The 72,089-nt window shown below is 34.3% G+C and overlaps 1 protein-coding gene and 1 long non-coding RNA gene across 2 annotated transcripts; one reads left to right on the top strand and one right to left on the bottom strand.

Moving 5' to 3' along the window:
• Window positions 1-39,032: 39,032 nt before the first annotated feature.
• On the bottom strand, window positions 39,033-40,769 carry WRNEXO (Werner syndrome-like exonuclease). The gene is made up of 6 exons (XM_079043643.1): window positions 40,389-40,769; window positions 39,973-40,152; window positions 39,768-39,898; window positions 39,544-39,705; window positions 39,306-39,416; window positions 39,033-39,218 (listed from the first exon to the last, which is right to left on the bottom strand). Exons 1-6 carry the CDS (start codon window positions 40,705-40,707, stop codon window positions 39,147-39,149), a joined length of 975 nt encoding a protein of 324 aa, XP_078899769.1. The 5' UTR covers window positions 40,708-40,769; the 3' UTR covers window positions 39,033-39,146.
• Window positions 40,770-53,879: 13,110 nt separating this feature from the next.
• LOC145106698 (uncharacterized) lies at window positions 53,880-55,198 on the top strand. Its single transcript, XR_013707634.1, has 4 exons — window positions 53,880-54,050; window positions 54,431-54,527; window positions 54,773-54,881; window positions 54,968-55,198. It is a non-coding gene; the product is annotated as an uncharacterized LOC145106698 (long non-coding RNA).
• Window positions 55,199-72,089: the final 16,891 nt, after the last annotated feature.

Raw genomic sequence — 72,089 nt, 5'->3', positions numbered from 1 at the left:
GACTAATTGGACTTAGTCAGAGTACTTACTTGGATAAGGTGTTGAAGAGATTCGGCATGCAGGACTCCAAGAAAGGAGAGTTACCCATCCAGAGTAACGCCAGATTGAGTAAGACACAAAGCCCTAGTACTGAGGCTGAGATAGCAGAAATGAGTCGAATACCTTATGCTTCGGCTGTAGGATCGATCATGTATGCTATGACGTGTACTCGACCAAATTAATGGTGAAATCCAAGGACCAAAACCTAAGTCAAAATCAACATAATGCACTTTTCTACAAGTTTTGGGTAAAAATCAACACATGCACCCTAAGTTTTCTATCAAAAACGATTTTTGAACATTTCAAAATCATGAATGGTCTTCAAAACAACATGCATGTGATGATCTTCAAGCTTATATGCTAGATCATCAAAGTATGTTGTTAAAAGCTTTCAAATATGTTCATGAAGGATTTATTTCCAAATAAATATCTAAAACTCCTTTTCTGACCAAATCCGGTTTTTCCCAGATTCCCATCAACAAAATAAGTTGCTCTGTAAATTTCCAGAAGATAATTCATTTATCTCGAATTACTATAATTAATGCAAGAAAATAGGGCAATAAATCATATAAAACACTTTCTGGGGTCTATAAATCCTAGTAAAATTCGTGGATGACCCCTATGCTAAATAATGATCCCTCATTAAGTTTCATCGATTTTTGTTACTGTTTAATATGGTTTTGAATTTTCTTTTGTTTAGCCCCAATAAATAATAAAACGGCTTTAGATAATTTGAAAAGGTTATATAATAATTTTCGCAGCTTATACTCTCTGTGGAAGACTTAGAAAAATATTTTCAGAATTTTTCATAATGTATTCCTATTTTTCCCCGATTTTTGTGTATATCCAAAATTCATAAAAATTACCAGAACACTTTGTAGTACATTAGGATGCTACATACAGTTTTTGATGATTTTTCTCTTCTGTATACTATTTTTCTCCTATTTTCTAAGATTAAATACACTTAAATACGCAAAATCAGATTTCAGTATATAAAAATCACATTTGGTATTTTTCCCAGATTATTTACTCTGTAAATGAAGTGTACAAAATTTTTGGTAATTTACTTTAACTGTTTAATAATTATTATTCAATTAATGATTATTTAAGAGGATTAAACAAGGAAAAATAGCAACACTAACTGAAAAATATCTCTTATATTTTTTCACAGCTTCTACATGTATAATAAAAGTGTTACAAAAATTTTGGGCAATTTTGGAAACTGTTTCCGATTTATTTCAATTTTTTTTAGAATAAATGCTCAAAAATCATAAAATTTGGTTAAACAGTTTAGAAATCAATTTTTATATTTTTCCCAGCTTAATAATGTTTAATAACAGTAATACAAAAAGTTTGAGTAATTTTGGAAACTGATTTCTATTTTTCATGAATTTGTATCTATTTAGAGAATTAAATATATGAAAAATGGTTATACATATTCATAATCCATGAAAATTTATCTAGAAGTCGTTTAGTACATTTAGAACCAAAATCTGAAGTTTGGTAATTTTTATTAACTGTTTATTATTTTTCATGATTTTATGGTTATTCAAGAAACTAAAATCGTGAAAAATAGTCAGACAAATCAAAAATTCAAGAAAATTTATCTTAAGGTCTTTGACTTCAATTAAAACTTAAATGCAAAGTTTGGGAAAGTTTAGAACTAAATTGATTTAGTTTTGAATATTTAATCATTGGAACACCTCTAAAATGTTAAATATTAACATTTCAATAATGGAAATTTTCCACTTAAATTTTTATATAACAATTGATTCTTTGAAACTTAATTTCCACAGAAAAATGTTTGTAACTTATCAATATTAAATTTTGACACATTATTGGCATAATTCTATTGTAGTAGTAAGTATACTAGTGTTAGATTTCGATTAGAGACTCACTAGCGAATACCATTATTGTAGGAATCGGTAGTGGTACACGTGGAACGTAGTTCAAGGCACCATTTGCATCATCTCAATGCATTGTGAGTATTCACGTACTCCCCTATTTTCAGTTTTTATGTTTTGGGGTGGAAAAACATGTCTCGAAAAACTATTATTTGAATGTTGTATTTAAATTGATTTGTATCAAACATGATTGCTATTTTATTGCTATGTCTCTCTATGTATGTCTATGCAACACGGAACATGAGAACTTATCGTACTAAGGCCCTTCCCTTATCTCTAACCATTAACTCTTTGAGCCAATGGTCATTATGGATAGCGCTATTAGGAATTGACAACTCCTCACTCGCCCTATTGCTGGAGTGCATGATATCATATTCATCTATGGAACGATAAGCATAGATCTTGATAGGGCTTCAGTCATAGGTTTGGTTGAGACTCATTGTTTGCTCATACACATACAAACTCGTTACTTATTATAGCAATAAACTTGTTTATTAATTATAGCAATGAACTTTGTTTCTCATTACAACAACGAACTGTTATTACTGAAAACTTATATACATGTTTTAGCAATGAAATTGTTTGCTCCTTGTAGCAACGAAATTGATTGCTCATTTTAGCAATGAAACTTGTTTACTCGTTTGAGTAACGAACTTTATCTTCCATGAGAATATGAATGTTGCATCTTATTTGGGCAACATACCTTATCTCTCATGATGACAAAGAACTTTGTTTTTACAAACTTATTTACTCATTTTAACAATATACTTTTATTATTGGAAACTTTTATCAAAACTTTGATTTCAATTCATGGAACCAGTATTATTTTGTTTATCTGTGAGTACTCACCAACTATTTTTATAGTTGACGCTCGTTTTACATGCTTTTTCAGGAATCATCGAGTAAGTGGCACTTAGGGACACTTCACTTTTAGGAGCATTCGCATGTGTTGTATTTCAATTTACATTGTAATTTCTTTTAAAAGTTGTTCAAACCCATTGTGAATTTGTAATGATTTTTAATACTATGGTTGGTGTTGTCTTTTAACTTTTGCGATGAAACCCTTTGTACTGCCACGCCCTGTGTTTCCGCTTTAGCGGGGTGTGACAGGAAATGGTATCAGAGCCGAAGGTTATAGAGAATACCGGTTTTCCTTCGGAAAACCACAACTATAGCCAAAAAAATTTCTAAACGTTTTTAAAATATAGAACATACTACTGGTATAACTAATTCGAGTACGCATTATTGGACTTTAATTAAGAATAGCCTGGCCAACTATGCTTAATTAAGGAAAGTTAATGTGAGGCTGGAAACGGTTATAGTAGAATTATGTTCAAAACAATTTTCATCTTAAACTTTTGAAAAACAAAATTTTTCGGTGTGTGTACGGGCATTACATATTATAGGCATTCATCTAGATACACTTAGAAACTAAGTGCACTTTTATAAAAATGCCTTTATTTAGAAATATTCATGTCCCTTATCAAGTGCTAGGTTAACCACTTAGGTTATATCACTAGCCACTCTAGGAGCAATGCACATAGTACTACGAATGGGTATTCCTCAGTAGCTATTGACTTTAGATGTAAGGTTAGTAGCTAGATAAACACTAGTAATAATCATAAGTCGAAACCTATACCAATTATTCCTCAATACCTCTTCATCGTCTTCGTACTAGAGTTACAACAATGAAAAAGTGTTTCGATATCGACACGAATGATAATTGGAGCATAGCGTAAGGAGGTAGATGAGTCGCCACTAAGTAATCACTTGTATACCATTGGTGGGCATTCCGGATTCGACTCACGAGGAGACACAAAAGTTTAACCCATACGTGAGACCTTATTACTACGCTACGATTTAGCTCTACGTTGTTTCCACCTTGAGCTTAAAACTTAACATAGGATGTCCCTTTGACCTCTATAAAAGGTCGTAAACTGTATTGAGACCATAAAACATTTTTCAAACAATTTTTCTTGTCCTTTATCTTGGGGGAAAAGACACCGGCACTCGCCTTAGACTCGCCTTAGTATTTAGGTACGATCAGCTACACTAACATACTTATTCCTTACTTCTTAACCTTCCATCGAAAAATTATTTCGCTTCATCGGTTTTAATTATCATCGATAAAATATTTTATATCCACTTCATTCAACTTAGTAGACATTTCCTAACAATTTAAGCCATATTCTCGCTAAAACTCTTTTGACAACTTGCTTTAACTTAACGCTTTTCTTCAAAACTCAACTTAACCTATATTGGTTTTTACCTTGCTATTTCAATTTCATTTCAAATCCATTTCAATGGATAGATGTGCTTTTAAAGGGCATAGAAACCATTTTAAACCTTGATTACCATTTTGGCACGTTTTCGAAAAACTTAGAAACGTTTTCTTTTATAAAAGTGTTTAAATTCTATGCTATAAAACATAGACATATGACATTGAAGTTCATATTACGTGTAAAAGCTTCATCGGATCTTTCAAACCACTTTTGTTTTGACTCTTTTGACCACTTTCTGATTTAGGCATTGTACCTTACTTAAATGTGTTTTCTTGAATCCCAACATGATATTTTCACAACTTTCTACTTCACACATGTTTCTAAGATATATCTAATTCCTAAATTTCCAACACACATCATTTGTTTATTTTATTTCAAATTAGTTTTATAATCCGTGTTTATAAAACTTACAACATTGCAAAACTTAGTGTTCACTTTTAAACTTCCAGCGACGTACTTTTGACAATGCACAATTATTCATCTAAATATGTTAAGTCTTTACCTTATCCGTTTTAACCATTGTTGGACCCCAGTCAAAAAGGTCAAAACTGTCAGATTTTCAATTACAAGTTTTAGTGTTTCTTCTTTTTCACAAATGGAGTTTAACTTAATAGATAACTCGTGGATTTTTAGCAAAACTTAGAAAACACTTTAGAACTTCTACATTTCTATTTAGTCATCAATATACATCAAATATTGAAGTTTGAAATATATCTCAACGTGGTTTTAAATCTACCTATAGGTATTGTTCTTATAATTTTAACAATAAGAATCATTGTCGCTGCTACCTTCCTTTTTCTTTCCCCCAAACTTTATTTCTCGCTCTCCTTCTGATTTTAGATCTCGCACGCCCATAATAATAACATAATACATTGTCTAACTTTGTTTATGTCTATTTTGCTTCTCGTGGTATCATGTTCGTATACATAAAGACTAGAAGTCTACCCTTTCGTTTTGAGCGATTAATACGTATATAGTCGTAAGGCATACTTTTGATTTAGTCAGCTCTGATATATTCAATTACACCTTTTATCATATACATCTTGTTTTTATTTTGAAATCTCTATAAACAAGTGATCCTTATTTACATTGCTCTTTCGTCCTAGATTCGGAAACTTGATTTAAAATGTAATTTTCATTGTATTTTTCTTACAATTAATACACAAGAAGAATACCATTGTTCTTATCATTTTTCTAAATTCATAAAATATATGTGAAGGATATGTTTCCTTATGTTTCTTTTTTTTAAATACATCAAAAAGTTTTGAATTTTACGATTATCTATTCTCTAAATGATTGTTTTTGTAGAAACACTAAATTAAGAATCCACTATTTTCAATGATCGATATTCTTACACATTTCTTAAAATAACATTCTACTTTGTAATTTTCAGTGAGTTCCTAAACTCTCAACTTTGTTTTTATAAATATTCTGACTCATAAGTTTGAATTTGTCCTGACTTAAAGAATTAGACAAATTTTCAAAAGAGTAATCAAAATATTTTCGTATAAATTCCCTTATTGATGACTTAAACCTTTAACCTTAATTAATCTTTATATTATTTTACTACTTTGTTGGATCACCACACATGTATCTTCATTATCTTGGAATTATTACACATTTTGATAATAGTGAGATTAATTATCATTTCTAAACACACATTTTGATAACACTGAGATTTTTAATCACTTCTAAACACTTAAAATGCTATATACTCAATGTGATTTAATTTATCATAAATTTTCATCGCCTCCATTTGCACCAATGACTCTCTAAATATATTTAATCTTTGAATAAGGTTTTATTGTTGTAAGAGTAACCGTAGTAGTAATTATAGCCTCGGAGATGCTCAATCATTTCGTAATTTATTTTGTCGACGACACTTAATTAGCCTTTACATTTGAGATGTACCAAAACTTTGTTGCCTACCCTTAGTACGTATTTTTAGGAACTTACCCTCAATCGCTTCTCTTTCATTCATGCTACCCCTTCTTATTTCAAAATATATATTTTCCAGATGTAGTAGCCAACCCGGAAGTGAACAAATTGTTCCTAATCTCTTCTTTATTAGGCTGCGAATTTACACTTAATGCTAATTTAGAACGCGACTTAAGGATAAATGCGGATTTAACGCTCAGTGCAGTTAGTGCTTCAGCAAAACTAATAGCTCTCTTAATTCAGATAATATCTAACTAGATGATCTTTATCGACTAGGTCGCGATGTTTGGATCATGATTTCCATGATCCCAATTTCCCACAATCTAGACTGTAGAACTCGAATTAGAGAAACATTCATTTAATTATAGCTAAAGATTTGGGTTCTTCCCTTGAGGAATTAACCCAAAATAATCAAGAGCTCTTCAAGTCACCATCTCTCCAAATATATAATTGTGTTCGGCTAATTTCTAATAGAATGCGTCACGAATTGAATTTCGGGACGAAATTCTTTCAACCCGGGGAGACTGTGACAACCGTCAAAATTCGAATCGGTTCTAGATTTGACTAGACTTAGTTGCACATATAGGCACTACACATACTAGACTTAGTAACTAGAAGCTAAGTTATAACCTACTAGAAACTTGGAAACAATTAGAATCAATGGATAGTGTACTTAGATTTCACATTGATATGTGAATTCTACATCTACTGAGCTATAGTGACTATCCATATTTGGGTCACTCTTTGACTCGAACAACATTTCATAAATCATATACACACATCATGCACTTGACCTAGAAGTAGAAGTTAGGTCAAAGTCTCATAGAAACTTAAGTCAAAGTTGAAGAGTAGGACTAGTATACTTGATTCCTCAATTTCGCTTGAATCTCGAAACCACTACATAGAATGCCAATAAACCGATAAAATAAGTTACAAACATTATTTATAACTATAAAAGAGTTATAATACCATAAAATAATTTGAAGTCTCAAAAATACAATTCACTTTGATATCCAAAGATTTATTAAACTCCAAAAACCCTAAAAACCCTAAAACCTAAATTTTATAAAGTTTAACATCAAGAATTATATAAAAAAATTTATGAAACTTATAAAATTATCTTAAAATAATCAAGTTGGGAAATATAATCAAGGAAATTATAGTTTAATGTACCAACATTTATCCTTATTTTATAAGTGGAAAATCAAGGATTTTATAAAACAATGTAAAGCTTAAACATATTTTATAAAAAGTTTAGAAATTTATAAAAATTGGGGGAAATGATTTGAATGGGATTTATGAGAGAGAAATCCTCTCTCCTCCTCCCAAAAATCGGACTCATCCCCCCCAATACACCATTTCCCAAGTCATTAATCAATTTCACTCACCCACTCCATCTCTTTCTCTCTCACACTCCCTCACTTCATTTTCTCTCTATTCTCTCTTCCTCTCTCCCTCAACCACGAAATTCTCCAGAAAATGGGTCATAGAACACACCATGAACTCTAAATCTTAATCATCTTGAGGTGTTCTTAAAGGTAAACCCGAAAATCATTCATTTTCCTTCTTTTTTCCTTCAAGTTTTACTTGTTTTTCATGGATTTTCTCCATCTTCTACTCCATTCTAATGAAAGATCATGAACACATAAACATACACACATACAAACTCACGGTTTTGATGATGGTGGTGGTAGGATTTCACCCAAATTAATGGTGAAATCCAAGGACCAAAACCTAAGTCAAAATCAACATAATGCACTTTTCTACAAGTTTTGGGTAAAAATCAACACATGCACCCTAAGTTTTCTATCAAAAACGATTTTTGAACATTTCAAAATCATGAATGGTCTTCAAAACAACATGCATGTGATGATCTTCAAGCTTATATGCTAGATCATCAAAGTATGTTGTTAAAAGCTTTCAAATATGTTCATGAAGGATTTATTTCCAAATAAATATCTAAAACTCCTTTTCTGACCAAATCCGGTTTTTCCCAGATTCCCATCAACAAAATAAGATGCTCTGTAAATTTCCAGAAGATAATTCATTTATCTCGAATTACTATAATTAATGCAAGAAAATAGGGCAATAAATCATATAAAATACTTTCTGGGGTCTATAAATCCTAGTAAAATTCGTGGATGACCCCTATGCTAAATAATGATGCCTCATTAAGTTTCATCGATTTTTGTTACTGTTTAATATGGTTTTGAATTTTCTTTTGTTTAGCCCCAATAAATAATAAAACGGCTTTAGATAATTTGAAAAGGTTATATAATAATTTCCGCAGCTTATACTCTCTGTGGAAGACTTAGAAAAATATTTTCAGAATTTTTCATAATGTATTCCTATTTTTCCCCGATTTTTGTGTATATTATGGACTAAAAACAGGAAAAATAGTTCTGCTTATCCAAAATTCATAAAAATTTACCAGAACACCTTGTAGTACATTAGGATGCTACATACAATTTTTGATGATTTTTCTCTTCTGTATACTATTTTTCTCCTATTTTCTAAGATTAAATACACTTAAATACGCAAAATCGGATTTCAGTATATAAAAATCACATTTGGTATTTTTCCCAGATTATTTACTCTGTAAATGAAGTGTACAAAATTTTTGGTAATTTACTTTAACTGTTTAATAATTATTATTCAATTAATGATTATTTAAGAGGATTAAACAAGGAAAAATAGCAACACTAACTGAAAAATATCTCTTATATTTTTCACAGCTTCTATATGTATAATAAAAGTGTTACAAAAATTTTGGGCAATTTTGGAAACTGTTTCCGATTTATTTCAATTTTTTTAGAATAAATGCTCAAAAATCATAAAATTTGGTTAAACAGTTTAGAAATCAATTTTTATATTTTTCCCAGCTTAATAATGTTTAATAACAGTAATACAAAAAGTTTGAGTAATTTTGGAAACCGATTTCTATTTTTCATGAATTTGTATCTATTTAGAGAATTAAATATATGAAAAATGGTTATACATATTCATAATCCATGAAAATTTATCTAGAAGTCGTTTAGTACATTTAGAACCAAAATCTGAAGTTTGGTAATTTTTATTAACTGTTTATTATTTTTCATGATTTTATGGTTATTCAAGAAACTAAAATCGTGAAAAATAGTCAGACAAATCAAAAATTCAAGAAAATTTATCTTAAGGTCTTTGACTTCAATTAAAACTTAAATGCAAAGTTTGGGAAAGTTTAGAACTAAATTGATTTAGTTTTGAATATTTAATCATTGGAACACCTCTAAAATGTTAAATATTAACATTTCAATAATGGAAATTTTCCACTTAAATTTTTATATAACAATTGATTCTTTGAAACTTAATTTCCACAGAAAAATGTTTGTAACTTATCAATATTAAATTTTGACACATTATTGGCATAATTCTATTGTAGTAGTAAGTATACTAGTGTTAGATTTCGATTAGAGACTCACTAGCGAATACCATTATTGTAGGAATCGGTAGTGGTACACGTGGAACGTAGTTCAAGGCACCATTTGCATCATCTCAATGCATTGTGAGTATTCACGTACTCCCCTATTTTCAGTTTTTATGTTTTGGGGTGGAAAAACATGTCTCGAAAAACTATTATTTGAATGTTGTATTTAAATTGATTTGTATCAAACATGATTGCTATTTTATTGCTATGTCTCTCTATGTATGTCTATGCAACACGGAACATGAGAACTTATCGTACTAAGGCCCTTCCCTTATCTCTAACCATTAACTCTTTGAGCCAATGGTCATTATGGATAGCGCTATTAGGAATTGACAACTCCTCACTCGCCCTATTGCTGGAGTGCATGATACCATATTCATCTATGGAACGATAAGCATAGATCTTGATAGGGCTTCAGTCATAGGTTTGGTTGAGACTCATTGTTTGCTCATACACATACAAACTCGTTACTTATTATAGCAATAAACTTGTTTATTAATTATAGCAATGAACTTTGTTTCTCATTACAACAACGAACTGTTATTACTGAAAACTTATATACATGTTTTAGCAATGAAATTGTTTGCTCCTTGTAGCAACGAAATTGATTGCTCATTTTAGCAATGAAACTTGTTTACTCGTTTGAGTAACGAACTTTATCTTCCATGAGAATATGAATGTTGCATCTTATTTGGGCAACATACCTTATCTCTCATGATGACAAAGAACTTTGTTTTTACAAACTTATTTACTCATTTTAACAATATACTTTTATTATTGGAAACTTTTATCAAAACTTTGATTTCAATTCATGGAACCAGTATTATTTTGTTTATCTGTGAGTACTCACCAACTATTTTTATAGTTGACGCTCGTTTTACATGCTTTTTCAGGAATCATCGAGTAAGTGGCACTTAGGGACACTTCACTTTTAGGAGCATTCGCATGTGTTGTATTTCAATTTACATTGTAATTTCTTTTAAAAGTTGTTCAAACCCATTGTGAATTTGTAATGATTTTTAATACTATGGTTGGTGTTGTCTTTTAACTTTTGCGATGAAACCCTTTGTACTGCCACGCCCTGTGTTTCCGCTTTAGCGAGGTGTGACAGTTAGCAGGTATCAGGGGAACCCTGGCAAGGCACACTGGACTGCGGTAAAGAATATCCTCAAGTACCTACGGAGGACTAAGGACTGGGTCCTTACCCTCGGTGGGAGTGAAGACTTGAGAGTTGTAGGGTATAGTGATGCTAGCTTTCAGACTGATAGGGATAATTTCCGCTCTCAGTCAGGCTGGGTCTTTACCTTAAATGGAGGAGCAATTTCTTGGAAGAGTTCCAAGCAAGAGACAGTGGCTGATTCAACTTGCGAATCAGAGTATATAGCAGCTAGCGAGGCAGCAAAGGAGGCGATATGGTTGAAGAACTTCATTGGAGACCTTGGAGTTGTACCACTATTAAAGAGCCAATGGAAATTTTCTGTGATAGTGAAAGTGCAGTTGCCTTAGCCAAGGAACCAAGGGATCACGGGAGATCCAGACACATCGACAGAAAATACCATTTCATCAGACATCGAATAGAAGAAGGACTCCTCGTGGCAAAGAGGGTATCATCGGATGAGAATCCAGCTGATCCCCTCACGAAGGGACTGACTCGGGTTAAGCATCTCCAGCATGCTCGGAGCATAGGGCTGAAGGATGATATTAGATTTAGTAGTTAGATAACCTTGAAATTTGTAAAGTGTAATTGACATTAGATGATGAATAAAAGGTGTTTTATTTATGAGTAAAGTGTTGCTATCTCTTGTCGATCGTTTACTATATTTCTTTTGCATGTTTTGACTTCCAGAATAATTATGTTTGGTATATCATATTATTCGAACCTCCACAGTCGGTCATATGTCGGAACTAGGTATGAATCAAGACTGCCATGATTGGTTGCAGAGGTCTAAGTTGTTGGACATGGCTACAACACTCATGAGTGCTCATAAGTTCTGAGCATTGGACTCAACCCACGCTCACTGGAATCACTTCATGGAATTTATCTCGAGTGATCGTGAGACGGTAATATCATATAAGTCTTCAAACCTAGAGATATGATTTGTTACTTATAAGTTGGTTATGCATTGATTGTACGTTAACGCATTGGTAACTCGATGTTATAAAACGTGCTTTTATGTATAATTCAATGAGTGGTAGAACAAACATATGAGTCGAAGTTTATCTGTTCCTTCTTGGATTAGAAGCTGATATCTGGGCCCATCGATGATTTTGTTTTGACCTATGTACCGGGCCCGGTCAGAACTAAGTTGATGTGTTCAATTAAGTTCTTTGTCAAACAAATCGGAAATCGGGAAACAAACTGCTGGACACAAAGTAAGACACTGTTCCATGTATTTGTCCGGCTGATATCTAGAACAGAGGATTATATGATCACTTATCTTAAATGGTGTATCATCATCTTCTCAGTTCCGAGAGACCTTGAAAGAGCTACGATTGCCGATCGGTTCCTGAAGTATTGCAGTTATAGTTATTAGACTTATCCAAGTGGGAGACTGTTGGATAAGGTGTCTAAGTCCATAACTATTTATGGTATGTACTTGACCCGACCCGGCATGGTCCATTTGGGTTGCATGGCACCATGCAATTGGATAAACTAAAATGAGAGAAATAACACTTATGGTTTATTAATATATTATAAGTTCTAATATATTAATAATATTATTTAATTAGTTTGATCAAGAATTAATTAAGTGATCAAAAGATAACTAATTAAATATATGGGTAGATTATGTAAATCTTCCATATCTTATATAGTGGGCTAAGAGGCTCCATGGATTATCAAGTTGGGTTCCACCCATAGGATGCTCCATGGATGCTCCATGGGAGTTACAAACCCATGGGTCATGGAAATGAAGAGTCATGACACATTAGGGTTTACATGGTGTAACCCTAGATGTGTCAACACTATATAAGAAACCCATTCTCCACCAAAATAGGCTACACTAAGAAACAAGAGGGCTAGAGCCGATTTTGCAAGTGTAAGATTCTCTCAAAGTTTACTCCTTTGCATTTGGTGTTGTGTGAAGCATTTGAGGCATCACACTTGGGGTGCTAGGCTCACAAGGTTTCAAGGATCATAATCAACAACAAGGTAAGTTATTCTATCTTTCATTCAAGTTAAAAATGTTCCCCATGTATGCTAGATAGGAATATAACCTTGGAATTCAAATTTGCATGATTATTAGACAAACATAGATCCAAGGTTATTAGGGTTGCATGTACACTTAGGAAGTGTTAGAATGCTCAAAACCCATCAGTAACCACCAAACTTTGGGGTCCAGATCCGGTTCATGAAATAGTAAACTATGTCTCCTCTGATCTCCAAGTTCTTTTCCATTCGCCTCAAGGCTTCATCCGACATGTTCTCTGGTTTTAAGGCTTCCATCTGAGCCTCTCTGATTTGAGCGGACAGATGGGAATGGATGGTCATTTTCAGTTCCTTCACTCTACGACCTGAATACTCTTTCCGGCTGAGGGCATCCGTTACCACATTGGCCTTGTCGGGATGGTAGCATATTTCGCACTCATAATCACTGAGTAGCTCTACCCACCGCCGTTGCCTCATGTTCAACTCTTTCTGATCAAAGATGTGTTGTAGGCTCTTATGGTCGGTGAAGACAGTACACTTGGTCCCATATAGATAATGTCTCCAGATCTTTAACGCAAAGACCACTGCTCCCAACTCCAAATCGTGAGTTGTATAATTGACTTTGTGTGCTTTCAACTGTCTCGAGGCATAGGCAATAACCTTTCCTCACTGCATGAGCACACAACCTAGGCCCTGATTGGATGCATCGCAGTAGACAACGAAGTCCCCCGTTCCTTCAGGCAGAGACAGGATAGGTGCGCTACATAGGTCCTGCTTTAATGTTTGAAACACATTGTCTTGCTTTTCTTCCTAACTAAAGGGTACACCTTTCTGCGTCAGGGTGGTTAAAGGCTTAGCAATCCTGCAGAAATTATGGATAAATCTGCGATAGTAGCCAGCGAGACCCAAGAATTGACGGATTTCTGTGGGCGTCTTCGGTGCTGACCAATTCTCAATCGCTTTGATTTTGGAAGGGTCCACGTGTATGCCTTCCTCGCTAACCACGTGACCAAGGAAAGTTACTTTTCTGATCCAGAATTCGCACTTTGAAAACTTTGCATAAAGTTTCTCCGCCCTTAGTGTTTCTAACACTAGCCTCAAGTGTTGTCTATGATCTTCCTCACTCCGAGAGTAGGCAAGTATATCATCAATGAACACTATTACAAACTTGTCTAGGAAAGGGCGACACACCCGATTCATCAGATCCATGAAGACTGCGGGTGCATTGGTTAGACCAAAGGGCATAACTACAAACTCGTAGTGACCATAGCGAGTTCGGAATGCTGTCTTGGGAACATCACTCTCATGGACTCGCAACTGATGGTACCCTGATCTCAGGTCTATTTTTGAGAAATAGCCGGCTCCTTGAAGTTGATCAAAGAGGTCGTCGATTATGGGTAGGGGATAACGGTTTTTGATGGTAAGCTTGTTCAGTTCACGATAATCTATGCACATCCGAAAGGATCCATCTTTCTTCTTCACAAACAAGACCGGGGCTCCCCAGGGTGAGGAACTTGGTCTGATGAATCCCTTGATGAGTAGTTCATTGAGCTGGCTGGATAACTCTTGCATTTCTTCCGGCGCTAGACGATATGGGGGTTTAGCTACAGGAGTAGCTCCGGGAATTAATTCGATACGGAACTCGACTTGGCGCTCGGGAGGAATTTCGGGAAGATCTTCGGGGAAGACATCCGTAAAGTTGCAGACTTCGGGGATGCTCTCGAGGTCTTTAACTTCCTGCTTCTCATTAACAACATGGGCTAAGAATGCTTGGCACTCCTTTCGTAGATATTTCTGGGCTTGGATGCATGAAATAATACGAAGGTTTGAGCTGAGTTTATCACCGTGGGCTATGAGAGTTTCACCCGAGGGTAGATTGAGACGAATGAATTTTTTATAACAAAGGATATCAGCACGATTGGGGCTCAACCAATCCATGCCGATGATGACATCGAAACGTTTTATGGAAACTGGCATAAGGTCGATTGGGAAGGAATGGTCGTTTGGGGTAAGGGTACAGCCTATGAATATGTCGTTAGTGCTCTCTTTCTTTCCGTTAGCCATCTCAAAGGTAAATGTTTCGGTTAAAGGTTGGGATTTATGCTTGAGAAGATGTTTGAATGCATGACTAACAAAACTTCTCTCCGCACCAGAATCGAAAGGAATGCATGCATAAGAGTTGTCGAGGAGGAACGTACCCGTAACAACGGTGGGATCAACAACTACCTCCTCCTGGCCCATCGCTAGCACTCTCCCGGTGTTGCCAGCTGTTGTTGCCTTAGGGTAATTCCTCTTGAAGTGCCCGATCTCCCCACAGCCATAACAGGCTTGACCAACACCCGCTCCAGGAGCCTGATTGGTTGGTTGGGCTGGTGTCTTGCAAAATCAAGATGTGTGCCCCTTCTTGCCACAGCTGTTGCATTGCAAATCATGGCAGGGTCCGCGATGATGAAAGTTGCACTTGTCGCACCTTGGAAGAGTACCAGCATATCTACTGGCAGGTGCTTGAACTACAGGAACAACGGCAGGAGTGGTAGCAACATGAACTGTCACTACTTGTTGTTTCTTGGAGGGCTCCTGCGAAGACTGGCCCTTTCGCTTGTTCCAAAACTTTTTCTTCCCACCACTCGCCTTTGGTGGTTCGGGAGCGGCTGCCATTTCATCAAGATCAACCCCGTGATCTATCAGGGTCTGTGCCAGGCACTTGGCGCTGTCGAATGTGAGAGGTTTAGTAGCCAAAACATTTCCTTGAGTTGGGGGCGTCAATCCCCAAATGTACCTCTCTATCTTCTTGCTTTCCGGGGTGACCATCCCCAGACAGAGAAGAGCCAGATCGTAGAATCTAGCTGTATAGGTAGCAATGTCGGAACCCTTCATCTTCAGGTTCCAAAGCTCGTGCTCTAACTTCTACATTTCGCCCCTTGGGCAGTACTCAACAAGCATGAGTTCTTTTAAGCTTTCCCAACCCATGACATTCACTACTGGTAGAGTTGTGGATTTGACCCGGCCATTCCACCAAGTCAATGCTCTGTCAGTGAAAGTGCAGGCGGAAAAATTCACCTTGTTTGCCTCAGAACATGCGCAAATCTCGAAAATGGATTCAATCTTCTCGAACCATCGGGTTAGGGCAATGACTCCTCCATTAACATCGAAAGATTTAGGCTTTGCATTCATGAAGTCTTTATAGGAACACTCCTTCGGGTGTCCCTGATTGCCGTCAAGATTCTGGGAATGAGTACCACTTCCTGATCCGCTAGCACCACTAGGGTTTATTTGCGCCATTGCGGCAGCCACAACGGTTGTAACTGCTGCCTAGAACATGGCAGGATCGAACTGAGGAGGTGGTGGCGGCGGAGGGTCGTTGTTCTTCCTGTTGGGTCTCTTTCTGGGAGGCATCTTTTCTCTAAAAAGATACAAGGGGAAAATGACGATAAGCCTCCTATATGATCATGAATCGAATATTTTCGAGCAAGATATATCCAAATCCTACAATGATAATAAAGACCTATAATGATAGCTACTAACAATAACAAGGAATTGCAGGTCTTTCGTTTATAAGGATGTGTACTACTAGTGATGACTCTGTGCAGTGTTATAGAACCGTAAAATACTCCTATAGTATTTTAACTATATATTTTCATTAGCATAGGATTTGGTGAGTTTTAGACTTGTCGCGACACTACAGTCACACCCAAACACATGTTGGTCATATCTCGGACAAATATAGTTGATCAGGTTATATTGGCCCCACATATGACTACATAACTATCCAGGTTTAACCGCAGTGTCCAACTCGTCCTAAATACTTTTATGTAGTTCTTACTATGTTAGCTTCTTATACATATGTATACTTGTATACTTCTTGTAAAAATACTTGTATTTTTAAAATATACTTTTAGTTTCAGAGCACTTTGGCCCCTTTAGTGTTTATAGTTGTATACTATGTAAGGTTCGGTATACTTCTTTCACTATAAACAATAGCTCTGATACCAATCTGTCACACCCCGAAACCGGAACGTCGGAAACGTTCGGGGGTGGATGACGTCATATGTAGTATCACAACAATTGCATCATAGTAATCAAGTAAACACAACCATTACATTGAATATATAACAATGTATTTACATCTGTTTGATTCATAATTATATACATCAAAAGTATCAAAAATAAAGACGAGACTCTATATGCTCCGTATTCTCAAAAGTCTGTCGAGGTACCTGTCTACTGATTTCCTGAGAATACAAGCGGTTTTGAAAAGAGAGTATCAACATAAAAGCTGGTGAGTCATAAGCATGTTTTTGAATGAAAACCTGTTAATGAATCGATAAAAATGTTTATATGCTTCCAAGAAAATCCAATATTTTCTAATGTATGAGTTTGTTACATTGATCTATAAGTACGAAAACCTTGGCTATCACCAATATGTATAGAATGTTCCTTTGGAAAACCCTGGTTATCGCCAGTACGTATAGTAGTTTCATTAATTTAAAATAAAACCATGTATTTATCCCCTGGGATCCTCTAGTATAATGTATAGTAGTTCTATTTATTAAAATAAAACTGATGAAGAGTGAAATTCTGTAAACAAAAGGTTAGTTTATACTATTGAGAGTCGTATAACCATGCTTGATATGACCTAGTGACCTTTACGACGTTCTTCAAGTGTCGGATAAATGACATTTGTCACCCCAGGCATGCCTGCCTAACTGTAGCTAGCAGTTCAGGTGTGGGATTGTCAGTCCCGAATAGATCTGTTCACAAATCTCACGCTCTCCCTCCAGGAGACTCTGGTTATACTATCATACGATTTAGTTCAGTACACCAAAAGAGGTACAAGTTTTGAAGTAGAGTCTCACAATTCTGTATAATCTAGTTTACGTGCAGTTCTGTATTGATCTATTGTGTTTGAATCCGTGATTATACTTTATAGAGTAATAATTATACTGAAATAATTATGTGATAAAGTATCTTTGTTACCCGAGTATATCATAAACTAAGTCTGTCATAGTTTATATGTTTAGCAATGTATGAGCCTTGAATTTGTATTACTGTATATTGAAACCCCAAACTATACTTATTATAGTTTGCATGAATATTATGTAATTGGTTTATGTAGTGATCTGAAAACTATGCAATTTTGACTGTAAGTTGAAAACGTCCATTATGCTCAACATGTTACAAAAGGGATAAAATATTTAAATATTTTATAAACATGTGGAAACTGTAAGGTTGTATCAATTGCATCAGTTTTAAATGTGTTGAAATTCTTTTGTGTAAATTCACAAAATCATTTGTGTTTGGCTTGTATTCCCCCCCCCCCCCCTGAAATCATTAAAAATCATATCATAAAAATATAGGGGTATGAACTCACTGTTGGTCGCGTGATTAGTCGGACAACGAAGCTGGGAGTGAAGACCCTTGGGTGGATGCACGCGATACTTAACGGGATCCTAATCAACAATTAAATACATAATTTTACTTTATTATCGAAACCATATATTTATAGTGTTAGAAAAACACTTGTTTTCGGTTTAGGAATGTTACCGGGACTCGATTGAATCGGGGAAAGTGGGTTTTCAGCCAAGTTCACCACTTAAGAAGGGTTTGCGGCCGTGAAGGGATTACGGTCGTAAACTGTTCTCGGCCGTGAACAGTCCTTTGAAGAGTTTACGGCCGTGAACGGTGTTCTTGAAGGAAATTTGAAGATGTGAAGGGTGTACGGCCGTAAACGGTTTGCGGCCCTTGAAGGTTTGAAGATTTGAAGCGTGTACAACCGAAAACTCAAGAACAAGTATGTTGTATTCGATAAAAACGTGTTTTTAGATGTTTCACAACAACACCCCAAGGTGATTCTTGATGATTTTTTGAAGAGAAGAAGGTATTTTAGTGTTTGCGGTTGAGGGGTTAGAGAGAGAGTGGGAGAGTTTTCGGCCAGAAAAGTTCAAATGAAGGTGGGAGTCCCATATTTATAGGTTGGGTGTATGGTCGGTGGTGGGGGCCACCTGTCACCAGTCGTAAACGAGTTTACGGCCGTGATCGGGTTCACGGCCGTGAACACCGGTCATGCCGGAAACTGCTGATTTTTCGAAGTAAATTCGGGTTTTCGCGTGATTTTTGGTTCCGACTCATAAAAGAAAATTAAATTATATAACTTAAATGATTTTCCAAATCATAAGAATTTGACGGAACAAATAAAAATGTTAAATTTATTTAACTATTAAAACGGCTAACTTTAACGGAAAAAGGGTTCGGGTTATCACATTCAATGTTTTAGGTTGTTTTGTAGGAAAGGGAATGGCGCAGCTTGATTGTATCACATCCATCGGAGATTTCCACACTTATATATTTTATGCTTATACTATGATATTTGGTTTTGGAAACTCAAACTCATATTTTGGTTATATACTTATATCGGAATGAAATTGGGATGGTTTTATTATTATAAAAAAATGGAATTATTGTTCTATATTTTGAGAGGCTTTAAAAAATAAAACAACAATGTTGTAAACTAAAATATCACCATTTTCATTATCAAAGGAAAATAAAAAACCATCCTTATACAATGCATAAAAAGAAATAATGTTTCTTTCCATATCAGATGAAAAACACCAATTCAATAATCTAATAGAAACATCACCACTAAGCACGAGCTCTTAATCCTAATCCTTGTAACAACTATAGTACGTTTGATTCTCATAATCAGGTTGAGCTCCTCATACTTCAGCTTTCTACTTTCCCTTAGTCCATGTATATGAGAGCAAATGTGAGTACTACATCATGTATCAAGGACCCAAGAATTAGAAGTTGATGTACTACGAAGTTCAATCATAAATATACTTGAGTTTCCAGTCTCGTTGACTTTGTTCTTCTTCAGATCCTCCAAGTATTTTTGGCAACTATGTTGCTAGTGCCCCTTTGACGGGAAGTATAAATAGATGGCCTCATTTGGTCTTTCCTTTTCCTTTAGGATGAGAAACCTTTTTCCTTTTAGCAATATTATGGCCAATGGCCAAGACAGGAGCAGTAGGGTTGGAGCTACGAGTCTTTAGCATACTCGCTTCGATAGTTTTCAACATTTCATGTAGCTCCATCAAGGTCTTGTCCATGTTGTTCATATTATAGTTCATGATAAACTGTTGGTATGAACTAGAAAGCGAGTTCAACACCTTATTAATGGCTAACTCCTTTCGGAAATGGACACTAAGATTTTCCAATATGTCTATGTATAATTTCATTTTCTGAACGTGTGTACACATATATGCTCCTCTTGTAGTTTACACGCTATGAAGGACTTTACGATCTCGAATCATTCTTGTCGGTCTTGCTCTTGAAACATTCATTGAGTTGGTTGTTTATGAAACACATGAGATTTTTTTAATTTTTCTCTTGGTTTTAAATAGTTAGAAATACATGGTTTCATACAAAGGAATCATTATTACTAATTTTATCCAATTAAGTTGAATTTTACTACAATTTATTTTTTAATAACAAATTTTTTATTGATAACAAATTTTTTATTGATGATCACATGAGAAAAAACTACGGGAGGTGTTCAAAATTCAATGCTCAAATCATCGGCTCCAAAAGGAAAAATGAAAGGGGTTGGCTTCCATTAAGATTAAGAGAAGTAGATTTTTGTTGTTTTTTTTATTCTATTTGTTCTCAATGGTTATAATTTTTTAAATTCTTATTTTTTCAATGAAAAAAATTTTAATATATTCTTTGAGGCTATAATTCATTTTACATTGTTTTTGTTTAGATGTAAAAAATCCGGTAATTTTTTAAGAATGGTTCAATTTTTTGTTTATTTTTATTATTTTTGATGTAAACATGAGACATTCTTCTAAGAATGGCATTAAATTCAAAAAATATAAACGACTATCTAAATCATTCTGTCAAGAATGAGTTGATTTTGAAGAATGTCATATTATATTATCAGTTGGTTTTGAAGAATAAAAAATGTATTTTGTCAAGAATGTGTATTTTTTCAAATATACTTCTCCAAAAATGTTTGTGTTTTTTGTTGTTATTGTTTTTTATGCCATTATTTAAATCTCTTTTGGAAAAAAGAATACTATGCTAATCAATGAATGTCAGTAAATGTATCTCCAAAAAATATGACAAAAATAAATGTATTTCCTAATAAACCAGATTTGACTTATTTGACTATTAAAAAAGTATGTTTTACCCTTTTAATTAATTTACATTAACAAAATATTAATTCTTTTTGCTTTTAATTACCATCATGTCATTGAGAATCATAACCTTTGATTTCCTAAATCTAATGGTTAGGATTAGGTTAAACAGTAACACAATAGATGTTAGTTACAAATGATCATAGCCCTATATATATACATATATATATATATATATATATATATATATATATATATATATATATATATATATATATATAAACCTTTTAAATTTAAGTGCTTTATTAACTCAAATTAAAGATGTGAGGACGTAATATTAATAATTAATATAAATTTTATATTCAAAATTATAATCCTTATTATAAACAATAATTAAATTAAAATAGGTATATCCATAATTTGAAAATCTTCAAGTTTTGTTTCTTGCAAGACGATTTAAGAAAATTGCCAATCAAGTTAGGTTTCTAAACCCTTATTTTCGAAAATTAGGTTTAAGGTTATAAAACCCGTACTTAGGGCACAAGTAATCAAAAACATATTAAAAATGAAAAAGAAAAAAAAAAGAGAAACCTTCTAAAACCCTAATTTCAAAAATCTAGTTGTGCAAATAATCATGAACTAAGGATTTGATACCACTTATATGTTTTCTACATACTAACACACGATTATACGCAGCGGAAACATACAACATTTCCTATGTGTTCATGAAACCTATAAAGATATAAGTTTCATACTATTATTCACACCCAAGAACACCAAGAGCAAAATAAAAGAAACCCTAGGAGAAGGGAGGCTAAATCGAAAATTCTACAAACGCTAGAAGGGTTAAGAATTTCGTTCACCTTAGTGAGAGGAAGGGAGGAGCCGTATTTTCTAAGCAAGGAATGAGCATATAGGGTTTGACCCACAGTTCCCTATTTATAGGTTTTAGTTTCTTAGTCCCAATGCAACTCCAAAACCCTGATATGCCTTATCTGAAAATCGTCAAATTCTATCCCTAGGGGTTCTGGAATGTTACAATAAATAAAACATTTTAATTAATTAACATTCAACCCCTGGTTTCTAATTAATTTATCATAACATGACAAATTAATAAACTAATTTCTCCTAAATTCTTTTTTCTATTAATTGCTCAATTGGGTCTTAAGGGCAACCCAAAATGATCCTGCTATTATTAGAAATATTACAAATAGTGTCTCCAAGAAGAAGAAGAAGAGTCAACATAAGGAGAAGGGTGAAAAGGCAGTTGACATAAGTGTTGTCACTTATAAACGTTGTTGTAAACCAAGACACGAGCATGCAGATTATAAGAGTCTTGATCTGGTATGTTATAATTGATGGGTTTTATATGTTACAAAAATTTATTTTTGGCAGAAAAACATAAACCCTAAGTTCACATGCACCCTAAAGGATCTATGTTCTCACTATGATTTGCAAATAACTATTAAATATCAAGAATCCTAGGAGTATGTTACTATTTTCGAAATTGTCAAAGGGTTATAGAAATTACATACCTTTTATTTATGATAGTAAATAATAATGATTCCTTCTTGATCTCGCTTTAGAAAGCAAGCACCAGAAATCTCGCGCCTCTAATGGTTCACACCCAAACCCTAACAAGTTGGAGAATAAAGAGGAGAGAGGAGAGGGAATGAAGGTTTTTGTTTTTCACTCTTGTATAAGGATGAACGAAATTATGAACCCTTAGGAGGGTTTATATAGGTGACTAAGGGAATTAGGATAAGACATGTTTCCTTAGATAGACCTTATCCCCTTTCCTTGCTCCCTAAGGACTCCTAGGTTTCCTTAATGCCCAAGAAAACCCCTAAAACCATCTGGAACTTCGTCCCCCTCCTAGGGAGGTTCTAGAATTGGTCAATGTTCAACTTTTGAACATTTCCACCTTTAGTCCTTCCACGTTTTAATTAATCCAATTAATTTTTGATTAATTATTGATTAAATAATACTATTTTAATTAATATATTATTCTCATAATATATTAATAAATTATTTATTTTGATTTCTAATTAATTTATTAATCATATAGTAAATTAATAAATGGGTCTTTCTCTCCAAATAACATTCCAGTCCATTACTAGGTTTGAGGACAACCCAAAAAGAACTTTGCTAATAATTCAAGATTATACTAATTTAGTTATTAGCTTAGACACCTAATCCAACAATCTCCCACTTGGATAAGTCTAAAACTATATTTATGATATAACTTTTAAATTATACAGCAAAGGTTTCTTTCCAAAGAAACTGTCGAACTCTGATCTGATCATATATTTGTCCTTTAGATAAGTGATCAAATATTCCTCTGTTCTTCTACATATCATATGGACATGAAGCATGGATCAAAATCAATCTCATTATCCAAAATTTCGTTTCCCGATTTCCTGATTTATGACAACTGAATTCAAACTACTAACTAAACACATCAATTCAGTCCAGACTCGGCCAAACACTTCAGATGTCGACAAAAAATCATTGAGGGTCCCAATGATATCACTTTTCCCGTTAGGTCAAAAGGAATAATAAACTTCAAATTATATGCTTGTTTCTTTTACTTACCAAATCATGCATGACATTACATTTTATAACATCACGTTACTGATGTGTTTATGTAACACCAATGCACAACCGACTTATAAATTACAACTCATATATCTCCATTTCAAGAATATAATACATTATCGTCTCAGAATTACTCGTGATAGAATCGATGAAGTAATTCTCTGAGCGTGTGTTTATCCAATACTCAAATCTCTATTTTCTAAGTACTCATGAACGTTGTAGTAACACAATTGCTATGTCTAAACTCCTTAGATAATCTACAATCCAATTTATGACAGTCTTTATTCACTACTTACTTCCTAAAGTATGAGCGATTGTGGAGCTTCGAATAATCAAAATATTCAAGAAGTAAAACATGTAAAGTGAAACACAATAATAAAATAATTAACAATGGTCTCAACCCTAATGAATATAAATAACCTCTATTATTTAATCACCATAATAATTACGACTTTATTCATTTTATAATGTTTCAAATAATCAACTAACCACTTAAATTAAATAACATCAGTTATGTCATGTTATGAACACGCATACTATGCCTCTCTATGGCTCTTCCTTTGTGAACAGATTGACTGGACACTATTCCAATGATGCTCATTTCACAATTCCAAATTATTGTCACTATCTATGATGTATTGGAATTCCAACCTTACATGCATTGACCTTCTATGATGTCGAGGCTTTAAAGTCACAAAGACTGAGCCAACAATATTATAGAATGTTCCATTGGAAGTTTGTTACTAGAAACAATTCCATGATAATGAAGGTTCAAATTCAAGGTACGCTCCTTGAACACTTCTCTTGCATTAAAGTTTCCAAATCAACTCCCATTATGGAAACATTTCCATATTCCCATACGACCATCAATCACTTCGTTCACTATCAAGGGGTCATCCAAAATTTCCCCGCCTTTAACAAAAGCAGACTGCTATGTGCTAATGATACTATCAATAACTATAGCATGCCAATTAGCTAAAATTTTAGCAATAATTTTATACTACACATTGGTATAAACTAATAAGTCTATAATCTTTGATAACAATCGGATTATAAGTCTTCAGATTAACATGAAAAAGCCAAGTTACAGCTATACATAATATAGCTATACAGAATATGACTGGAATAAAGAATTCCTAAACGAAGGTACAAATATCATCTTTAACTTTAACTTTAAGCATGTCCCATTATTTTTTACACCCATACAAACTATGACCGAAATCAAAGAATTCTGGAATGAAGCTACAAATATCATCTTTAAGCATGTCTAAGAATCTTATAATGTCATCTTTAAATAGTAAGTTGTATGCAAATCTTGAATGTTGATGTGGCTATCCGTTAAAGTTTATAGAGTTCATGCATTGTGGATGTCCTGATTAACATCTATTTACGATTTTCAATGAAATTAGTGTGTTCACTATGTATAGTTTAATGAAATTGTTGAATGAGGTGTATTGTATAGCTGACATTCTATGGATTAAACTCAACAATAGTTGGATGTGACGTCGGTTTGTTGGTTCAATGGATATGAACTTCAGTGACTATTAAAATGTTCGATAGGAATAATGGAACTTTTTTTATTATAAAATCATTAATAAACAAATGATTTTTATAAAATATGTTTCATTGAACTTTTGTATAGTTCAATGGAATGTAGGAAAAAAAATTAGTTTTATGACAACTGCAATGATAATGTAGCGATCCTTTGAATTGTATAAAATTTAATGCATTATGAATGCCTTAAAATGATAAACATGTGTTTACCCGGTCGTGTATTATTTTTAATAAAGTACTTTTATTGTTAAATTTTATAAACATGGTCAATGACAAGTGAAATGTAAATATCTCTACTGGGGGTGCAATGATAATGTAAACATGGCTCGTTTATGATTTAATAGTATCGAAGCAATTAAGGGAGTCAAGTAAAGGCACCGATCAAACTCTCCAATCTCATAACCAACATTGAAGAGATAAGTCACTCCATTATGGATTCTTTTTCATAGAAATTAATTTTTTTTAGTGAAACGGCAAATTAACTCGTATTTTAGGAGGGAAATTACTATCTCTCAACTTAACGGTTGTAGAATTAGTTAGATATCATGGGCTAAAAGGCATGTTGGTGTTCCAAACTAAATTCAATAATCAATTTTCCACTTCCCATATATTAACATTACTAGATTATGACCCGCGTTAAACGCGGGGGAACATATAAAAAAATAAGATAAAGTAACATAAAGAGACTCCATGTTATTGATTATTATAATGTGTAAAATAATAAAACGAAATGTCTGATTATCTATAATTGTTGAAGGACCTCTTTGTAGACAACGTTTTTTGTTTTATTGGTTAGACGACCTTCCCCGTCACATATGAGTACCTTCAAACATTTTTTACTTCTCACGCGAGAAACAAATACATATAACTGACCATGAATGGTTATAAAAATAGATATACAAAAGTAAAAATTGTATTTCTTTATTTAAATGAAGTTAAATTGATAACCTCATTAAACTTTTGAAGCAAATCTTGCGCTGTTTTTTCCAGAAGCTTTTGTGCGTCGCGATCAAATAACGTAAGTGACACCAAACCGGTAAAGTCTTGAACTTTAATGGTAATTTTGAAACTAAAAGCATTGATATAATACCATACTTCCAACTATCCACAAGCAATCAATCTTTGGTAAACCTCAGAAAGTTCTTGACAATTGTTCAACAACTCTAGTCACACAAAAATTCTAATCATTTTCCTCTCAATGCTCAAGGCATTTGGAAAAATCAGAATAAGTGAATATTATAACATATGTAATCGATCCTATACTCGAAGTATATGGGACTCAATTCATTATGTCTTACATAAGGATCTGATATATGTTTTGTATGTTGCTATAATATTTCCATATATCGAATTCCCTATGTTGAACTATTTCAACATGATATTCATATACGCCTATGACTAAGTTCTATTAAACTATACGATCTAATCCTTTATATTTGAAACGAAGTATGAGTGCCCTCTCCCTTAAGCTTACTATAACGAAACAATTCCCAAACTTTGCAAGTTGCAAATTGAAAACTTTGTTCCCTACGAATAGTATTTTCAACATGTAATACTAGGATAAAAGTTATGCTCCCACTAGCTTTAACATGTACCCAGAAATCAACTGGATTTCTAGAAATCAATATTGTTGACTTTCTTACTGAAGTATAGATTTCTATTACACGATGCTTCGATAAGTATCCAACTAGACTTCTTAAGCATATGCACCTTAATTGGATAGTGTATGCGCGTGTTTAAACCCTTTCAAAACTTATAAATGTATATCATGAAATTTCAAACAATTCCTTTGTCATTCCTCACAATTTCAAATATGAAAAGGGATGCTTTAATCATATTCTGAATTTGAGAATGCAATTAACATAGTCAATATCCATATTGATCTTTATCAGATCTTTAAAATCTACCACGAAAATGATTCCTCATTATCATTTTTCAAGAATTAGAGAGAATCTTTACCCTATAGATTTCAAGGTGCATATGTTCCCATCCATGTGAATCTATCATTTGAAACCTACAATCATAAGATAAGGTTTAGGACAAAACCAAATTCAAATTTAGTTTTCCTTCATGGACTGGACTTCTCTATTCTAAATTTTTTGCCATTTGGTAGCACAAGGGCCTACCAATGCTTCCATTTTATTAGCAGCTCACCCATATTGATCAATGCACTTTCACTGACCAACGCGTTTTGCTTTTGTAGTTAAATGAAAACATAGAACTCATAAGCATTGCCAACTCAACTAGAAGTGCACAAAAATAAGGATGTGTCAACCAAACACGATAGGTTATCAACCTCAGGTCGCGTGCTAGTGATAACTAAAAGGTTTATTATCGGTTGACTCTTGAAACTCTCAAGATCAATACGACTCCCACTGACTTCTTTACATATGAGTTTTCTCTTAAGGAACATTCATTGGCGAGCTAAAACAAATATTTAAAAGTTCGTGTGGATTCCTGACAAGAAAAACACTTCACAGAATTGGTCTAAGTTTATCTTTTGTTTTGACGAAAACATCACAATTCCAATTCTAAATGTGTTAGAGTAAGAAAACATTATTACTCCACATTTCACGAGGTGTTATAAACCTTCTTAGTTTGAAATGAGTTTCTAGATATGATTTGTAGTAACTAGTGCATGGCTCTAAAATTTGATTGGAACGAAGTATGCCTCATCTATTGATCGAACCATGTCAAACAATATTTGGTTCCTCGTCTTCGTCATAGAATTGCACTAAGATATTTTTCGAGGATTAATTGTGATATAAATCCATAATCACTAAGATGATCATAAAACATGATAGTAAAGCGTTCTCCTTTCTTATCAGATTGGAGAATTTCTTATCTTTCTGCCTAATAGATTCTTCTTTTTTATTCTGCTATCTTTGAATATTTTCAAAGTATCAAGAATTATGCTTAATGTTATAAACACAACCATATTTACTGAAACATCAGTACATCATGACGAATAGAATTATCGTTCTTTGTGGTGGATATGAATAGTCGATATCAACATGTACTAGATCCATCAATCCTTCACTTGCCTCACATAAACATGTAATCAATGAATTAGTTATAATTTTTCAATGAACAAGATTCTCATACACTGTATAATGCGAATTGTACAACACCAAGTATCTGTCCAGTTTGTGATAAATTCCTTTTCACTTGGTCAATTATGACAATACCACAAGCGATATCATAAGAATCAAATTCACAATTAATATTACTAATATTAGAAATGTAACCAACACTTTCATAAATGCATTGCAATGAAATATAAATGAGGCAACCAGATAAACCAAAATTTCATTTTATTGGAAATAAACGAAAAGTTGGAAATCGTCCTTACAATGAATAAAATGAAAACTATGTTTATAAACATCTCCAAAGAGTAATATCAATCTATTAAATTATCTCAACTCCTTAAAGGAAATCGTGTCAAACACGAGCCTCAGTCAATCGGCTTAATTAATTACTAATTGTTTTAGTTTGCAGATTTAATAACGAGAACTAACACTTATTTCGTATGTCACGTTAGGAATGCAATATAGATGGCTTGAAGACGAATAGATATAACCGTTTCTATCACATAATTCAAGATATGCACCACGAACTAAAACTGGTTCGTTAACATCAACATTTGGAATACTATCTTCATTAATCTTCAATATTCACAAATTCATGAACATATTATCACCACTAGAATCTTTAGTATGTGCTTAAAGTTGTTCATATCATCTTGTCTATGAGATTCCATGAATGACAACTCATCTTCATTGTCAAAAAAGTTCAATCAATTACTTGAATAATCGGTGTCCATATTCATTATTTTGAAGGATCGATATTGCTATAACTCAACAAAAATCTCAAATTACAAAATGGTTTGATGAATTACGAATATGTTTTTGAAGAAAATTATACCAGTTGAGTTGATATTATCTTGTTGATTTTGATAACCGTCCATAATTATAGAAATATCATAATCACAATGAAATTAATGACTTTGTTGAATGTCGAATATGCCATTTTGAATATAATAAATTGATTAAATACAAGTTATTCCAAGTCATTAGATAAAACTAATCAATGTCTTGAAATATTGAGTTTCGTCATTTATTATCTACTACAGTCTACAGTCTACAACCCTCCAAATACAAACAACAATAGCCTCATTCGAGAAAGTCATTTGTCTTAGATTTTTTTTTTTTTGTTACAACTATTGAAATTTAACCGCAAATAAGAAAATTTTATAGAATTTCACATAAAAGTTTTGTTAATGGGCTCATTCGTAGTACATGCGTTGAAATCCATTATACTTGGGGTCATATTTGGCATTACGAAGAGTACATTTTGCATTTGGAAAGGTTACATTTTGCATGACGGATGAGGATTTCGTCAGAGAATGTGAGCATTTCACAAAGCGTATTTCGGCTCGAGGTGGGGCAAGGGGACATGCATTTCAGTGAGTTAGGGTCCAATGCAAAATGCTCTAAAAAGACTAAAATAATATAGTTTTGTGTAGGGATAATGACTTGAAAGGGTAACGAACTTTCGACTTTGTTCACATTTAGTCACTAAACTTTTTTTCGTTATCTATTTGCCATTGAACTATTGAAACTGTTCACATTTTTTACCGGTCATAAGGGTAAAATGTGAATAGTTTCAGTAGTTTAGTGGCAAATAGATAACGAAGAAAAGTTTAGTGACTAAATGTGAACAAAATCGAAAGTTCGTTTCCCTCTAAAAAGTTCAATGACTAAATGTGAACAAACTTCCTCTTGTATTATGTTTTAGCAAATTATTTATTTTTGTTAAATTGTAGCAACATTTGTTGATGAAGAAATCTATGAAATAAAAAAACAAAACTCTGAAAATATATTTAAAAAAAACAAAAAACCGAAACCGAAATAAAAAACAAATGGTTTGACATTTTCCAAAATAAAAAATCAAAATTTCCAATCTGATTTTGGTTTTACAAAAAAATGAACTATTCTCACTGATGTGAATTATGACCATTGGTTTGGCATGCGGAATTAAAGAACACACAAAGAACACGGTGATTTGGTGTTTAAGAGATGCATTCGATTATGAAAGGTGTTTACAAAAAAGGATCTAGATCTAAATCTGCATAATTAACACACACTAACATTTTCAATGTTACATCTCTCAAGCACACATCTACATGTGGTATGAACCCACCTTATATAGAGGTGTTTACATGTCTCTCTCTCTATCTCTCATGTCATAAAGGGGGAGTTTTGGATAGAAAATTCTGAATTGAGCGCTTTCTCATTCCCTTTTTGGTTTTATAATCATTTGCCGATTATAAAAAGGGGGGGGGGGGTGGATGGCTACGCAAGTACCCCTACTCCACGTGGCATTTCCCCGACAAAATCCCATTATATCCGTCCGTACACGTGTCATTTACCACCAAACTCTTCAAATTCAAAGGAAAAAAATACCCATATCTTCAAACAATCACATTATATTTTTATTTTGATAATGACAAAACTGCAAAAATATCCCAGTGGTATGTATTTTTTTGGAGTTTTAGTCCAAACTTCGACTTTTTTGAATTCGTGGTCCTTTTGACCATGTTTGTACGTAAATTTGGTCCCTCGTAAAATTGAAATGACTATAATGCCCTCTGATATATTTTTTATGGTTTTTTATTTAATTTAAATGAAAAAATAAATAATTAATTAATTTGGGCCCACATCTCTCTCTCTCTCTCTCTCATGTTATCCATCCTAGACACATCTTCTTCTTTCTCAAGAACACTCAAGAACAAGTCTAACACCACCACCATTGTTTTACCACCGTCCGCCACCGCCACAGTCGCCACCTCCATCTCCACCTAAATCATATCAGATAAATAAAAACACACAAAATAGATCAGATGAACACACATACACACACGAAATCAGATGAACACACACATGAAATTTGATGAACACACACATGAAATCTGATGAACACACACACATACATAGATTAAACACACACACAAACTCGAACAAGACCAATGATTTGGTGAAGATGACATAAAATCAGAACGCCACCACCACCACGACCTCGAAAACAAGTTTAGAAAGATGAAGGAAGGCGTAGAAACCCTTCGTCGGAGTTCAGATCTATCTCGTCGCCATCTTCCTCGGCAAACCCTAGCCGCCGCCACCTTGGTTTCTCTCCTTCGCCATCGATTTTTTACCACAACGACCACCACCATATTCATATCACCTTCTCATGAGACTAGATCTTAATGACGACGGGGGGAACAAGTCTAAACCCTAGCAGCCGCCACCTTCGACCCCCTGCTAGATCTATTCATCAACGACAACGACTTCGCTTGTACCACCATATATGTTTGTTAATGACGATAAGAGGGTGACGATGTTTGGGTTTGAGGATTCGACAATGACCAGCTGGTCGTCGCCGTCTGTCGTTGAGAGTGACGGTGACGTAACTCGATGAACTTGGTGAAGGAAGTTCATGGAAGTTCTGGTAACTGGGATAACGATGAAACTTTGTATCAAAATCAGGAGATCAAAGAGGGGAATCAACGAATTATTTCTTCAGATTCCACTTAGTGTTCGTCTCTATACGACAATGGGTTCGCCGGGGGTTTCAAGCTCTGCCCAGTTGAAGAAGATAATCGCAATAGCTGGTGCTCGAACTAGAAGATGATGGGGTTCCAGATGAACTCTTCTTTACTCATATTTTCCAATTAAAACAAACAAAATCTAGAAAGAAAATAATTAAAAAAAACAAAACGAAAATATGGTTGTGTTTTACAGATCTGAAGTGATAAGAAACAAAGAAGAAATAGAAGAACAATCAATAATTTGCTGTGAAAATTAAGGAAGCTAAAAATGGAGATATTTTGGTTTCGTTGATGAGAGAGAGAGAGAGAGAGAGAGAGAGAGAGAGAGAGAGAGAGAGAGAGAGAGAGAGAGAGATTGTTATTTTTTTAATTATTAAAATAAATAAATTAGTATTAAATTTAACAAGAAATGAAAGAAAAATGGAAAATAAATACACCAAGGGTATTACAGTCATTTCATTATTTAGAGGGACCAAAAACGCAACGAAACTAGCTCAAAAGGACCACTAATCCAAAAAAGTTAGGGTTTGGACTAAAACCCCAAAAAAATGCATACCATAGGAACCATTTTTGCAATTTTGTCTTTGATAATTGATATTTGATAGTATACATGGTCTACTAATATACATATTCATGTTAAAGAAACGCTATTTATATATAAAAAAAAGAGAGATAAATGTAACTTATTCGCTTTTATATCACACATTATCTTTCATTTGTAAAAGAAGTATGTATTTTTTCTTAAATATATTTTCTTTAAATTTATCTACTTGTTTTGTTTTACAGAATATATTTGACTTTTGTTGTGTTTGGGTTCAATCCGCAAAGAAATAGGTTAAGAATTTCTATCAAGTCAAACAGTAGATTGAAACTTTGAATTCAAGATGTTAAAATAAATGAGTTGACATCCAATTTAATTATATAACTTCTACATATAATATGTAACAAATAAGATGAATCTTAGTTGACTCATTACAAATTTAAAATATAAATACTTTTTTTTACCATATTTAAATAAGTTATAAATTCTAATAATTTTTTAAAATTTGAAAAAATAACAATCATAAAAAAAAAATATTCAAATAATACTGGAATTAAATGTTTCGTTTCTAAATAACTCGACATTCATTTTTTGTCCAACTTCCATCTTCTCCGTGATGATGTTTCTATATAACACCTCAAGTTAGGAGTCCATTTTTACTATAGAAATAAATAGAATAAATGTAATTTATTAGTTATAGCAAATATATATTTATATAAGATAAGATTGTCCATGTAATTTTTCGAAAATTGTTATTTTTTCAAAACGTTTTGGACTAGCACCATCAGTCCAAAACTTTTATTTTAATGCGAGTCTCCTCCAAAAACTTCTAAAAATACTTAAAATGATAGAATTTCCCCTTTTATGCTATTTATTTTGTTTTCATTACAATAATTAAAAATAATAAAACTAAATCCCCCCCCCTCCTCTTCCCCTTCCCTTTCATTCTGTTCCATTATATTTACAAAAAAACAAACACTTTTCGGATGACACCTCTTATCCGTAGCCACCACCCTTTCGCTGGGAGCCAACGTCTTGTCGGAGTCGCCACCCTCGTCAGAGTACTTTCAACTTAGACATCTCTCATTATCTATCTATTTATCTCCTATATATAAATCCTAACTCTGACGACACACACACACACACATACTCTCTCTCTCTCTTATATATATATATATATATATATATATATATATATATATATATATATATATATATATATATATACATATATGTCGTCGGAGGTAGTGCTTCAGATCTACGTACCTTCAGCAACGAATATATGGCCTGAGCAACGACGACGATGGCAACAAGGAACCGATGCTGCAACTCGAAAACCATCTGTAACATGATCGACGGGGGTTTTAGTCGGTCGTAGCTCAACATCGTCGTCGGAGAAGAAGTGAGGGTTTCCAGACAGTGGTGTCGTCCTCGAAGTCGATATTGTTTGTATATGATCGACGCCGACAAAACCCTAGATCTTCATATCTCAATCCGTCTTCTCCAGTAATGAGAATTGATTACGGAATTAAAGGGTTTTTCAAAAAGATTTTTTTGATTAGAGGTTGGTGGTGACAGAGATGATAGGGGTAAAGATGAAAATCCTAATCAAAATGTTCATGGGGTTTGAAAGATTTTCATATCAGAGGGTTTCTTTTTGTCTATGCCGGAAAATCGAGTGTGTTTTTGTCTTTTTCAGAAAACAATGGTGTTCAGATCAAATTTTTTCCATGAGGCGGTGGCGATGGTGGTCTTGAACTATGGTGGTGGTATAGACTGGCGGTGGCAGTGACAGTCATATCTTCCGACGGTAGTGGTGGTAATATTCATAAGCTCCATCAAGTCATCGCCTTCGTCGGAGTTGAAGATCCGACAATGACAAACATTTGTTTTGCAGGCTTAAGGTAGGGGTGATAACACGATTTTCCTTTTTTTCTCCCTTTTTTATAGTTATTGTAATATATATATATATATATATATATATATATATATATATATATATATATATATATATATATATAAAGGGCAAACTAATCATTTTTTAAAATTTAAAATAAATTGGAACAAACTCGCAACAAAATCAAAGTTTTAGACTAGTACAAAATGTTTTGGATCAAAATAACAATTTTCGACAAACCACAACGACCAGTTTTACAATTTTGTCTTTATTAGATAAATGAGTGGCCAAATGAGATTAGGGTTCCTGAGTGAAATGAGATTAGGGTTCCTGAGTGCGGCGTGTACGAACCGTGCAAGTTTAGAAATTAGAACTTGATATATCTTTCTTAGATATAATTAATAATATAATTTTATAACTAAATAATAATAATGAATATTTAACAAAATGTAAAATAAAAATACGTACAATAGTTAAACGGGTTGACAAGTAATCCGATCCAACTCATTTAATTAAAAATGAGGCTGATACATTTAATTAAAATATCAATCAAATCTACTAATTTTCAGAAGATCAAGGTCGGTCGGCGGTGCACCTCGCTAGGGGGATCCCGCCAATCAGCTTCCTTACGCCTTGCGGGTTTACTCACTCGTTATAGAAGTTTAATTAAAAAATAAGATGATCCCACTCCAACATTAAGCTATCGGCTCATGGTACCTTTCAAACAACTCATGATCCTACTAGATTACAAGCCTTTAGTGGTACTCAAATTCAATTACTCGAACATTATCTCTTCGTGAATTTTCCCTAATTCACTCTCACACACTCCTCGTCGCCCATATGCCCTCCGTCTCTCAATTGTCGTTGTCATTAATCCTCAGCCAGCTTGTCGACATCGACAAAATTTTCACCTTAGCTTTGCTCTTCGACACGTTCTTCTTTGATCTATGTTTAGGTTTGTTTAAAATCATATTTATGTCTCTTTAAAATATTGATTACCTTCATTAGCTATCCTATAGTCTTATTATAGATCTATCTATTTCTAAAAAATACATCATAAACACTAAAGAAGAAACACAAAACAGGAAAATTTGCAGCCTAAAACTCGTTGGACACTTTATTGAAGAAAATTATTGAAAACTTCAATTTCTTAACTCGCTGATTACAAAATAATGGATCATATCTGATTATATACTAAAACAAACACATTAGAATATAACTAGGATTCCTAAATTGTAAACACTTAAACTTTCCTTATTGCTCAAGAAAATTACAAAAACTTGGACACCACTTCAAGATAACCTTTGAGCTCGATCAGAACATGCTAAGTGGCCACATCTGTCTCAGCAAATTCGTCAACAAACACATTGTACCCATTTTAATCTATTTATAGTTCACATGGAAAACATCTTGTTGTACCCAAGCCGGTTCATGTATGTATGTATAAAATATTATTTTAGCTCTCCTATTTGTTGTGTTTGGATTAGTGGTGTGTTGTGGGTTCATATTTATGTATATAGTTGAGTTGATTTGGTTATGTAACTACTAGGGGATCCCATCAACCGACCACATTGTTGAGATATGCTATGCAACCTTATAAAAGAGGTTTGAGATTATAACGACTTATTTGATATTGCAAGCAGTGTCAAAAAAAATGAGACGAAAAGTTGGCATGATACTTATAGTGAAATCATCTTTGGCGTTTAAACATCCATCGATATGTCATGTTATTCAATAAAAGTCACAATGGACCAAAGGAAAGCCCAAATTACCCTGGAAGAATCGACATGGTCTTACAACAATGATTTGGTTTATGACTTCTTCAACTCAGATATTAACAAGTAAATCCAAGTATTATGTGAGATACTATTAAAACATGGAATTCGACAAAAACTGCTATGCAAACATGGTTTTTGAATTTACACAGTGGTCAGTGGGTGATATTAACGTGTGTATGATGTTTGGTCCGCTACACAAAACTTACCACATCTTTATATTTGCATAAAGACTCATTTGGATTTGGATAAATCAAGTAATCGGCAAATACAAAAATGTACTATTGTATTCAAACTTTTGGTTCGCCACACACGAGGAACACTGTGTTAATAAACTCATGGTTGTCAAAATCGCGATCCTGATCGTAGGATCGTACGATCCTACGAATGGAAAACGATCCGGATCGTAAAAGGATCGTATTTGGTGTACGATCGCAGGTAGGATCGTAAGATCGTAGGATCAAGATCCGATCCTACCTTCCCTTGATTTTTTTTTTTTTTTTTTTTTTTTTTGCAAATGAATTTTTTTACCACTTTATGTCTTTTACCCTTTACCAATTTATCATTTATCATTTTGTATTGTGACTTATGACTAATATTTTGAAGTTTTTATAACTTTTGAACAAAAAATTGAATGTTTGAAATATTTTTCATAATTATAAATTATAAATTAAAATTATATTTTATTTTGTGGGATCTTAGGATCCCGATCCCGATCTTGCAAACCCAAAAACAATCCTAAGTAGGATCCCGATCTTGACAACCTTGAATAAACCTATACAACTTGCAATATAAAAGTTTTAGTATAACATGAGAATTATAAGGGCCAAATTAAGGGCTAATTTCTCCATTATAAGGGCCCAACTAAGGTACATGTTATGGAGACCCGATAATTAACATCAGAATAAAACTTTTTATTATAAATCACAAGACCAGTTATCTTGGGTCTAGTTACAAAAATTTAAACACCCAAAGTTTAATACAGCCCAATAACGCAGTTGCCATAGGCCCAAATCAGAACAAACTTATTTCGTTTATAAGAGGTAAAAGGATTAAAATTTAAAGAAAAAATAATATTAAATACTAAGGCTTAAAGGGGTTGAAAGTTGAAACACCCAAAATGTACTGTCATGTTTACAATCTTTTAAACCATTTGATTGAAAAAGTAGATTATTACTACCGCAACAATTTTCAAAACCACAAGCAATCATCAAATTGTCAAAAACACTGTACGTCAAAAGATTACAGGAAATCCATACTACATTAGTTCAATACATCACGTAAAAATTATAAAAAAACAGTAGTTAAAAATGAAAAAGTAAACACAACTTTCAACCGAATAATAAATTCCAACAAGTAAATAATAAAATTTATCCCACAAAATTATTCAAACATGTAATACTATAAGAGCTTAAGCCTTCGTGATAGGAGCTTAATGGTTGAGGAATAGAAATCTACATAGAAGGTCCATGGTTTAAATCTTAGGGCAGATTGACGTGGGTTGGACTGTTAAGATAATGTGGTGGACCATTTAAGAACTGTGTTGAAAGAAAAAAAAAAGTTTGAAATAATATTATTTATTTATGTAAGTACATTCAAATTTATTTTATCTTTCATCAAATGAGAATTTATAGTATAAAATCTAAATGTTTATTGATCATGAAGTTCAAAATATTGCAGTAAAAGGGGTATTTATTCTTCATTCTCATAACAAAACCTTTTTAATCAAAAAGATATAATATTAGTATGTGTAATTTTGCAAGTAATTAGATATTCAAAAACATAGCCTTGAAATGATGAAATCTTTAAAATGGGGTGTTGCTTTAGATATAATCACCTTCAATATTTAATCATTTCACATTTTTTAAAAAAAGTTGAACCTAATTGCTCATTTCATTTTTTTCAAACTTCATTTTAGAGCTTATATTATATTGAAATGAATAAATAAAAATATGTAAACTCATTATTTTTTTCATTTTAGAGCTTATATTATATTGAAATAAATAAATAAAAATATGTAAATTCATCATTTTTTAAACTTCTTTGATATTCGGAAAAAAAAATCTATAACATGTGCATCAAATATACATTCTTTGGAAAAACGTTTTTTAAAAGCTTATTTTCTATTAAAAAAAACTAAAAGTATGTAAATTCATATGCATATAAGAAGAAAAATGTTTGTTTTGATTTTTTTTTTCAAAAAATTATATTCTATATCGGTGTCCTAAGTTATTAAAAAATCTCTCTCTCTCATGGTGGGATGGTGTTTGTCGTGCCATTGTGATGCCGAGTCTTATGAGTTACTAATTACAGGATAGGTTACCGAGTCCCAATTATTCCATCTGAGAAAACTTTTTTGTTAAAATTTATTGTAAGGTACAATATTTTAAACAAACTCGGATAAAAAGACCCGGGCCTTGATGAGGGCCCATATAAAGGATCGATTATACTATTTGTCCAGCTTTTTTTTAAAAAACGGTCTGGGCCAGGACCCATTAAAAGCGGCTCGATCAGTAATATTTATGACCCTTGTATTATATCTGTATGAAAAAAATATTGTATTATTGTTACTTGTAAAACGAATTTTTAATCTGTGGTACACTTGTAACATGTTAGCCCTATGTCTTTGGCCCATTAAGCGAATGTCATTTGTTACTAGGCTCTATAGGTTTGATCCAGTCCAATAAGAGAGTTGCCAAAGGCCCAAAGCAGAACAAGCTTATTTAGTTTATTTATAAGAGGTTTAAAGGAATAAAATTTAAACAAAAAATAAATCCAAAATATTCAGGTTAAAAGGGTTAAAAAACCCAAAATGTACTATCATGTATACAATCTTTTAAACCAATTGATTATAAAAAAAAGTGGGATTATAATATTACCACATCATACCACATCATTTTTCAAAACCACAAGCAATCGTCATATTGTGAAAACACTGCATTTTTCAACCAAATATATAAATTTCTACAACCAAATAATAAAATTTATTCCACAAATATGTCAATACTAAAAGAACTTTGTTGAAAGAAAGAAAAAAGAGTTTGAAATAGTATGATTAATTTATGTAAGTACATTCAAGTATATGTTATCTTGCATCAAATGAGTATTTATACTAGAAATCATTACACATAACTCATTTTATCGGAAAAAAAACCCTTTAGTTATAATAATTAGTTTACTAATTACGTTTCCAAAGTAATTAAAATACGAAAAATATGTTAAATAATACATTTTACAAATTTTGAATTTCGATTATTCAAACTCATGAGGGTGCAATGGCTTCCTCCACCACCTCATTTGTAGGCGTATCAACAGCCGGTAGACGATTAAGAACCTGAATAAATGATGTTTAAAAAATATCTGAGAAAACAACAGCACAGAATCAAAGTTGACTTTGACTTTGACTTTGACTTTTGCTTACCTCGAATAAATGCCAAGAAACAAAAGCATCTGTAGCTGCATATGTCAGTTGTTCTTTTGACAAAGGATTAGCCTCCCAATTTCCTAATCTAATTTTCGAGGGTTTTGGAACCTGAAAAAAAAAAGACAGTTAATTCAGTTAAAATGTTCTAGCTTAAATAAATGTTGGAATTTTTTTTATTTATCTTTTACGTTAAAAGGGTAAAATGGTAAAATGAGCAAGGAGGAAGGAATATAACCTCTTTGCAAGTGAGAGCCTCAGTTAATGATGACAAACTCCAACTCTTAGGCTCTTTACCAAGCTTTTGATTGGCTAAATATGACAAATCTTCTAAACCATCTACAGACACATTATGATCATTGAACACCTTGCGGGCATCACCAGCAATTCCCACTCCAACCTGTTCATAAAAATCTGATTAGATTCAACAATTAGGGTTTACAGGTTACAACATTAACATACCTTCACAGATTTGGAATCCCCAAGAAGAGACTTTAAACTTTCAGGGAATCCAGAATGAATAACATGCATTACATGACAACTTGCAGCATCTGCACATATCTGTAGAACTGCAGCCTTCCCTTGTTTTACACCTTCATGATTCAAAAAGTAAAAATATGTGAAAAGTTATAAGAAAGATATTGAGTTCTGATAGGATTATAGGAACCTTTTCTGAAAGATGGTCTCCATTCAACGTCAAATCCAATAATAGCACGACCTCCATCTTTCTTCTTGAGTTCAACAAACTTTAAGAGCTCATTTGCAGCTTTTTCCACCTGTGGGAATGTTCTACTGTACACAATATGACCTTTAAAAGCCATTGTAGGGTATTTCATCTTTATATTATCTGAAACAGGAATCACAAAGAAGATGCTTATAAGTCAGTGATACTTCAAATCCATGAAACGTCATTTCATCATTTCTATTCCCGATTACAGTGGCAACAGTTCCCAAAAGCTTGAATTTCTCCGTTAACAATTTCCTTTTGTTCCTTATGGTAATGCGAGGAACAATACACGCTTGTTGACAGATTCATTACAACATAGCTAATTTAAAAATAATTTACAAAGTGAAGTAGATTACCACGATTGGAAGAATCACTCGGGTTAGAAAAACGATTTCTAGGGCAAGGCAATAACGAGATCGAACTTGAAGGATCAACTGAAGAGCTGTTAAATGACAATGCAGACCGTGTAAACAAAGAATCAGGCAATCGCCGGCGAGTTCTCGGACGATCTCCGTCGCAATTGGCGACAGATTTCTTAGATGAGGAAGAAGAAGCGACGGATTCAATAGCAGCGTCAATTGACTGAAGTTCTTCGTCGGTGAAATCCAGATCCCAGTCTGAGCAGACGCTAACAGTAGATGATTGTTGAATTAGGTCATTTTTGGGGATTTCCATGAACAGATTGGACACAAAGTAGCTATGCCGGCGTGAAAAGTTTGAACGGTTTTGTGTTTCGAGGGAAATCTTTGGTTTGTATAATTGTATTTACATTGTTCGCCCTTATGTATTTTTTTCTTTCCAATTTCAGTCTTTGTTTTTATTTTCCTTTCTTTTCCTTCCTTTTTAAAAACTAGTTACACGAGGGTGAGTTGCAAAATATGACAACCAATTATGTCTCCATTTCTAATCTGGTCACGAATTAGAAAAGTTATGTTTAGGCTACTTAATTTATGGTTTAATTAGTCATCATATTTTACCTAATTTATGGTTTAATTAGTTACTTTATTTTTTTCAATAAAATCATTCTATTTAAAATAAAAATCAACATGATATTTTATTGTTGGTTTTGATTTGATCATAAGCTCAACGGTGTGAGACTTGTCTTGTCGGCGACATCCGATGGATGTGGATGCATTAACGGTGGCAACCCCCCCCCCCCCCACTCGCAGCAATACTCGAAGGCAATGTTGAGCGGCAAGTTTTTTTCCGGTGGAAATATTTGTGTCAAACTCTTCTTCTTAGGACTGAGCATGAGTTGGTTTGGGGTAAAATCGAACCCAAACTGATAAGTTCAGTGTTTTGGTTTTGAAAATGGGTTGGATTTTAGGTTTTATAGGTTGGTTTTTTGGTTTTCGGGTTCAACCCATAGGTTGATGGCTTTGGTTTTAAATCCTTGGGTTTTTGGTTTTAATCAAATTTCCGGTAATTCTAAATAAAATGAAACAAATTTAGCCAAATTTAATACCAATCAAAAACACTAAAACCAGACAACTAGTTTAAAAAAACTAATAAATATTAAAAGCCAACTAGTTTAAAGAAACTAAGAAAGATTAAAAGTTAAAACTAGTCGATGGGTTTTGGGTTTAAACATATGGGTTTGGGTCAGTTGTTCGGTTTTAAAAACATTGGGTCAATTTGTGTTAGTGGCCGCTTTTTAATGTTCAAACCGAACCCGAATTATTTTACTTTTTGAAAAAAATAAATCCAAAACTGATGGTTCGAGTTTGGTTTTTCGTTTTCGGTTTCGATTTTACTTAGCCTTATATTCGAATCTTCTTTTGTTTAAATAAAGTAAAATTTTAAAATGAATGGATTCATAATCACATTATTATTATTATTATTATTATTATTATTATTATTATTATTATTATTATTATTATTCTGCTTTGAACCTACTTTTACTTATATCTAACTAAACATGCTATTTTCTACGGTATGAAGTTTTGCGTTAGAGTTTGGTGTGTTCATATGAGTTATACTATATAAATCAACATTGGTGGCACTTTTACTTGGCATTTCTAGTCCCCGTCAATTTTCTTTTTCTTTTTTGATCCTACTTTACTTCGTCTTTTGTGATAGCATCGTATATTCCATCCGGCCAAACCCAAAAGCTTGTCGTCGTCGCAGTCATTTTCCTTCACCAATATACTGAGAGAAAATTAGCTTTTCACATTATAAAATCATAAACCAAGAAGTATACCAAGAGTAACTATATATAATTTGGTACATAATAAGGCTATGATCCTAAAAAATATGGTAACAATTGGTCGCATATCAAATAGATAAAGATAACACATCACTGTCTTTTGATATATACTAGGTGTGAGACTCGTGTATTACAAGGGTTTATTAAAAAAAATTAATATTTGCATTTTTATTCCTTAATCATTTCATTTATATTACATAATAGCATCGTACTTTCATTTTGATCCCATAATAGCATCATGCTTTTATTTTTCTTTTATTTTTATCACATAATAACATCATAATTTCATTTTATACCATAATGGCATCATACTTGTGTTTTCAACCAATAATAGCAACATAGTTTATGTTTTTATCAGATAATTCCATAAAAAAACCAATGTGAGTCCAATGATAACATTTAAATATGAATTATGATGCCACATTACACAAATTCACAAACAAAAACAACAGAAGTAGCAGGGGTAAAATCAGTAATTCCATTGGACAAAATTGATTTTGCAATCTAACATAATAAAGACAGTACAATAGTAAGAAAAAGTTGAAATGGAAAAAAAAATTATGGGTGTTTTTAGCAATGACAGGGGTAAATATGGTAAATCGATTGTATAATTGCAGTCATTTGAGGTTTACAGACATCTTAAATCATTATGTTATATAATTAAGAACTGTAAAATCATAAAACTAACCCAACATATATGTTCAACTATCGGTGGCATAAATGAGACATCATATTTGACTACAAAAATAGATTATAAACTTTATAACTATCACAGGGGTAAACATTGTACTTTATAATTGTTAAAAATCAAAAGTTTATAAAGTACAATGATATATTATGCATATTCTCTAACGTTGCGTTGTTTAATTTCACTTATGTTTAAAAAATGCAAAAAAAAGAAAGAAAGATAAAATGCAGAAATATGACTTATTATAAGGTGGTTTTTATGAGAGGGGTAAAACAGTCAAATTTGTTGCAATATGTGTATTTTATTACCAAAAAAAACATACGCAAATATGAAAATAATCAAATCATACTTTTTTATTGTATTGGAAGAAAAAGAAAGCTAATCGGTTATAAAGAAAATAGTTATGAAAGTACATTGTATGAAAAACCATACAAAGTACCGGTAAAATCATTGGATTTGGTAACCATTGTGATTGGACAAAATTGTAGTTTGTTTGAATTAATCACAATTTTGTTATCTAAAGTGTCTATGTGTGTATGGTTGTTTTATTATGAATAATGCCTATTATGGATAAATGTCATTTTGGTCTTTCTATTATGATTTTTTCTTTTTATAAACTAAGTCCAGTCTTGATAACTTGTAAAGCATTTTCTGTTTCATTGGACCTTAATGAAAATAAATTCATGCGACAAATCAAGTTGTCTAAGTAGCATGACGTTTTTTGGAGCCATGAATCTGTAACACTCACAACCAATATAAGCTATATTATAGACAATTATAATAAAATATAAGTAAAAATCCACTATTTTCGTATACAATTAGCTATCAAGCCGGTTATAACAGTCTTTGTTTATACACCTAATTAAGACAGAGTAAAAACAATGAGAAGGGTGTTTTAGGAAACTAAAAAAATCACAAGTGTGTTTTAGGAACCTATAGAACTACAATTGGACCATTTCTGTAAAAAAAAAAAAAAAAAAAAAAAAAAATTATGCATAGGTACTACAATTGGACCGTTCTTTTTTTTTTTTTTTTGTATAGGCCTTGTATCTATGTCCATGTAGCAATGGGCAAAGTTATAGCATCCTACTTATAAACAATTAAACATCACATACAAAACACACACAACATATTTATATATTTATAAAAAACATTGTTGTGAATTTGGTCCATGTGGTTGGTTATTTTCTTTGGTTTATGTGATAAATGAAATATTTTTTCATTTTGGCCCCTATTTATAGATTCCATAGAATGTAAAGGGCCAAAATAGAAACAATCAACAATTTTAATCTTATAAGCCATGTAGTATGTATATATGTTTCCAATAAAACTCAATGTGTCCGGTTTCTTTTAAAAGCTCAGAATCATCAATATTACAAAAGTTCATAGTCACATTTTTAGAATTTGTCCCATTTTTCAATTATACTTTCAATTTTCTGAAAGTATAATGTTGTTTTTTGCTTTGTTATGAAGTTATATTATAAGTTTTGTTTTTTTTTATTCTGGAAAATACGTACAAATTCAGGGGTAAATCAGTAAGACACAGAAAAACTGTATACATTCTTATGAAAAATAGTTAAAAGTTAAAAAAAATTATAAAGTACAATGCATATAATGCAGAAAAAAATGTTAATACGGCAAAAATATGGCTTATTATAATTTTTTTATGTAGGGGCAAAATGGTCAAATATGTTGTAATTTGACTGTGACAAACATGTCTGTGATCATATTTTGGGTTAAAGAGGTTGAAAATAAAATAAATGTGTCGGACTTATAGTTTGCTACTCATAATTGAATAATACTCAAATTGGTCTTCTATTATATGTATGAGAATACATTGTTTTGATTTAGTATGACTACTCACAGGACTATTACACTACTAGGAATATCGAAATTGAAATCCTTTCGTTAAACATTGTATAATTTTGGAATGTTATTGTAACATCCCAAATTTCGAGTCCAAAAATTTCTTTTAAAAACATTACTGATTCATAGCATTAAGTCATTCAAACATACTAAAAGGGGTTTATATGACAAATCATAGTTTCATTTCCAAAACACTTGTTTAGTTATCAGAGTAAACATCCCAGGCTAACTTGTCATGGTGTGTGCATTGCAACCCTTCCGAGCTCCTCTTCTGAAAACTGAATACCTGAAACCAAAACTGAAAACCGTAAGCACGAAGCTTAGTGAGTTCCCCAGATACCACATACCATACAAACCAACTGATCCATACATACCATACGTAACCATGAGCTATACATAACAAACATATCCATAACCAAGTAAAGTGCTATGTGCCAAACATAGTCTTGCTGTATTGCCACGGGCCGCACGTGGTCTTTCTTGTCAAGCCTGGGGGCCACTCCCTGGGGGCCACCCAATCGTGAGAATTCAGACAATCCTTCGGGTAGCAGATCCCTCTCTGCTACGTTTAAGGCTCAGACGAGAACGGCGTCACCGAGCCAAATCCTTTACTCTGAGATCATTCGATCCCGCGATGAGCAGCTTAGCATCATTCGATCAGCTCACGGCTTTTCACACCGAAACCCTTACCATCATTCCTGCCTGTAGTCCTGTTGACTCCCATCCGCCTACCGGATGATCCGAGACCGCCCTGGTCCCAACTGATTTACCATTACCCGGAATACCGGTTTCCCCCATGCTACCTCGGAGATACGGGCCCCCGCCCACACTCCGCGAACTAAGCTACTAATGAATGCCACGACTTACCCGCAGTCTTACGCCACTCTTGGTCTCCAATGACCTACCGCCTTCCGGACCGAACCATAATGTGGCCCACTCACATCCGGGCGGCTGCCCCGTCCTGAACTTAACTATCTGAAAAACCCTGCCACTGAATCACACACCTGATACATTCGCACTAGCGAATAGGGACCGACGAATGCTACGGGCCACCCTGTAGTCTTACTATACTCGCTCTGTCAACTAGTGAATGCTACGGCCACCCACATAGTCTTACAACACTTCTGCGCTGCCAGCCAACTAAAGCTACGGGCCACCCCGCAGTCTTGCTAAACCAGTGCTATGGGCCACACCGCAACCTAACTATACTCACATACGATTGCTACGGGCCACACCGCAGTCTTACTAAACTAATGCTACGGGCCACACCGCAATCTTGCTAAACTAATGCTACGGGTCACACCGCAGTCTAACTATCCTCACATACGATTGCTACGGGCCACACCGCAGTCTTACTAAACTAATGCTACGGGTCACACCGCAGTCTTACTAAACTAATGTTACGGGCCACACCGCAGTCTAACTAAACTAATGCTACGGGCCACACCGCAGTCGCACCACACTTCAACGCTATCTGATAACCATTGCTACAGACCGCCCCGCAGTCTTACCACACTCTTCTTACTATCTGACCACTGGTGAATGCTACGGCCATCTGGTAGTCTGACAACACCTTTCCACACCGACTGGCTGCTAGTGGATGCTACGACTAACCCATAGTCGAGCATACAAGCACAATCTAGTACCCCCAAGTGGTACTCATGTCCCAACTGGAACTCCCAACCGATTCCTCTACGATCTGCTATGAGACATCTCGAGAATGAGGTCTCACAATTGGCAAGTTTTTCCAAACTTCCAATTCACACTGTCCTCATTTCATACAGCCACGTGGGTCGTCTTTCTTCCTGACAGGAGAGCGAAACTTATCCTAGTTTCAAAACCGCTTCTGCTCCCATAACATGATTATTTCTCCCCCACTTAGCTTCAGCTAAGTCTTTCCTGCACGCTAAAACCCGAGGATTTCCATTCCTTCCTCCCTTGCACAAAAGGCATGATAACTACCGTCGCCTTGATGTCGCTGGCGATCCATCACTAGTCCGCTCCAAATACCGTACGATTACCGAATACTATATGAACACCTCTTGCATCCCCGATACTGATAATCCCCTGAGCTCCAACTATTGCTCTTAAGGTCCGAATAACTAATGCTCAGAGAAACCCCATCAGTGATAGACCACTTCCCTTGATGCTTCCAAAAGCTATCCCAAGTACCAAGACTAGAACCACCAAACCCTAATGATGGTGGAGGGCTACTCCATGGACTCTGTCCACCAACCTCCACGCAACGCTCCTGAATCGCTTTGGTCATAATCGAGATAATACTGGACACTTCGAACCCGAAGTGAGGGATGACCCTACACTAGCTACTAATAGTTCCCGGTATGCAATTGGCATATGACAATTCTGAAAGTACAATCCGAATACAAGCAGAGAGACAACTCATACATACTATTACCTGAGTCCGGGGTAAGAACAACCCTAATACACATAGAATCGAAAAATAGCCATAGATACGTACCTGCAACATTCCCTGCTGTAATCCAGATCTCCCTCATCTGTCACTGCAAGGCCCTACCCTCTCACCCATCCGTAATCCTCGAAGTTTTCGGGGCAGATGCACTCCCTGCTCCTCCCCTCACCGTTGGGCAGTCGGCCTTCTTGTGTCCCACCTGATTGCAGTGAAAACATAATGGGCTTGCCCCCTGTGGGCAGTCCCTGCTGACGTGACCATCACTGCCACACTTGTAGCAGCCTGAACCCCTGGAACGACAAACTCCCTCGTGTGGTTTCCCGCACGTGCTGCACTGACTTCGGACCTGCCGACCTACTAATCGCTGATCTGAAGTCGTGGGTCTCTTCCCGGGAACCTCCAAAGTATACGTCTGATCCGACCTCCTCTTCACAATGTGCTCCAAATCAATCTCCCTTTCCCGCTCCTGGCAATCATAGAGTCCAGGGTCGGGCATGCCGAGAAGCTGACATGCTCCCGAATATCAGCTCTCAACATGTCATGATAGCGGGCCCTCTGCATCTCATCATCCCCTGCATACTGAGGCACCAATAAGGCCCTCTCCCGAAACTTGGCGGTAATCTCCGCCACCGACTCCGCCGTCTGCCTCATGTCTAGGAACTCTCTGGCCAGCTGCTGAAGCTCCACCGCCGGCGCAAACTCCGCCCTAAACCTGGTCACAAAGTCTGACCAGGTCATAGCCTCGACGACCGAGGCTCCCAATGAGTCACCAACCGACTCCCACCAATCTCTAGCTCTGTCTCTCAAACATCCCGCCGCAAAGCGGACCTTCGACCCCTCCGGGCAGAAGCTCGTCAACTGCGCATACTCAATGTCTGCGATCCATCTCCTGGCAGCAATGGGGTCCTTCACCCCGTGAAAATCTGGCGCACCAGTCCCTCTGAAGTCCTTGAAGGACAGTGTGCGCGTACTCGCCTGGCCAGACGCCAAATCACTCCTGAAAGCTCGGAGGCGATCCTCCATCAGCTCAATGATCCCCTCCTTGATCTACCCGAAAATGACTGGGGTCGCCTCAAGGAAGCCTCTCGTAATCTCAGACGCGATGAACTCGTGTAACCCATCATCAACTTGCTCGGATCCCGCGCCCGAGCCCGATCCAGATCCTGAGCCTCTTGCTTCTTGTCGCGTGGTCACCATACTGGAGATAAACACATAAATGTCCAGATCAAAACATACCCCGAGAGGTCTCACACATTATCCAAGATTCCTGGTTCCATCTCGGCCCTCCTTGACTCGAGTACGGATCCTCTGCTTCCAGTAGTACGGGCCCATACTACCTTCCACATCTATCCGTACTTTCCTCAAGGGTTGCTTCAACTTCACCAGGTCCTTTTTCACTACTACTAACACTGCTCCCAGCACTACTCTCATCCTAGGCTTTCCTAGGTTCCCGAACTCACCCAGTCCTCAGCTGCTGAAAGATTCCCAGTAATGTCAACTACCTACCTCATGAATATAGCTAGCTCACATTACTAAGAGTCTCACAAAGCACAAAGCAAGCAGCATTCAGACAATAGAAAATCTAACCATCATATTCCAATCAAATCATTCTATCCTCTAATCAGGAATCTGTACATGCACTTCAATGGCTCATACAATCAGGCATAACCTAAACAGGCTATCCTATTACTGACTGGTCAGTACTAGCATGCAAGTCTACAAGCACATACAATAGGCATATAAGGCATCCTCCTAAATCCTTAGCCCTAATCTAGCATGCAATTCTCATAATCATAACATAACATAAACTTGTATGGGTAATTTGGGAGAACTTACTTGAGCTCGGCTGATTGCATGCACCACACCCTTTTCTCTTTTCAAAGTTCCTTTTTCTTTTTCTAAAACCCTTTTCTTTCCTCAAAATCCTTTTATAAATATGGTTTTTCCTTTTGAAAATTTTTATACCACTTCCTCAGTTTGAGTTCAGACACACCCGAGAGTGTGCCCGAATCCCTCAAACCAAGGCTCTGATACCAACTTGTAACATCCCAAATTTCGAGTCCAAAAATTTCTTTTAAAAACATTACTGATTCATAGCATTAAGTCATTCAAACATACTAAAAGGGGTTTATATGACAAATAATAGTTTCATTTCCAAAACACTTGTTTATCAGAGTAAACATCCCAGGCTAACTTGTCATGGTGTGTGCACTGCAACCCTTCCGAGCTCCTCTTCTGAAAACTGAATACCTGAAACCAAAACTGAAAATCGTAAGCACGAAGCTTAGTGAGTTCCCCAGATACCACATACCATACAAACCAACTGATCCATACATACCATACGTAACCATGAGCCATACATAACAAACATATCCATAACCAAGTAAAGTGTTATGTGCCAAACATAGTCTTGCTGTATTGCCACGGGCCGCACGTGGTCTTTCTTGTCAAGCCTGGGGGCCACTCCCTAGGTCTTACAGACAAGTGCCAAGGGCCACCCCCTGGTCTTCCATGCAAGCATCACAAAGACAACTATACCTACTACTCTACTAGGCTACTCAACATACAATGTGCCAAGAGCCACCTCCTGGTCTTTTATTCATAATAGTATACAGTGTGCCAGGAGCCACCTCCTGGTCTTTCATACATGTTGCCTAGGTCTAACCCCCGGGTCTTCCTACCATACATAATAACATACTGTGTGCCAGGAGCCTCCTCCTGGTCTTTCATGCATAATGCCTAGGGCTAACCCCCGGGTCTTCCTACCATACATAATAACATACTGTGTGCCAGGAGCCTCCTCCTGGTCTTTCATGCATAATGCCTAGGGCTAACCCCCGGGTCTTCCTACCATACATAAACTAAATGGGTCGACATTGTGGCCGTAGACCCATACAAACAGTGAGGAGACTCACCTCGCACTGCTGAACTTTGCTGATAACCCTCTGGCTGCTGTCCGACCACTCTCTGAACCGCTGCTCTGCTAGCTCCCCGAGCTACTAATATCAATAAAACACTTAGTTCCAAACTGAACTCTAGAAGTCAAACTAAGTCAACTCTGGTTAAAGTCAAAGTCCTGGTCAAAGTCAACCTTCCAGTTGACTCGACTCGCCGAGTCAACCCGAAGACTCGTCGAGTCCTTAAACTCAGAAGCTCTCAAAATACGACCCAACTCGCCGAGTCACCCCAGGACTTGTCGAGTTCAACGATCTCTGAGTCCCATCCTGTCCAACTCACTGAGTCACCGCTCAACTCACTGATCCGCGTCTTAACCATAAGAGGTTGGGGGTTCTGCGACCTGACTCGTCGAGTCCAAGAACAGACTCGCCGAGTCCTAGGCAATATTCAACAGACTCACCGAGTTGTTCTTCCAACTCGCCGAGCCCATGCACATATTCATACAACTCGTCGAGTACACCCATGTGACTCGCCGAGTCTCTCCAGTTCTCAATCCATACAGTGGCTTTTCAAGCCATGCAGGGGCTCCAATCCATAGATCCACTCTTCTACAGTCTACCCGCCACGTAAAGTTGTAAACTTTACGTGAAACCAAGGAACTAAAGGCCCAAAACACTCTAGGGTTAGGGTTTAAGGCAAAGGGGCTTCACCAATAACTTATTGACATAAACTTTATGACATTCTGGACCATCACAAGTCTAGATCTGAGGTAGCAACCTCAGATCTAGGCCTCTAACTCGACATAGATCTCAATCATGCCCAAAATGCCCCAAATCTCAAACATAAGATAGATCTATTTGCAATAAAGCCAAAGCAACAGCTTATTACCTCCAATATATGCTCCAACTGAAATGGATCCCGGATCTACACCACTCCTTTGCAGCAAGCCTCTTGATCTTCAAGCCCCTTTCCACAAAAATCACTTATCTAGGCTCTAAATTGCTTCCAAGGGCTCTCACTCACGATTTAGGGTTTCTGGATCTCAAAAGGGGAGTAAAGAGGCTGGGGAAGGGATGTAATGTTCTTTAAATAGGGCACAACCCCCGTGATTAGGGTTTTTCTCGCCCAGACCAGACTCGCCGAGTCCACTAGCCGACTCGCCGAGTCGGTCACTTACTCTACGCCCCGGATCCCGCTTCGACTCGTCGAGTTCCTCCCTGGACTCGACGAGTTGACTCTTGACTTAGAGTCTTTCCTTCCTTTTCTTGGTCTTTCTGATTCTGGGTGTTACAGTTATCAGACCTTAGCTGTGAAATTGGCCTCACATATACATATTACCAGGGATTTAAAAAGGAAGGAAATAAAGGTTTGTAGAACAATTATTCTGAGATTTTAATATAATTAAATAACTTACATATATAAACATTTATTCAATTCCACATTTTAATTTTAATAAAAGTGAAAAAAGCAGAAAATGCCATGTGGAAAAAAAAAATGCATAATATCACAGAAAATTACATGTGTCAAATGAATGGAGAATATAACATGTGGCACAATTCATTTTCATTTATTAGGATATATTTTTTTTAATTATATATTGCACGTATCGTTCTCCTTGAATTTAAAATTTTGTTTAATAGGCTAGACGCTTATTCGCATTATGGACTTACGTTTTTATCAACTTATGTGGTTGGAAGAATTTAATATCAATATATACAATCAATGAATTGTACTCAATTTGGAATATCTTCGGTAAAATTAACTGGAATCTGTAATTTTTATTTGTATACGAATGTTGGGTAAATAGCACACAAAAGACATTAAATTTATACCAAAATTCTAATTTGACACTGTGTTTTCAAGTTTATTATAATTTTGACTATTTGATCGATCAACCCGGTTACCTGTTGATGTGACATGAAGACGTATCAGTTTTGATGATGTGACATGCTGACGTATTAAAATTAAATTTTTTCTCACAAAAATGACTAAGTTTTCATTTTTTTCAATTTTGACACCAAGTTTTATTATTTCTTTTTCAATTTTGACACTATTTTTTTGTTCCAGATCGAACATCATTTTTTTTTTAATTTTGTTCAATGTTGACCATTTTCCATTTGAATCTGTATAAATATTTTTTATTACATTTTAAACTGTATAATATTTTTATATAAATACAATATATATATATATATATATATATATATATATATATATATATATATATTTTGCATTCATTGCATAATGTTATGTATAAATATGTATTAATTATATCATAGGAACCAAACTAACCATAAGCTTCTAATAAGAATAACAAAATTTTATCAGTTATCGCTTATGAAATATTAATAATTTTTATTTATTGTAGTAGATTTTACACATATTTTTATTTACAATTAAATAATTCTATTAGGTATATGTTGATGTTGCATCCACTACAAGAAAAATCATGAATAACTACGGAAAAATGTTACGGAATTAAATTCCATAGTCATTTTGCTACGTAATATGCTACGGAATGACTTTCTGTAGATTTTTTGTTACAAAATTTTCTACGAAATAAAATTTCGTAGCAAACTTATAACTAATTACGGAAATTTGTTACGGAATCGTAATCTGTAGTTAGTTTGTTACCGAATTTGCTACGGAATTAAAATACGTAACAATTTTGCTACGTAAATTACTACGAATCTAAATTATGTAGCTATTTTGCTATATAATGATATTCCGTAGCTATTTTGCTACGAAATTTAGTTACGAAAATGATTTTCGTAGTTATTTTGCTACGAAATGAAATTTCATAGCTATTATGTTACGGAATTTTGCTACAGAACTGATTTACATAGCTATTTTGCTACGGTGGAAAAATTCATAGCTCTTTTGTTACAAAAATTTCTACGGAACTAAGTTATGTAGCTACTTTGTTACTTAATGAAACTTCATAGCTATTTTACCCTTAATGTTTTTCTTAATTTTTTTAATTCTTTTTTTTTAATTTTAATAAATGATCTTCTGTAACAAATTTATTACAATATTTATATAAAAATGTTACTACAATTACCTAAATAAGTGTCGTATTTTCCAACCCTCCATAATTAGTATGAGCACATGATATATATTACATAAGATTAACAAAAATATATATTTTTGAGAAGATATAGTTATTCTACTTGTAGCAAGGACCTAGAAGGTTACAGTCTTACAGAACATTAGAAAACGACCAAAATTGCAAAAACAAGATATAGTTAAGGGCTAAAAATGTAATTTGCTCTATGTAATACTTGATGATTGATTAACCGAATTGGAATCTTGAATTCCATAGATAACTAAGAATTGAAATCTTGAATTCCATTCGGTGTTGTGTTAACCGAATGGAATTCTAAGAGATGCAAGTAAGGTAAGGATTTACTGTGAATTCACATGACCTCGTTCAAAAATAAGCATATTCTCTTTGGTGCAATTTTGACAAATTTATCAAAAAAAATCTACTACTAAAATAAATTCTAATAAATTTTAAATTTAAATAAAATAGATTTTTGGAATATATACATATTTATTATCTACTCGTTCTATAAATGAAGGACTTGTAGGTTATGTAAGAAAATATGTGTTAAAACTTAAAATGAAAAAAAAAAATCTTTAATTATCATCTAACGTGTATAATGAAATCACCAAATGGATTAAAGAAATAGATATTCGTGTTGAATTTTGACTAGTCAACCACTGAATTATTTTGTAGGCGGGAATTTAGCTCATTATTTTGACCTAATTCCTTATTCGTCATTCTGCGGTTTCCCCCGGTCTCCATTTTTGCCATTATCGATCGGAATTCGCTCTATAGGGAGCTCCTCTCACTCTTGTTTGCTCTATCGTTTGCCGCTTGCTCCTTCAATCGGTAGATTCTTCTTGATCGTCTTCGTCCCTACCAGGTAACATTCTTCTCTGTTCTGTTTCCTCCATTTTCTCTTTCTATCATCCAATGACCTGAAGGATCTATTGATCTTGTTAACTCTACCGATCCAAACACGCAGCTAGATTCAAGTTTTTATTGGTTAATTTGATTGCATTTGATGCAAATTGTGGATTTTGACTAGACAAATATGGTCAAAACTGTTTTCTCCTAGTATAAGTCAAATCTTCAATCGGTGTCTTTACTTTGTTATGTATGACATGCTTATAAAGTTTTCATGATGATTTGTTTTATCGAAAATTCTTTGGGTTTAGAACTCGGTTTCAATTTTATGATATTTTAGGATGCCTAGAAGGTGTTTGACGATTTGCCTGCCTTTTGCTTTATGGTTCTTTACAGAGATGGCTTAAGATGGTGGATGGTTTGAACTTTAAGGACTTTGTGATAATCTTGTCAGCTTTTAATCCTAAAGCAAGCATGCCTTAGAAGATTAAACGTAAGCTTTAATCACAATCATGTATTTAGGGATCTTGTAATTCTTACATTGATTGAAACTAAGAAACAATCTGGCTGAGTTCTTTGTTTTTAGATTTAATTTCCATCTGATCTAAAGATTTATATATGTAGTATCATCTTTTCAATAGTCAAAGCAACTTTAAAAGTTTTATAATTTTCCCTTACTTGAAGTTTTAGTGAAATCTTTTGATATGATCTAACACTTTTAAACACATAATCTTACAGCATCTTCAAAGTATACGAATCAGATTATAATGGCAAGGTGACTTTCAATGACATAATGGAGGTGTTGCGGGATTTGAGTGGCTCATTCATGTCAGATAAGCAAAGAGAGGCATGCTTCATATTCCATTCAATTGTTTTTATAAGAAATATTCTCACCCTCCAACAAGTTTTTATAATTTCATCTTAATTTTTCAGGAAGTTTTAATCAAAGTCATGCAGGAAGCTGGCTACAGTAAAGATTCTTCTCTGTTGGACTTTTGTATGACGAGATGCCATCGGAGAAATCGTCTATTGTGTGTACGTGGCGGTTCAAATCTAAACTGCTTGACTCTATTTGTGATTAATATTCAGTTTTAATGATTAGAAAACCTTGTAGAAGAATTTTCGATGATATCATATATCTATAAAATTGATGTAACTATTAAATTTATGAAAAATATAATTGAAAAATATAATTGAAAAATATAATTGGAAAATATTTTTATATGTTTTTATGAAAAATATAATTGGAAAATTTTTATATGTTTTTATGTTTTTTATATGTTTTTATGAAAAATATAATTGGAAAATTGAATGTTGTTGAAAAATTTATCATAATGAATTTGCTTTGGGACCTATTGCTACAAGACAAACAACTACGAAATTGTTGCTGAACAAACAACTACGGAATTCGCTACAGAACAGACGGCTACGGAATTCGTTACGAAACAGACGGCTACGGAATTCGCTACGGAACAGATGACTACGAAATTTGTTACGGAACAGACGGCTACAGAATTTACTACGGAAAAGACGGCTACAGAATTTGCTACGGAACAGTAGCTACAGAATTTGCTATGGAACTCAAATTGCAACGAAATAGATATCGTAGAAACTGTCATAACAAAATTGTTACGGAATTATAATTCTGTAGCTAAACATTTTGCTACAAGAAAATATAGCTTCGGAGTCTAATTGATAAATTACATAGCGAATTCCGTAGTTATTCAGCTTTAGCTACAAAATTTTAGATTTTTGCTATGGAATTTTTCCGTAGCTAAATTGAATTTTTCTTGTAGTGATCTAAGGTTCATTTGAAGCATTGTAGAAGAGGTGGGAAATATAAAACGAAATATCAAAATTTAATGAGAATACTAAAATAGATGGAATAATGATGATATTTATAATTCATAAATATTTTTGAAAAATTTGAGCTAAAAATATGATTTAATGGGAGTCACACCATGAGATACAAGATGCACCTAATAATATTATGAATATGATATAAGATGTGAAAATTTTACGGGTTCCAAACCTGACATCTGGACCTTGATCGACTACACGCCTCCAAACCTCCAAAGTCATTTTAAAGTTGTGCAATTAATATAAAATACGGTTTTTATATAACTAATACATATTTATACATACCATTATGGTTTGAATGTTAAAAATAAATAATAATAATAATAATAATAATAATAATAATAATAATAATAATAATAATAACTTGTATTTATATAAAAATATGGTTTTTAAATGAAAAAAAATGTATTTATATGGTTTAAGATATATTAAAAAAATATGTATACGGATTCAAATGGGAAATGATCAATATTGAACAAAATTGGAAAACTGATGTTTGATTTGGAATAGAAAAATAGAGTGTGTCAAAATTGAAAAAAAAAAATTAAACTTAGTATCAAAACCAAAAAAAGTGAAAACTTACTGTCTTTTGTGGGGAAAAAAATCAATTTTGACACGTCAGCATGTTACGTCATCAAAACTGACATGTCATCATGCAATGTCAGCAGGTAACCGGGTTGACCGGTCACGTGGTCAAAATTGTAACAAACTGAAAAACACAAAACCAAAAAAAGTGAAAACTTACTGTCTTTTGTGGGGAAAAAATTCAATTTTGACACGTCAGCATGTTACGTCATCAAAACTGACATGTCATCATGCAATGTCAGCAGGTAACCGGGTTGACCGGTCACGTGGTCAAAATTGTAACAAACTGAAAAACACAATGTCAATTTTGAGACGAAAAAAAATATGGTGCCAAATTAGAATTTTGTGTAAACTTAGTGTTTTTTTAGATAAAAGTAGCTACAAATTTTTAAAACATGTAAAATTACATAAAATTACTTATCTAAAATATGTCATTGATTTTTTTTTAAAATACAATGAAGTCAATATGCAAAATTATAAAAGAATTTTTTATTAAACACTACTTGAAATAACTTTTAGATTTAGAATTTTTTGTTTTAACTAGAAGCTCCTACTATCAAATGAAACTTTTTTTTTTAGTTTTTTTCTTAAAAGCTAGAAGCTTCAAAAAAACAGCATTCCGAACATATCCTTGTTAATTTATGCAGCCATATTGTTGATCTAATGCATATATTAGTACAAATTTGGTTGCAAACCAAGACTAATTTCGTTGTGTATCCTTGTTAATAAAAGCTTTTCTCCAGAACTATACACAATTATCTAAGTGATATAAATGCAAATTGAAGTTTTATTACCTCGATCGTTATATATTATCATTATAAAAGATTATGTGTAAGCATTGACATTTTTTATATTCCAAAAAAGAACATGTACGTACGTGCATATCACCTCTTGCGTATGTTCATCCTAATCAATATTTTTATATAAACATTTATTAAAATACAAAAAAATAAAATAACAATGGTATATATTTTGCATGTCCAATATTGTTGGTGTCCTAATTGGTCATTTGATATTTGACCTTGAAGACCTTAAGACCACCATTTTATGAGCCAACTGTGTCATCATAATGTCATTATCCAATTGCAAAAATGTTCTACGGTTGGTGGCGTGGGTTGTTGAGAAGGGTAACATTGTCTTTTTATGTCTCACCAACCCCGATCGTGTTGACATTTTATATTTGAGTAACCCATGTTACTCTTGTAATTCTAATTGGCGTATTTACTTTGAATGGATCTATTTTTCTTTATTGTGAGCAATATGTCCATATTACCCTCAACAACTACGTACCTCTATTTGAAAGAATTAATGGAGATCCTGGATCTTGATATGTCCAATAAGGCAATAATGAAACCATCGATATCAATTTCACATCGTCCTCTAGCCTTTTCTGTTTTTATTTAGAAAGTAGAAGTCATTATGTTTACTCTTTCCACCTTCACATAAATAATAATATGATTTTTTATCAACAAATTAAAAAAAATAATAATAACAATGACCTAGAATATTACAAATCATAAAATCAAAGTATGGGTCTGTAATCCAAAGCCCCCAATGGATTATTTTTCCATAATGATATGTCGATATTTACTAGGAAACCAAAAATATGATCAAGTCACTATTTTATCAGATAACTCATCTTTTGTAGACGTGGTTGTGGCAAACAACATAGCATGCCGAAAAGTCCAAATTATCCATGTAATTGCACAACTAACCACATAAAGTGATAAAACCTTTTTCTTATATGCAGTAAGTATCATATTGTCCGCCCAACACAATTAGGCCTGACAATTTTTGACACGATTCGCGACACGACACGAAATAAACGGGTTTGGGTTGAGTTTTTCAAACCGTCAACCCGCCAACCCGCTAACATGTTTATTAAACAGGTCATATATGAGTTTGTCAAAAAACATACGGGTTGACCGCCAACCTGTTTAGAATTTTAATAAAAAATTTATATGTTTTTAAAATGTATTAAGTATTATTCGTAGGAATGTAGGATTAATGTTTCTATCTATATTTGTATTAATATGGCTATTACATTAGCATTTGAATTTATCTATGTTTGTATTAATGTTTTAGTTTGAACCTGTTTCCATGAATGTTTTTAATTTTCATTTAAAGAAAGGCGTACTGACACAGTGTACTCCCATGTTAGTCTCTTTGCATACCTATCGATTTTCATCAGCTCATCAGGGACAATGCGCAAAGCAAACTCCATCTTGTCTGTGAAGGCATTAGTGTATTCATCAATGGACATATCGCCCATCTTCAACGTCAGAAACTGGTTTTCTAGTTCCAGCATGTTTTGGGCTGAGCAGAACTTGCGTTTAAAGTGTACCAAGAATTCCGCCCATGGCAGTTGTAGTGGCTCATTGGGGCTCATGATCTTTCCCAAAGTGTTCCACCAATGAACAGCACCACCTCTAAACTGACGCACTGCATAAGTGGTTTGTAGCTTGCCTTTGCAACCACATGTTATGAAAGCTAGTTCCATCTCAGAGATCCAGTCCATAACCCCGATTGGGTCTTCTTTACCAGTAAAAGTTGAAGTTTTGCAAGTCGTGAAGTCTTTGTACTTGTATCTGTTTCTTTCAATCCCTTCGTCTTGGTTATCTCCCCTAACCACTGACGGTTCATCTTGACTAACGATTCTACTATAGTTTCCTTCTTCTTACTGACCTTCATTCAGTTCAGGCTGTTCAACGGGCATAGTAGGTTCATCCCTGTCAATAAACATTTGCCTCATCTCCTCCCTTTGTTCGACCATCATAGCCCGAATCATTGCTTGGACTCCTGTTATCATGATTGGCTCGGGTGCAGCTGCTACCTCTAGTGCACGCTCAATCACAGGCCGCTGATTAACATTTCCATTAGTGTTTCCGAGTCCGCTTCGAGTTCTCACCATGTCGATCTATACACTAAATTAAACGTTCGGTGTGCAGTGATGAGAATTTAGATAGGAAAGCTTTATTTACGATAGACGTATAAATCTCCTTATTTCTCCGAAAAGTTATATGCCAGTTCTAATACCATAATTAAACGTTTAGAAATCTGAACACATAAAATTTCCTGATCCGGTCGGCAACAGACCATAGATCCAATCAAATAATGGCATCATAAAGCATCACAAATCATTTAGCACATAAAAGCATTTTAGGCATCTTCCCTAAAGAAGCTAGTACTTGTGTCTATTCAGGTGTACTACCTAAAATATATTAGACACACTCCTCACGATCATCGTTTAGCATTCTAAGTTTAAGTCTAGAAATAAATCCTTATTCCTAGTTCGCTTAAACTAATGCTCTGATACCAACTGTGACATCCCCATTTTCATGGCCAGAAAAGACCGATTTGTTTATGCTTTATTTTTGAAAATCATAGTATCTTTTAAAGAAATATGTTGCGGAATTTGTTCCAAAAAAAACATGATAAATACGTTATCAAAGCATTTCCGAAGAAATGTATTTTTTGCATTTTAAAACATTGGGATGTCATCGTCAATACAAAAACATAAGCATAAACAAACCTTACATTCATTTACACTAGCGATTTACATCTCCATTAATCTCTCAGTGTAATGTAGCTTCATATCGACACATGTGATACAAATAACTGAGTGGGTTAGGTTGGGAAACCTGGTGAGTACATAGGGTTTTCAACCCACAATAATATAATTATTTTGTTTAATCATCAAACAATTAACTCAATTTCCCATCCCCGTTATCTTCCTTATTCTTAAGAATCTTCCTAAGAATCATCTATTCATCATTCATTCCTAAGGATTGTCCTAAAGAATAGGCAGAAAGTCAATCACTGCCAAGGTTTATCCAACAGGCACTAAGTCCATAGTTGTCGATGTTATCGGTTAGGCACAGCTGCCTATACTATCCAATGGGTACTAAGTCTATAGCTATCGATGTCCTCTTATAAGACACTAAGTCCATAGTTGTCGGGTTTTTAGAATACATCTGGCGAACACATAGTTCAAAAGATAGACACAACTATCAATATTATCCTTTAGGCGCAGCTGCCAGGATTTTTAGAGTACATCTGGTGAACACGTAGTTCAAAAACACCTACAGGTTGTGGCGCAGCTGCCAATGTTCATCTATATGGCACTAAGTCCATAGCTTCCAATGTTCATCTATATCATCTTTCATCTCTCATCATTCATCTACCCATCTTTACCCAATATTTTTATACATATACAATTAAAATAAAGTAAAACATGTATATTTGGTTCATCCAGTATAGATATCAAGAACACAGATAATATGCACACATATAACGTAATTTATATTAAATATTTCATATCTATATGTAAGATGAAAGTAACTATGCACTCACTTGTTAAAGTGACAATTCCCAACTCGGGCAGCGCTTCGCTTCTAACAATTCTATTTTCCTTCGACGAAACCTAGTATTATTACCGCTAGATTTTAGTCTAGTATTTATTGTGACTATTCACGAGCAATAATTTTTTATAAGTGTTAAACAATACTTTTCAACCACTATGTACAGACAGGGGCCAGACATGAAACACCGAAGGGCAGGACCATTTTGGCATTATAGCACTTCTGAAATCCAACAACCCAGGCGGCCCTTCAAACCGGATTCCCCGTACCGCGAGTAGTTAAAAGATATTATAATAACACTTTGCATATTATATTTTATAATACATATATTGTTTATAAGTTCATAATAACGATAATAAACTTAAACATAAGCCATACTTAAAGTAGGGTAAGCATAACTTACTTACAAGGGGATTTTAGCTAGGAGTCGGGCTCTGCAGGGACAGAACTTCGTCGCTGAATCTTTCTAAGAAAGATTCTTGTAGCGCTTCAGCGCTCACCTTACTATACGTCTATACTAAAACTACACAAAGAGAAGTCGAATCACTAGGGACCGAAATGCTCGGGGGATAAGAAGAGAAAAACTCTTGAATCAAGATAATGGTGCAAGAAATATGAGAGCATGGAGGCTCTTATTTATAGTAATTGAATTTTTAAAAACTACACTCTATAGTTACTTAATGACCTTAAAGTTAAATAAACGACTAAACAACTCTTTATAATATTATTTTATATAGATTTAACGATATTTGTACTAAACTAATGTCGAAAGTACTCAACACTAGTCTTATAACGACCGCATCGTTGATACCTTTCTAATTATATATATATATATATATATATATATATATATATATATATATATATATATATATATATAATACGTAAATATGCTATTATAATTTATAACTCGTTCATACGAACTCCGTTTTTGACGTTCTTTATATCCACGCGTAGCTATCGACGATATCTACAACTTTTGTTTAGACTCCGTCGGCTAATTTTGACTTTATTTTCCGTCCATATTTTTACAAAATTAAATGATTTTGCTAAAATCATAACTCTCTTATACGGACTCCGTTTTTTGCATTCTTTTTTTCAAAATTCCTATTTTAAGGAGTAGTACGACTTTTTTTGTGGCATTAGCTAAAAGTCAACCATTCTCTTCAGAGCTTTTTACATCACATATTCCTTGTGCGCAACTGACTTTTATATCTTATAAAAATCATATCTAATTCATATGGATTCGGATTTTGACGAAATTTATATTTTCGGGATCGAGACGACGTGTACTTTCTATATATATATATATATATATATATATATATATATATATATATATATATATATATATGTTTTGGCGCACTTATTTTTACGATTTACGGACGATTCAACTGATTTTTCCTATTTTAGTATATTATAATAATCATGAAACACATAATATTCATATAATTCTTCTTTATTACGTAAAATAGGTTACGATCGTTGACCCTAACTATTATTTTGGTTAAGATTGTTTATCCTAGATAATTTTCTATATAAAAAATATTTTTAACGTTTATTATATCTTAATTGACAAGCTCGAATCTGCGGGTGTTACAATTACTTTGCCCCTGATAGTTTATACGACCTATCGAAATTTGAAGAACGTTTTCATATTAGTAAAAAATTATTTTTACGTATAGCTAGAGATTTGGAAAACAATTATGAGTTTTTCCAATTGAGATGAGATGCTATAGGTAAACGTGGTTTTAGTACAATACAAAAATGCACAACAATTCTTAGACAATTGGCATACGGCTTAGCCACATACGCGTCAGATGAGTATTTGAAAATGTCTGAGAGGACTGGTCCAGAATGTGCATATCTCTTTTGTGAGTATGTTATAGAGCTTTATGGTGATATATACTTCCGACATCCAACTAGAAATGATATTGAACAATTGTATGCCACACATGAAGTTAAACATGGCTTTCCAGGAATGTTTGGTAGCATTGATTGTACACATTGGGAATTGGCAAATTGTCCCAATGCATGGCGAGGTCAATTCACACGAGGTAATCTTGGCGTGCCGACTGTTATACTAGAGGTCGTTGTTTCACATGACCTATGGTTTTGGCATGCGTTCTTTGGTATGGCGGGGTCAAACAACGACCTGAATGTGCTTGGAGCGTCTCTGATATTTAATGACATTTTGCAGGGTAAGCACCAAACATGTCGTACGTTGTAAATAAACATCAATATAATTATGGGTATTACCTTGGTGATGGGATATATCCAGAGTACGCTATGTTTGTCAAGCCGTACTCATTTCCGACAGTTAAAAAAAACTGTTCAAGTTAGCACAAGAGTGGACAAGGAAGGATGTGGAACGGGCGCTTGGGGTCCTCAAACAAAAGTAACACATTTTCAAACATCTGACACGATCATGGGATAGAGCAAAAGTGATGAAGGTGTTGACTGCTTGTGTTATTTTACATAACATGATAATAGAAGAAGATGGTAGGGCTATTTGTATGTTTACTCCGGACGATATGTTTAATCCACCTGCAGTAATACAAGTCGGCAACCCAACATACTTCACAAGACTTTTGGAAATACAAAACAATGAAACACATCACAATCTACGTTATTATTTAACTAAGCATATATGGCAAAGACAATTCCAACAACACGATGTTAATGACGACAACGAGGATGAGCACGCGGATGACGGAAACGGGGTCGGTGGAGATGCGGACGACAACGACGACGAGTAATATTTTCTATATTTTTTTTAGTAATTTAGGTTTTATATTTTTATGATTTTTTAAGTAATTTAGAATTTAAATTTTTGTTTTTTTAATTAATGTAAAATGTTTTTAATTAATATTTATGTTTTTATTTTTGTTTAATAATTATTTTTTAATTTATTCTAATGTCAAAAAAAAGGAGCGGTAACCATTTCCAATAGATAGTGGGTTAGTGGTAAACATGTAGTGAAGCTAACGTGGCGTATAGGTGACAACACTTTTCTAGTAGGTTGGTGGTGACCATACCCCTTAGCCTGACACATTAACTTTTAGGTTGGAGGGAGTGACCCTCACTAAGGGCTCCAACTCGCTACACTCGCCAAAACCATACCCATCAAACACGCCAGAAGCATCGCCAAGAAAGTCTCGCCACCCCTACAGTGAGAGGAAAGAGAAAGAGAGAGAAAAGAAGAGAAGAGGGTTGTGATTGGTGATTCTTTTTTCTTTTTTTATTTTTTTCTTCAAAATAAAAACTATTAAAAATAATACAACATTTGGATGTTACCACTCATTACATTTATGCTACCATTCTCTTTATCCTATATGGCTTAAAAATTTGATGGGGCAACATGTTAAACATGTTACCATTCCCTTCAACCTTAGACACATGAATTTGTTCCAACTAGTTGGTTGACCACCTGAAACCAAAGTCACAACATCAATCATATATCTAGCAGGAGCAACCATGAATACTCTTGTGTCACCGATGTCCACACCCATTCATCATCCAATACAAAAGGGGTAAATTCGAGTAAAGAATAATAAAGGTCAACTAATTACTCTTCGTCATCCAGAAACCATTATTAAATTGAGAACTCACTTTGCAATCTTTTTTATCCATAAAGTCTAGGAAATCGATCTGAAATAAGTACGGTAGTAAACGAACCGAACGAGGTTGTTCATGTTCATTCGTTTAAGTTATTTGAACAAACAAAAGAACATGAACGAATTAACGAACGAGTTTTCGTGTTCATGTTCGTTCATTTAACAAATTACATTATTCATGTTCGTTCGTTTATATTCATTAATATGTTAAATGAACATAAACTAACAAACATAAACGAAACTGAGATAAACAAACATAATTGAACATATATAAACATAAACAAACATATAATATAGTAATGTAATAAAACATAATTGAATATATATATATATATATATATATATATATATATATATATATATATATATATATATATATATATATATATACACTAGTGGTGTACCTGCGCAAAGCAGCGGCGACAAATAGTTTTTCAGTGATAAATGTTTCTTTTAAAAAATATAGTGGGCGGTGAATAGTTTCTTGTTAGCGAATAGTTCATTTCGTAAGCTTGTCGTTTTATAAAGAACACGCAAATGGTTTTATGTGGAGAAGGGAAAGGGGGACATCGAATGAGAGGCTAGCAGATAATTCGGAACCAATTTAGTGTCTACATATAAAAACTTTTCACATCTGTTGTAACAAAATTTTAATGCAACATTTTTCATTTATGTGGGACATAATATACAAGGAAGCTAATGCATTGTTCGATTAAAATAAAAAAAAATGATTGCTTTATCTAATAAAATAAAATAGGCACTTATGAAAATAAAGTAATTTCTTATAATGCTCATAGTACGTTGCTATTCCGGTTTATTATGAAGTAAAAAGGTTTTTTATGTTAAAAAATATGATCAGGTTGTTATTTTTCTCAAAAAACTGTAATTAAGTAAATAAATTAAGTTCATGGGTTTTTATGTTAAAAAAATGATGTTAACATGATAATGATAAAAGAGGATACTTTTTGCATCTCAACAAAAGTTTGTTTTCCTATACATTTTTGGCTATTTTTCCATACAAATTAAGCAAAACAGTATGCCAAAAACTACAAAATACACCAAAAATATGAGATAAGTTTCTATGATGCATCATTCCATCCCAAGTAAGAGCACCTTCAAGGTCTCCTTCGATCTGGACAACCAACAAATTTCTTCATGCCAAATCCATCATCTAGACCACTAACAGACCCATAGGCCATGAGCAATCTTGGACTGTATCTCAATTAGTTTCTGTCTTGTTGCCATTAAGTATATTTGCAACCGGAATGTCTCTTCAAGAAAATGCTCCAATTTCTATGTTTTTACTACACTCCTTGCATCCTGATCATTCTCATACTATAAAAGAACTACCCAAAAGTCATAAATCATAAGACTGAAGTGTTTAAAAGAAATTAAGTTGATAAACTAGAAAAAAAAACTCATCATTGGCTTGCAAACATCGTTAGCCTTCTCTTGGAGAGATTGATATCTCCTGGCTTATTAACTAAGGGTAACATGGTCCAAACCATAATAATTTGCAACAACATCAAACAAAGGAAAAAAAGTGACAGTAAATGAAGTAAAAAGACATTTAATGACTTGATATGCTCAGGGACTCAACTGTTTTTGGTTGTTGTCACTTCAATATTTTGTTATCTAATATACAAATAATTTTAGACACAACAGGTTTTGCTTAGTATACTTCATATTTCATTCCCAAAAGATGTTATTACTTGAGACAGAAGAAGTAAAAAGAAGTTAAAGTAACCTGGTGTCGTCCCAAAATCCAAATGAATAAAGAAGTCATCCTGAAATCCAAACAATTGAAGCAATCGTCAGGAAATCCTTTATGTCGAAATATGGAGGTGCAAAATGAATGATTTATAGATGGAAAAGTGGAATACAATATTATAGAACAAGATAGCCATGATTCTTGAAGATTGATTTTCCTTCCGAAATTAATTAATTATAAAGCATACCAAAAATAATGAACATAACAAAATTAATAAAAAATTAAATCATACAAAAATTGTGCAAAATCTTATCATTAATATATAAAAATTATACCAAAATTAATCGTATTATAATGAAATTTTCAGTTAAATAAAATCATACTAAAAAAAACTAATGAATATTAATGTACCAGAAGCTAATTATACCTGTATATATGAGTCTCCAAAATGTATGTTGTTCGTTAGGTTGAATCCTTGTCCCTCAATGTGGTATTTTGACGCACTTTTTCATTCAAAGACGATTCCGCCCTCATTAGTCGTCTCTGCAGCTCTTGAACATTATATGCAGAAATTGCATATTTTCATGTGACAAACCAAGGAAAACATATTTTTTTAAACAAATAAACTACAAAGAAATTTAATAGATATATGCATAAAATATATGTAACACCCCAAATTTCAATTGTTCAATGAAGGGCCAAAAGTGTAAATTTAGGAAAAGGACTCGACGAGTAGGTCCGCTTACTCGCCGAGTCGGAGCGGGATTCTATCGCGGTTTAAGTGGCCAACTCGCCGAGTCGGCGGCTTGGACTCGACGAGTTGGTTCTGAAGAGAGAAAACCCTAATCCCGGGGGTTGTGCCCTATATAAAGCACATTATAACCCACCCTCAGCCTCTTTGCTACCCTTTTGAGATCCAGAAACCCTAGAATCGAGTGAGCTTCCATTAATAGAGAGAATAGAGCTTTGGAGGAGGAAATCTTGGAAAGGGGCTTGAAGATCAAGAGGTTTGCTGCTAAGGAGTGGTGTAGATCCGGGATCTACTTCAGTTGGAGCTTATATTGGAGGTAATAATCTGTTGCTTGGGCTCTTTTGCATCTAGATCTATTATCATTTGAGATTTGGGGGATTTTTGGTATGATTGAGAGCTATTTCGAGTTAGAGGCTTAGATCTGAGGTTGCTACTTCAGATCTAGGCTTGGGATGGTCCAAAATGTCATAAAACTTATGTCTAAGAGTTGTTGGTAAAGCCCCTTTGTCATGAACCCTAGCCCTAGAGTGTTTTGGGCCTATATCTCCTTGGTTTCACGTAAAGTTTGCAACTTTATGTAAGGGTTAGAATGTAGAAGAGTGGATCTATGGATTGGAGCCCCTGCATGGCTCGAAAAGCCTCTGTATGGATTGAGAACTGGAGAGACTCGGCGAGTCACATGGGTGTACTCGACGAGTTGTATGAACATGTGCATGGACTCGGCGAGTTGAAGAACAACTCAGCGAGTCTGTTGAAGATTGCCTTGGACTCGACGAGTCTGTTCTTGGACTCGGCGAGTTAGGTCGTAGAACCCCTAACCTCTTATGGTTAAGACGCAGATCAGTGAGTCGAGGGGTGACTCAGTGAGTTGGACAGAATGGGACTCGAAGATCGTTGGACTCGACGAGTCTTGGGGTGACTCGGCGAGTTGAGTCGTGTTCTAAGAGTTTTCAGAGTATAAGGACTCGACGAGTCAACGGGTTGACTCGGCGAGTAGGGTCAGTCAGGAAGTTTGACTTTGGCCTGGACTTTGACTTTGACCTTCAAGGGTGTTATGGTAATTGGTTATTTATGTCAATGGTCCATTGATGGCAATAGGTGTTGGAGTTTGGAGCAGTGCTTCGGGTGTGTGCTTCCGTGGTTCGGTTCTTCATTTCAGGTAAGTTATCCTCACTGTACTCAAGGGTCTAAGGCACCAAGGCCGGCCCTTTGAATTGTTGTTTAGAGCTTGTTATGCTTATGTGATGATATGCTTGCTAGTATCCTGGTAGATAGGATAATGATATGATGTTATGCTCTGTTAGCTTAGTATCCTAGAGGAATGGATAGTTAAGTGATGGCTAGTTATGTTGGATCAGCGCCCTGGTAGTTGGGTAGTGGTTATTTATAGACCTGTAGTTGGTCTTGCCTTATGTACGCTGGTAGGAGGTTACCTGCGGGTTATGTGTTGAGCAGTAGCAGAGGGTATTCCATCCCGGTAGGATGATAGGGCCCTAGTATGTTGGTTCTGTAGAGTGTTATGTGGTTGCCTGTTATGTGTGCATGTTGCTAGTGTAGGGGGCATTCCAACCCGATGGTTGTGGGCCAGGAGTATTCCATCCAGGTGGGATGATTGGACTCGTAGTAGGTGGGCATTCCAACCCGATGGTTGAGGGGCCTGGGGTATTCCATCCTGAGGGATGATTGGACCCATAGTAATAGTTATTGTATGTATAGGAAGTAGGGCATTCCAACCCGATGGTTGTGGGCCAGGGGTATTCCATCCCGGTAGGATGATTGGACTCATAGTATGTTGGCATTCCAACTCGATGGTTGAGGGGCCTGGGGTATTCCATCTTGCGAGATGATTGGACCCATAGTAGTTATTGTTGTACGTATAGGTGTATGGGCATTCCAACCCGATGGTTGTGGGCCGAGAGTATTCCATCCCGGTAGGATGATTGGGCTCGTAGTATGTAGGCATTCCAACCCGATGGTTGAGGGCCAGGGGTATTCCAACCGGAAGGTTGACTGGACCCATAGTATGTTGTTCTTTGTTGTATGAGTATGTTTATGCGTGTATGGGTACTTTGGGGGAACTCACTAAGCTTTTGGGCTTACAGTTGCAGTTTATTGTTTCAGGTACTTCAGGAGATTGTGGCAAGGCGAAGGCGTGATCGTACCGCTCCTCATGTTTTATGATTTATGTGATATGGTTCTGGGGGATACTCTGATATTTAAACTATTTTGAAAAAGAGATGTATGAACTTAATGGTTTTTGAAAGAAATAAAATTTTTTAAATTGGCTTGAATTTTATGGGTGTTACAATATAGATGACCTTCGATTCTATATTACTACCGTGATATTATTACCAGTAGGGGCAGCTATGTCAGATTCACAAGAAGGAGCCACATCCTCCATTTCAAGCTCGCCATCATCATCCTCCAACACATGGGTATGCTCATCTGTCGCGGGTATATGCATCCCATCATGCTCTTCAGAAATTTCAGGGTTATGGTCAGGAGTTACAGCCTCAAAACCCTCCCCATCTGAATCGATTCCATCTTTTTCATCCTTCAACATTGTTGGGATATCAAAACCAGATAGTTGTATGATCAAGTTATTGCAGAGGATCCATATAACCAGAAAGATTTCAGAATTTTACTTTACTAAAAAAAAAGATAAAAATAATTTAATACAACACAAACAAAATCACACCTTCCGTACTCATCAGCATACCCTCAACTTCCTCAACTGGGTCATCAAATGCCCTTTCATTCCTAAAGGGCCTGCGAGAAAAATTACTGATCCTAGAAGACATACTGTTGAGGGACTCAAGCTCACGAATATTTTGGCGAATCATTGTTTCTGGAAGAATCTTTCTTTCTTACCACATCTTCTGAACCTAGCAAATAATACAACATTTTAAGGTATCTTAATTCTAACTCTTGCATACACGATTTAGGGAAAACAAGCAAAACATCTAAAAACAAGACATACATACTTTTAAATTGCCTACGCTTTTCAAGAGCACTACTCCCTGGAGGAGGAGCAGCCAAAAATAATTGTGTTAACACTGATTACTGAAGGATACAAACCAACCACATCACCTAAAACACAATCAATTTGCATCATTGATTAAAAAAATGTTATATTCAGGAAAAAAAATGTTATATTTAGGTGTCAAAAAGAAACAAAAACATCATACGATCAGAAAAAAGATGATTAAACCCAAAACCTAGTAGAATTAGAAAGAAATAAACTAGTACCAGGAGAAATAGTTGTTAGTGTTACATGGAATCAAAATCATAGCATACTCATATATTGTAAGAAAACATGTTGTAGCAGTAAAATCCAAAGAGCACCCTTACACGAATCCTCTCGGTTCTCACCTTTTCCATCTGTAATAAATAGAAATTATTTACTTCATCAAAAACCATCATGAAGAAATATGTGCAAAGATTGACGGATCATGGTGGGTTCTCCTTGCCGGAAAAAGTGCTTCGAGAGAGCACATAGTTGGTGTAGACGACGATTAGAAGGCGGGTGGTGCGATGTTGGAGAGTAGGTGGTGGTTCACTGCCGATGGTGGTGAGAACGACGACTCAAGCAGAATTGGTGAGATGTTGGCGCTTCTAATTAGGGTTTTTAATTTTTGTTTAAGGGAAAAAGTAAGTATAGAGGGACGGAGGAGAAGAATAGAAAGTAAGGAGTATTAATTAATTTCTTGATTTAATTTCTGAAACCGTTTAATGACATTAAATTTCTGAAACGGAAATGTCAAATGGATTGATTGGTAAGCATTAATTGATTGTACATGATGTTGTATGTGTGGTACCTCTTAAATTTCAAGAAATATCTAAAATGTTTAATATATATATATATATATATATATATATATATATATATATATATATATATAAAAGAAACTTAAATGAACGAACATAAACGGACGTTCACGAACATAATTAAATGAACAACACAATTGTTCATGTTCGTTCATTTAACTAAACGAACGAGTATTTGTGTTCATTTATTAAATAAACGAACATTAAAAAAACTTCCGGCCGAACGGTTCACGAACATTTCGTTGAATGTTCAGTTCGTTTACAAACCTAGAAACAAGGGAACTCATATCCAAGTATCCTCCCAAAATAAGGTATAATTACTATTATCCATTTTTATGAATGTAATTTTTCATATCAATGTCTTTGAATTATAGATTCTATAAATGTAAGTTTCCATATCAATGTCTTTGGGAGAAAGAGGTACATAAAGGTGTTCCATGTTATATATTTCTAGTGTGTTGAAAAGGTTACAGACAATTTTAGTGCATATATATGTGTTCGTTCAATCATTTGGTATAAATTCAAAGTATGATGCCTAGATGGATAGTTATGTGCATTTAGGAGTTAAATTCTAAAAGCACCTAGATAATAGGTATGAAAGTTGTTGGAATAATATGGTTTTATGATAGTTAGGAAAAGTGTATTGCTTAAACCAAAAAGGTATTCCACATCCTTAAGATGGCCAATAACGAACTTGCATCTGAGCCTATCATACGTGGGATAACTTATGGTGCACTAGAAATAGTTTTGGGATGATGAGTTTTGTACATTGTACCTCCTTTATAATATTTTGCACCTCAACCACTAGGCTCCTATCATAAGGGCAACATTGCATGAACTAGAAAATATGTCATTTGATATAAGGTGTACAACTTTAGTTTGTAATTTTAAATGTATGGTTTAAGATGTGAGTGTTGTAAATAACTTTATGAAAATATATATGTAAGACGAATAATGAGGTATTAGAGAATTTGAAACTTATAAGTATTAAATGTGGTGTATCATTTAGAAATTTTTTACAATTATAGTTTTATTATAAAATTTAGATATTTTGGTTGTTTTGGTTGTGTAGCTAAGATAAAAAGGAAGTGAACACGAATGGAACTAAATGAATCAGACTTAAGATTAAAAAAAAAATTATGCCAAATGATAAAACAAGATTTTCTGTGCAGCCTCTACGATAAAGTTTATGCTTTTTTTTTCTAGGATTTCGTCATGTGTTCCACACATACCAAGTCACAAAGGTGATTGGTATGCACATAACTAAGCAATTGGTGGATTATTTAGGTTTTATCTGACAGGAAAAATACTCGTTTTGACCAGACTTCATTAATAGTAGTTC

This window comes from Lactuca virosa, chromosome 1 (genome assembly GCF_052849685.1).
Source record: "Lactuca virosa cultivar CGN04683 chromosome 1, Lactuca_virosa_CGN04683_v6, whole genome shotgun sequence".
NCBI lineage: Eukaryota > Viridiplantae > Streptophyta > Magnoliopsida > Asterales > Asteraceae > Lactuca > Lactuca virosa.
The sequence above is the reverse complement of the archived record's forward strand: the minus strand, read 5'-3'. Positions and strand labels throughout refer to the sequence as shown.

What these genes read in the sequence shown, in the direction of transcription:
- WRNEXO (XM_079043643.1), bottom strand. Translation starts at nt 40,707, where the DNA reads ATGGAAATCCCCAAAAATGACCTAATTCAACAATCATCTACTGTTAGC. An exon ending in GGGATTCCAAATCTGTGAAG is followed by an intron (nt 39,706 to 39,767) that starts GTATGTTAATGT and finishes TTTTATGAACAG; the next exon opens with GTTGGAGTGGGAATTGCTGG. An exon ending in TTTCTTGGCATTTATTCGAG is followed by an intron (nt 39,219 to 39,305) that starts GTAAGCAAAAGT and finishes TCATTTATTCAG; the next exon opens with GTTCTTAATCGTCTACCGGC.